Source organism: Salvelinus sp. IW2-2015, linkage group LG5 (assembly GCF_002910315.2).
Source record: "Salvelinus sp. IW2-2015 linkage group LG5, ASM291031v2, whole genome shotgun sequence".
NCBI lineage: Eukaryota > Metazoa > Chordata > Actinopteri > Salmoniformes > Salmonidae > Salvelinus > Salvelinus sp. IW2-2015.
The window spans coordinates 9,988,583-10,050,812 of record NC_036844.1 but is presented as its reverse complement, the minus strand read 5'-3'; the positions used below and the strand labels follow the sequence as shown (position 1 = coordinate 10,050,812).

At 43.7% G+C, this 62,230-nt stretch overlaps 2 protein-coding genes, 1 long non-coding RNA gene and 2 pseudogenes across 4 annotated transcripts; 2 read left to right on the top strand and 3 right to left on the bottom strand.

The window, feature by feature from the left end:
- Positions 1 to 18,936: 18,936 nt before the first annotated feature.
- LOC111963886 (alpha-2B adrenergic receptor-like) lies at positions 18,937 to 24,231 on the bottom strand (annotated as a pseudogene).
- An 18,821-nt stretch (positions 24,232 to 43,052) lies between these two features.
- Positions 43,053 to 47,796, top strand: LOC111963885 (zinc finger CCHC domain-containing protein 9). The gene is made up of 6 exons (XM_023987447.2): positions 43,053 to 43,160; positions 43,584 to 44,020; positions 44,170 to 44,320; positions 46,252 to 46,344; positions 46,436 to 46,504; positions 47,147 to 47,796. Exons 2-6 carry the CDS (start codon positions 43,595 to 43,597, stop codon positions 47,257 to 47,259), a joined length of 852 nt encoding a protein of 283 aa, XP_023843215.1. The 5' UTR covers positions 43,053 to 43,160; positions 43,584 to 43,594; the 3' UTR covers positions 47,260 to 47,796.
- A 159-nt stretch (positions 47,797 to 47,955) lies between these two features.
- Positions 47,956 to 54,065, bottom strand: LOC139027795 (acetyl-coenzyme A thioesterase-like; annotated as a pseudogene).
- LOC139027741 (uncharacterized) lies at positions 51,449 to 52,242 on the bottom strand. The gene is made up of 3 exons (XR_011479858.1): positions 52,201 to 52,242; positions 51,545 to 51,614; positions 51,449 to 51,474 (listed from the first exon to the last, which is right to left on the bottom strand). It is a non-coding gene; the product is annotated as an uncharacterized lncRNA (long non-coding RNA).
- A 3,177-nt stretch (positions 54,066 to 57,242) lies between the features above and the next one.
- Positions 57,243 to 60,665, top strand: LOC111963884 (ATG10 autophagy related 10 homolog (S. cerevisiae)). 2 transcript variants are annotated; one of them, XM_023987445.2, is made up of 6 exons: positions 57,243 to 57,503; positions 58,126 to 58,232; positions 58,953 to 59,223; positions 59,355 to 59,452; positions 59,607 to 59,704; positions 59,802 to 60,665. In XM_023987445.2, exons 2-6 carry the CDS (start codon positions 58,128 to 58,130, stop codon positions 59,944 to 59,946), a joined length of 717 nt encoding a protein of 238 aa, XP_023843213.1. In that variant the 5' UTR covers positions 57,243 to 57,503; positions 58,126 to 58,127; the 3' UTR covers positions 59,947 to 60,665. The 2 variants fall into 2 exon arrangements, with proteins under 2 accessions (XP_023843213.1, XP_023843214.1); XM_023987446.2 differs by lacking the exon at positions 57,243 to 57,503 and adding an exon at positions 57,547 to 57,991.
- Positions 60,666 to 62,230: the final 1,565 nt, after the last annotated feature.

Below are 62,230 nucleotides of genomic sequence, written 5' to 3'. Positions count from 1 at the left end.
TATTTCTCTGTCTGTGCCCGCCTGTTAGCTTGCACGATTCTGCCATTCTCCTTTGACCTCTCAACAACGAGCTGTTTCACCCAGAGGAATGCCTCTGACTTGGATTTAGTGCGCTCATTTTCATGAAACCCTAGACACTGTCATGCACAAAAAGCCCAGGAGGGCGGCTGTTTCTGAGATAGTGGACCTCCGCCTGGTTCCGTTGATCATACCCGCTCAGCAGTCGCTTTAGAATGGGCAAAACAACGTGATCGCTACGTTCAATCAAACAGTAACTGAATGTCTCGATGCCTGTCTGCCTGCTTTTATTATAGCAAGTCACGGCCACTGACTCACTATCTGTAGGAGCGATCCATTTTCGTGAAGAGTGATTGTACCTAATAAACTGTTCCGGTGAGTGTATGTTGCCCTAAGAGTTGTGCAAGATTGGTTAGAATCATTCAAAATGATTCACAGCTGTAATAGGCTGCCAAATGTCCTTCCACCAAGTGTTAACTCTGGGATGTTGAAGACCTAGCGGAATAACACCATCTTCTGTTATATTATTCTTTCACTTTAAAAACTGTGGAGAAAGTTGTGTAGATTGGCATGAAAAAAATACAATGTAATCGCTTTTTAATTAAAAAAATGGATCTCAGCAAATTGTGGCGACTGTATACATTATTTAATCTGTTTAATAATAAAAAAAACACTCCTCGTGAGATACACACTTTCAACTGGCAAGGCAACACCACCACACCACCACACACACACACACACACACACACACACAACACACACACACACCACACACCACACACACACACCCACACACACACACACACACACACACACACACACACACACACACACACACCACACACACACCACACACTTTGCCATCTGGTACATTCACACACACATAACATTGAGGCGATTCTTGGGCATGTCCTCATACACCTAGCATCTAGGTCACTGATTGCCAGACAACATCTGGTTGCTGGCCGTCCGCTTTTTAACGCAACAATTGAATATACTAAGTAGTGAGCCAGTAAGTGAGTCTGTGTAAGAAACCAGCAGAGGAAGAGAGAGGGAGTGATGCTCCTCACGTTCTCATCCCCTCAGCACAGTAATTAATACTTACAGCCACAATGAAGCTTATACATCCTAGTTTCCACAGCACAGCCAAAGACTGAGATGACCGTATACCCATGTTCCTAAAACAACACACACACGCACGCACGCAACAACGTCCACCACCACCACACACACACAACACACCACACCACCACCACCACCACACCACACACACACACACACACACACCACACACACATGCCTATCCCAAAACACACACACCACCCCTGAAATGAACATACCATGCCCTTGTCCAAAACACACACACTTAACCTAAAGCAGAGAGATTTGTAAGATGCACTGAAGCATGGTACTGCATGACACAACACTTAGTGAAACACATTAAGAATAAACACCTTCGATGCATTAATTTCTACAATAATCTGAAAGGCCACACACATCAAAAACAGGACAGGCCCCGAGACTTCCTGTTCACTCTCTCTCCACACTTTGCCATCTGGTACATTCACACACACATAACATTGAGGCGATCTTGGGCATGTCCTCATACCCTAGCATCTAGGTCACTGATGCCAGACAACCATCTGGTTGCTGGCCCGTCCGCCTTTTTAACCACACAATTGAATATACTAAGTAGTGAAGCAGTAGTGAGTACTGTGTAGAAACCAGCAGAGGAAGAGAGGGAGTGATGCTCCTCACGTTCTCATCCCCTCAGCACAGTAATTAATATTACAGCCAAATGAAGCTTATACATCCTGTTTCCACAGCACAGCCAAGACTGAGATGACCGTATACCCATGTTCCTAAAAACACACACACGCACGCACGCACGCACGCACGCACGCACGCACGCACACACACACACACACACACACACACACACACACACATGCCTATCCCAAAACACACACACACCCCCTGAAAATGAACATACATGCCCTTGTCCCAAAACACACACACTTAACCTAAAGCAGAGAGATTTGTAAGATGCACTGAAGCATGGTACTGCATGACACACACTTAGTGAAACACATTAAATAAACACCTTCGATGCATTAATTTCTACAATAATCTGAAAGGCCACACACATCAAAAACAGGACAGCCCCGAGACCCTTCCTGGCCTATGTCTGAGGGTCGAGAGAGAAAGAGACTASAAAAGAGAGAGCGAAATAAAAATGACCAAGATCCTTTTTTTTTTAAGCACACAACATGAAAAGGTAGTCAGTCAACATAATGCTTTTTCTACAAACAGTGCATTCGGAAAGTATTTGGACCCCTTCCCTTTTTCCACATTTTGTTACGTTTCAGCCTTATTCTCAAATTGATTAAAATAACTTATTGACCTCTGTGGAGATGGCAGAACCTTCCAGAATGACAACATCTCTGCAGCACTCCACCAATCAGGCCTGTATGGTAGTGTCCAGACGGAAGCCACTCATCAGTAAAAGGCACATTACAGCCCACGTGTAGTTTGCCAAAAGGCACCTTAAGMACTCTCAGACCATGAGAAACAAGATTCTCTGMTCTGATGAAACCAAAATGTAACTCTTTGGCCTSAATGCCAAGCGTCATGTCTGGAGGAAACCTAGCACCATCCCTACGGTGAAGCATGGTGGTGGCATATGTTTTTTAGCGTCATGGAATACGGGTGTCATGACTGTCCTGTAAGGATCCAAATGGGTCAGATCAGCTTGGCAGTAACCAGACTCTCTCTCACCCACAGAAAATGGGAGGAGGGAGCTGCTGTGGGGGTTGACACCTCAGGAACGGAGATCCAGAGAACATCCCTCTCCAATTGACTATTCACCTTTGTCTCCAGAGTTTCCCGCCAAAAATAAATACGGGGCGCCAACTTAACATGCATGCTGCTTTGATGAACAACTCTCAAAGCAATAATGTTCTAGTCCAAATGCTGCCGGCCAAAGACGATCAGTTAATGAACACAATAACCAAGTTGGYTGACAAAACAGTGGAACTCATTGAAGTCGCTGACTAAATGATTGATGAGAGAACTGAAGTGAGAGACGGAAAAATTGATCTCCAAGCAAGSGGAGGAAATCTCATTACTGAATCTCTCGCTCCTCACTCAAAATCTCTATCTGTAAACCATGACATATAAGTATGAGGCTGAACGGAGCCAGTGCGACACTCACGTGTCTAAAATAAGTACTCTAAGCAACCAAGTGGACTCTGCGATGCAGTAGAATACTTCCCTTAGGTACCATCTGGAGGAATTCCAGAATGGTCACGCACTACAACGTGACTACCCAAACAAGCAACCAAGTTCACAACCGGAGCTCGYTACACAAAGGAGTGAAGACGACAGAAGGTTTCAGACTTTGCCTCACTCAGGTYTCCCCCAGTCTTCTCCTCTTGGCCCTTCGGCACAGAGTAATATGGTGCCTCCTCGCCAACAAAACCAAAGCTTGGTTTCTCCTCTTGGCCTTTCGGCCCAAGTTTCCCCACAGGATGAAGCCAACCTTCTCCGCGCACTTGGCACGGAATGCCTTGAAAAAATTGTCAAAAACTTCTGCACCTTTGACCCCGTTCCAGGGAAGCCAAACGACACTCAGRAGACATAGACAACGCCTTGGATGGCTACCCGAACACTACTGGTACTGACAGGCTTTACCTGCTGAAGCGAACATCGAAAAGACACATAAGAAGGTTAATCCATATACAACAGCAACATGTGCAAAACGACTACACAAAACTTGCCACGGCTTTGAAAATAGAATTCAGTGGTTCTGCAACTCACAAACATGACAACTCGCTGGCTAACATTGTCAAACAAGCTCAGAATTTTGAATTTAATTTAATTTATTTTGGGCAACAGACATACAACAAAGTGCACAGTGTGGACCCAGAGGATATCACTTGAAAGTATTAATTTAAACGCTTGTTCCAAAGTGGTCCTCGATGGAATGAAYACCCACAAGCATACTATCATAGGCTTCAGCTTACTTTGGCCTACATCGTTACAGCCCAGATTAGTTTGCCAATCACAGAAATCAGAGAGCTTGTGAGCACAGCTTTTAAGGCATCAAAAGTGGATCGTTTGGTCCCACTGATGGATTGGAAAAACAACCAATAGGTAACCGTGCTGCCTCCACTGACCACACTGTCTTCTAATGCTGGCTGCAACACTGTCATCCACAAGGAGTATCTGTTGACAGGACCCCTTGGGAATTTTTTTTTTCGAAAACACTTGATATCTCGTAACATCCAATGGGCAAACCMGATAGACTATCCTTTTCGTGTTTTCGCAGAAAGATATCCTTGGCTCAGTTCACAGGTACTGGAACGGTTTCCACACGTGGACGTTGTGGTGACTGGCAGGCCACGACAGCCACTGAYAGTTTTGAAGCACAAACACCAGGAGATTTGGTTGAAAGGTTATAGCCAATCGAATAACAACGCGGCTGCTGACAACTCGTATAAAGGGTCCGACCTATTCGCTGGTGGATGGGTCCCGAGACACAAAGGGGGGAATACTAGCCCAGACCCATGATGAGCCTCGTTGAGGCCAGTGGGAGGGTCCAGACTGCGGGCAACACTGTACGAGGCCGCCTGATCAGGAAACAAATCAAGTTGTAAAATTCCCCACGAGAACAAAGAGGAGCGGACAAGCCCCTCGACGGGGATAACCTTAGAATACATCTGAGATATCACTGAGGTGTCCCACACTGGTCGTAAAAGTCCAGTGGACTTTCACCCCCCAAAAAAAAAAATTCAGGGAAGAAAAAAAATCAAATTCATTTATAAAGACCAGTCCCCATGCTTGTCTCAGAGCAGTGCGAAACAGTGAAGAAATAGCTGACCACACGAGGGTAGGCTATTGCTTGAAATCGTATCGCTTCTAACGACAATATGCATTTTAAATAAGACCTARATCACTTTGAACAGAACATTACTCAACACTAGTGAGACTCATGTCACCTACMGAAGGCCTACGGTATATCTAAAATAAATACATTTCAATAKAGTGACTCTCTGCCAACAATTACATTTAGAGGATTAGASGATTCTAAATTAATATCTAAGGGACATTTTTTGTRAGGGCAAATCTGGTCTGTGAGAAGATCTAAGGGGCTTTTATATAACTCTAAATGWATTAATAATAATAATAATCGCTTTGTTTAAAAAATAATGCTATTTTGGAGATTATTTTGTTTTCAAATAACCGAAAATGAGCGATTGTAATCTGAATAAAGGCCWAAACAATATTTATAAAGGCCAAAATATTTATTTCTGTTTTTAGAGGGAGAGAAAGCAGAAGCCAACCGTGCCTATTTTTGGACAAGGACATCCCGMCCAAACCCTCCCCTAACCCGGACGACGCTGGGCAATTGCGTGAAATTCTTTGGGACTCCCAATCACAGTCGGATGTGATACAGCTTGGATTCAAACCAGGGACTGTAGTGATGCCCCTTGCACTGAGATGCAGTGCCTTAGACCACTGTGCCACTCYGGAGCCATGACCAATATGACCAATATATATGGTTGTGCTAATAGCCCATCCTAGAAACGTTGCCAAAACTCACAGCCTGCTATTCTTGTGAAAAACAGGGTTAATAATAATAATAATACTTTTTTCCCCTTCCACTTTTTAAAGGTTTCAATTGATACGTTTTTTTAAATCAATTATTACAGTTGAAATCGGAAATGTACAACACCTTAGCCAAATACATTTAAACTCAGTTTTTCACAATTGCTGACATATAATCCGAGTAAAAATCCCTGTTTTAGGTCAGTTAGAATCACCACTTTATTAAGAATGTGAAATGTCAGAATAATAGTAGAGAGAATGATTTATTTCAGCTTTTATTCTTTCATCACATTCCCAGTGGGTCAGAAGTTTACATAGACTCAATTAGTATTTGATATCATTGCCTTTAAAGTGTTTAATTTGGGTCAAATGTTTCAGGTAGCCTTCCACAAGCTTCCCACAATAAGTTGGGTGAATTTTGTCCATTCCTCTTGACAGAGCTGGTGTAACAGGTTTGTAGGCCTCCTTGCTTACACACGCTTCTTCAGTTCTGCACACACATTTTCTATAGGCTTGAGGTCAGGGCTTTGTGATGGCCACTCCAATACCTTGACTTTGTTGTCCTTAATCATTTTGCCACAACTTTGCTTGCAAGTGTGCTTGGGGTCATTGTCCATTTGGAAGACCCATTTGCGGCCAAGCTTTAACTTCCTGACTTATGTCTTGAGATGTTGCTTCAATAATCCACATACTTTCCTTCTCATCTATTTTGTGAAGTGCGCCAGTCCCTCCTGCAGCAAAGCAACCCCCAACATGATGCTGCCACCCCGCGCTTCACGGTTGGGATGGTGTTCTTCGGCATGCAAGCCTCTCCTTTTTCCTCCAAACATAACGATGGTCATTATGGCAAAACATTTTTGTTCATCAGACCAGAGGACATTTCTCCAAAAAGTATGATCTTTGTCCCCATGTGCAGTTGCAAACTGTAGTCTGCTTTTTTATGCTTTTTGGAGCAGTGGCTTTTCCTTGCTGAGCTTCCTTTCAGGTTATGTTGATATAGGACTCATTTTACTGTGGATATAGATACTTTTGTACCTGTTCCTCCAGCATCTTCAAAAGGTCCTTTGCTGTTGTTCTGGGATTGATTTGCACTTTTCGCACCATAGTACGTTCATCTCTAGGAGACAGAACGCGTCTCTTTCCTGAGAGGTATGACAGCTGCGTGGTCCCATGGTGTTTATACTTGCGTATATTGTTTGTACAAATGAACATGGTAACTTCAGGTGTTTGGAAATTGCTCCCAAGGATGAACCAGACTTCTGGAGGTCTACAAATTTTTTTCTGAGGTCTTGGCTGATTTCTTTTGATTTTCCATGAATCAAGCAAAGAGGCACTGAGTTTGAAGATAGGCCTTGAAATACATCCACAGGTACACCTCCAATTGACTCAAATGATGTCAATTAGCCTATCAGAAGCTTCAAAGCATCACAAATTTTCTGGAATTTTCCAAGCTGTTTAAAGGCACAGTCAACTTACTGTATGTAAACTTCTGACCCACTGGAATTGTGATATGGTGATCTAAGTGAAATAATCTGTCTGTAAACAATTGTTGGAAAAATTACTTGTGTCATGCACAAAGTAGATGTCCTAACCGACTTGCCAAAACTATAGTTTGTTAACAAAAATTTGTGAGTGGTTGGAAAATTAGCGCTGTACAACGTGACCTTTATTAAACTAGAAAGTCAGTTAAGAACAAATTCTTATTTACAATGACGGTCTACTCCAGCCAAACGAGTGACTCTCCGCCAATAACGCCTGGCTCTGGACCAAAGCATCAGCTGTCGCCCATATCTCTGCCCTCAGATAATGTTTCTCTTTCTGCTGTAAAGGGTGGAGTTTGGGGCGGGGTTTGGAGTACTGGAAAGGTGTGTCTTTCAGGTTACAATAGGCAATAAGTATACAGCAGATCGCCGATTGTCTTCACTTTGATTATGCTGTAACAACATACTGTAGCACCATGACCAGGATCTCTATTAATTTAATTGAGCCGATTAGGGCTTTCAGGAGGAACGGAAAATATACTGGAGGCATTTCAAAAATACTGGTAGACTTGAGGATTTTGGTCACGGACAGTGCTATTCGCAAACACCATCATCAGATACCTGTGTTACACCGAACGCGAAAGTCTGGGAAAATGAACAGGTACAGTAGGCTACAATACTGTAATGTAGGCCTAATAATGCAAAAAAAATAATGCTTAAATAAATTGACAGCTGGTATTTACTGTATGCTGCACATTGTTACATTGTATTCCATTTCCAGCAAAACTATTCATGTCACGCGCTGACCTTAGTATTCTATGTTTTCTGTATTATTTTGGTCAGGTCAGGGTGTGATGAGGGTGGGTATGATRGTTTTGTATTGTCTAGGGTTTTTGTATGTCTAGGTGTGTGTGTGTAGTCTAGGCATATGTAGGTCTATGGTGGCCTGAATTGGTTCTCAATCAGAGGCAGCTGTTTATCGTTGTCTCTGATTGGGGATCCTATTTAGGTTGCCATTTRCCAGTTTGTTTTGTGGGTTGTTGTCTATGTGATGTTGCATGMCTGCACTCGTTATTATTAGCAGCACGTTTGTTTAGGGTTCTTTGTGGTCTWTCTTTATTAAAAGGAAGATGTATTATAATCACGCTGCGCCTTGGTCTCATCATTACGACGAARGTGACAATTCAAGCGATCAACTCACTAATGGATGAAGATGCGCTCGGCAAAGGCCATCAAAATTGCTACAGAAAAAAGGAAGAAGATCAAGTAAGCCGAGTCCCAAGCATCCCCTCAAACTCCTCAAAATGTGTGGGGGGCAATTTCTCACCAGGGACTAGGCTCATATTTGATTTTTGATGGTAAGATTAGCTATTTACAAAGCAAAAGGTACATTAAATGTTGTAGCCTACACCTCACAGACTGTTGTGTTCCACAATAATTCACTGTTGCCTCCTTTTTCAGGTATCATGGCTCGAGATATCTTTGAGGAAAAAAATCKTCAAGAGATATGCTGGACCCTGTCAGAGGTGTTTCTGGGACCACATCGTTTCTTACAGGGTAGGATTATAGCAATATTTTATGTTTAGGCCTATTTACATGTATATTTCTACTATTATACCTAATGTTAGCTGTTAGGCTAAATGTATTTTAATCTTCTCCAAATGCAGACAATGACCCAAACCAAATTGGGGGATTGTCACACCTACAGCAGCTGGGCTATGAAGAGTTGCGTGTCAATTCATAAACCATGTGCCACGGAATCTCTTCCCAACTACTTTGCAGTCTATATTGCTCTCCGACATTTTGCAGTTGCATGATGTCTTGAGTTAGAAATGTAACACTTTAGAGTACTTAAGCATCAAATACATTGCAGATTGTGGATTTTCACACCTACAGTAGCCGGGCTATGAAGAGTCTATTGTCCTGCTAATAGGAAACATTGTTTGCATGATGGGCTACACCTGCTACAGTACTACAGTACTACACCTGCTACAGTACTACACCTGCTACAGTAACTACAGTACTACACCTGCTACAGTACTACAGTACTACACTGCTACAGTACTACAGTACTACACCTGCTACAGTACTACAGTAACTAAAACCTGCTACAGACTACAGTACTACACCTGCTACAGTACTACAGTACTACACCTGCTACAGTACTACAGTACTAACCTGCTACAGTAACTACAGTACTACAGCTGCTACAGTACTACAGTACTACAGCTGCTACAGTACACAGTATACACCTGCTCAGTACTACAACCTGCTACAGTATACAGTATACACCTGCTACAGTACTACAGTATACACCTGCTACAGTACTACAAGTACTAACACCTGCTACAGTACTACAGTACTACACCTGCTTACATGTACTACTCAGTACTACACCTGCTACAGTACTACAGTACTACACCTGCCTACAGTACTACAGTACTACACACCTGCTACAGTACTACGGTACTACACCTGCTACAGCTTACTCGGTACTACACCTGCTACAGTACTACGGTACTACACCTGCTACGGTACTACACCTGTACAGTACTACGGTAACTAACAACCTGCTACAGTACTACGGTACTACACCTGCTACAGTACTACGTACTACACCTGCTACAGTACTACAGTACTACACCTACTACAGTAACTACACCTGCTACAGTACTACACCTGCTACAGTACTACAGTACTACACCTGCTACAGTACTACAGTACTACACCTGCTTACAGTACTACAGTACTACACCTGCTACAGTACTACAGTACTACACCTGCTACAGTACATGTACTAGTGAAAACCTGTTTTCAAAATGCCTCCAGCTGTACATCACTACTGTAAAGAAAAACACAGCATCTTGTTTACATTCTTATTGTAACCACAATGTCACAAATAACTTTCCAAATACTTTGTTTGGGATTACAAAAACCTTAGTGTAACAGCAGTTTTAGTATGTAATATGCTACAGTCCAGTTACAGCTTGTTCTGATCAAGTAGAAACATTGTTTGTTTATTTGTTCAATGTTTATTTAATGGCACCAAAATGTGAATTAATATTTACAAAACAATTTACTAAATAAAACGCATAACAAAATTGCAACATTTTCTAAAAATGTAACTTTATTTAACTTGGCAAGTCAGTTAATAAGAACAAATTCTTATTTACAATGACGGCAAAACTCAGATGACGCTGGGCCTATGTGCGCCACCCTATGGGACTCCCAATCACAGCCGGATTCAAACCAGGGACTATAGTGATGCCTCTTACACTGAGATGCTATGCCTAAGACCGCCGTGCCACCGGACGCCATGACCAATATAAACTCAGCAAAAAAAGAAACGTCCCTTTCTCAGGACCCTGTCTTTCAAAGATAATTCTTAAAAATCCAAATAACTTCACAGATCTTCATTGTAAAGGGTTTAAACACTGTTTCCCATGCTTGTTCAATGAACCATAAACAATTAATGAACATGCACTGTGGAACGGTTGTTAAGAAACTAACAGCTTACAGACTGTAGGCAATTAAGGTCACAGTTTGAAAACTTAGGACACACTAAAGAGGCTTTTCTACTGATCTGAAAAACACCAAAAAGAAGATGCCCAGGCTCCCTGCTCATCTGCATGAATGTGCCTTAGGCATGCTGCAAGGAGGCATGAGGACTGCAGATGTGGCCAGGGCAATAAATTGCAATGTCCGTACGCCTAAGACGGCACTACAGGGAGACAGGACGGACAGCTGATCGTCCTCACAGTGGCAGACCACGTGTAACAACACCTGACAAGAATCGGTACATCCGAACAGCACACCTGCGGGACAGGTACAGGATGGCAACAACTGCCAGATTTACACCAGGAACACAATAGGCTGAGAGAGGCTGGACTGAGGACTTGTAGGCCTGTTGTAAGGCAGGTTCTCACCGGACATCACCGTCAACAATGTCGCCTATGGGCACAAACCCACTGTCGCTGGACCAGACAGGACTGGCAAAAAGTGCTCTTCACTGACGAGTTGTGGTTTTGGCAAATCTGGTGCAGTCCATGAGGAGGAGATGCACTGCAGTACTTAATGCAGCTGCTGGCAGATACTGACTGTTACTTTTGATTTTGACCCTCCCCCTTTTGTTCAGGGACACATTATTCCATTTTTGTTAGTCCATGTCTGTGGAACTTGTTCAGTTTGTCTCAGTTTTGAATCTTGTTGTTGAATCTTAACACATGTTAAGTTTGCTGAAAATAAACGCAGTTGACAGTGAGAGGACATTAATTTTTCAAATATATATATATTATTTTTTCCAGAACATTAACCATGTGTGTTCTGTTTTGTACTGCTCTGTAGTTTCGACACAATGATTCGTCTGACAAACAAAGAAATTTGTGTACTGCAGGCCCAGGCATGGATCAAAGCTGTGAGAGCATTTGTATCATTATTTTATTAACGAAAGTATAAAGAGGTTGATGAAGAAGCCACATTTGCCTCGTGATCCATCCTAGTTGGTATTCTGTAGAACCACCATTTTTTTGGTGCGGCCGTTGTCCAGCCCTTTGTCCACTGATCTCCACGGATGGTTGTCGGCATAGTTGTACGGTATGCTTTGCAAAAACACATTCATATTTTTAGTACACAATTAGCGATTTTATTACACAGTATGCCTACACATTGATAGGCTATATAAAAAAAAATCTATAGAAAATGCACGGATGCATTTACCATTCTCCTTCTCGGACTGAAAACGTTGTTTGCAGAGTTCACGATCTCATTTTCAAGTCCTTGTTTAAAAAATAATGATATATTGGAGAAACCAAAAGACCACCGTCGCCTCATAGGTCTCCATCGTGGATAGCATGAGTATCGAACCAGAATCTGTAGCAATGCAATATGCACTGCGATGCAGTGTCTTAGACCGCAGCGCCACCCGGYAGGCCCCATCCGCAAAGTTTTTAATGCTGATCAATTGCCTTGCACAAAGTATCTATTGTCCTGCTAATAGCACATAATGGCGCTGTTGTCACGTTGGTATGAATGATTCGGGAGACAGGCGCAGGAATGCGAAACTGGGTTTTTATTAAGGCCAAATTACAGCGTGTCGTGTAAAGGCACGGGGACGAAGACCAAACAAACACGTAACAAAACACAGGGTAGAAACCCAAAACAAAATAGCGAGGAGTACCTCGAATAAATAACACATGTGCACAATGATTAACACACGGGACGAGACCCGTAATCATCTGCGTAATCCACAAAGGCACGAAAGCCAAAACACACAGCACAGGTACTCACACGCACCAACGGACATTGTAACAATAATCGACCCCCAATGGAAACAAAAGGGCACAATTATACAAGTACTAATCAGTGGGAATATGGGACAGGTGTGCTTAATGAAAGTTCCGGAGGGATCCGTGACAGCTGTACAACGTGACTGGTCGGGAGTAGGCTACAGTACTACAGTAAGTGCAAAATAATCCTAATACTCAAACGGAGATTCAGTGAAAATAAAAATCTCATTGCCTTTTCCATTCATTTTAAAAGAGTATTTTCCAGAGCACTGATTATGCTTARTAACTCCCCCTTGCACTGGTCTGGAGCAGTGACATATTGACGGCAGGGTACCGTACTAAACCACAAATGGCCTCTAAATCCCGCAGCATAATCTCAAWWTTTTTWGTTGCGCAACCACTGTATATTAAATATGGAAAATTAGTAAAGTATTTTTGTTAAGATATTAATGTGATTTTAGAAGCCATAAGACAATTTGTCTCCTATAAACTTTGCACAGTAAGTAGCCACGCCCCGAGGGAGGTCAGAGAGCATGTCAGCCTGACTGAACCATCCCTTTCAACCAGAGTGCATAAAAGGATTGGTAAAGAAATAACCATGGAGACTAGAAAAGCATGAAGCGGGAGCTACACATTTAAAATGGTTGGAACTTTGAACCTCGACACGAAGTGAATAAAATAAACTCACCTCCTAGACCAGAACATCGCCAGGCTGCAGCTGCACATGTAAAGTGGTTCGAAGCCTGAATACCAACACAAGATGGAGAAGAAAACTCCCCGCTCAGACAATTGCTGGTACAGTTGTTCTAAAGAAAAGTATCTAGAGAAGTGAATTTAAGTGGGACCACTCGACTACCCTTCTCAAATCACCATAGTACACTACTCTTATCACCCAATMGGAACCATCGAAGCGGTTGGCTAGCCTTTATTCAAAGGAGCATCGTACAGAGTGAGCAACAGTAGAAGAGACGGGTCCGGATACCTTTCGGACAATCAGAGCCTTACGAGCGTACCGCTGAAAGGCCCATCACCCTTTTTATGGAGGGCTGGTTCCGATAGAGATCCACATCAAACGAAGGCATTTAAACGTAAATACATTCATGATTTTGTACTTCGTGTGCAAAGTCTATGATTACTGTGAGAATAGTTTCTAAAATGTATCAACGATAAAGTGTCTCTTTTTCTCTCTCTCTCTCCCACTCCATGTCGTTGTGTAAAAAGTCACCATATTGTGTCAGTCCACTAGGGACCTTTTCCTAATTGATTTAAGTGTGTATGTTTATTCTGTGTTATCATTTAGTTAGTTAGTAAATAAATACTTATATCTATTTGTTAGTACTGAATCATAAAGTAAAGCTGTTGTTTTTGAAGATGCAGGAGGTTACAACTGTTCAGAATGATGATATGAGACGAGGTTATGATTAATACATTGACTGTATTATGGATGTGATAGGTAAAGACCTTTAGAGTTTAATTCGGGAGATGGTTACTCTTTAAACAACCACTCTCGTTGTGCCCCAAATTCCTAATTGTTACATGATTAATAATCGCGGTAACAATTAAGCACAATTAGTTGATTAGATAAATAACAGTCATAAGATTTATTTTATATTTTTTTATTTCACCTTTATTTAACCAGGTAGGCAAGTGTGAGACAAGTTCTCATTTACAATTGCGACCTGGCCAAGATAAAGCAGAGCAGTTCGACACATACAACAACACAGAGTTACACATGGAGTAAAACAAACATACAGTCAATAATACAGTAGAAAAATAAGTCTATATACAATGTGAGCAAATGAGGTGAGATAAGGGAGGTAAAGGCAAAAGAAAAGGCCATGGTGGCGAAGTAAATACAATATAGCAAGTAAAACACTGGAATGTAGATTGCAGTGGAAGAATGTGCAAAGTAGAGATAGAAATAATGGGGTGCAAAGGAGCTAAATAAATAAATACAGTAGGGGGAGAGGTAGTTGTTTGGGCTAAATTATAGATGGGCTATGTACAGGTGCAGTAATCTGTGAGCTGCTCTGACAGCTGGTGCTTAAAGCTAGTGAGGGAATAAGTGTTTCCAGTTTCAGAGATTTTGTAGTTCGTTGCAGGCATTGGTAGCAGAGAACTGGAAGGAGAGGCGGCCAAAGGAAGAATTGGTTTTGGGGTGACCAGAGAGATATACCTGCTGGAGCGCGTGCTACAGGTGGGTGCTGCTATGGTGACCAGCGAGCTGAGATAAGGGGGGACTTTACCTAGCAGGGTCTTGTAGATGACCTGGAGCCAGTGGGTTTGGCGACGAGTATGAAGCGAGGGCCAGCCAACGAGAGCGTACAGGTCGCAGTGGGGTAGTATATGGGGCTTTGGTGACAAAACGGATGGCACTGTGATAGACTGCATCCAATTGATTGAGTAGGGTATTGGAGCTATTTTGTAAATGACATCGCCGAAGTCGAGGATCTGTAGGATGGGCAGTTTTACAAGGGTAGTTTGGCAGCATGAGTGAAGGATGATTTGTTGCGAAATAGGAAGCCAATTCTAGATTTAACTTTGGATTGGAGATGTTTGATGTGAGTCTGGAAGGAGAGTTTACAGTCTAACCAGACACCTAGGTATTTGTCGTTGTCCACATATTATAAGTCAGAACCGTCCAGAGTAGTGATGTTGGATGGCGGGCAGGTGCAGGTGCAGGCAGCGATCGGTTGAAGAGTGTGCATTTAGTTTTACTTGCATTTAAGAGCAATTGGAGGCCACGGAAGGAGAGTTGTATGCATTGAAGCTCGTCTGGAGGGTTGTTAACACAGTGTCCAAAGAAGGGCCAGAAGTATACAGAATGGTGCTCTGCGTAGAGTTTGATCAGAGACTCACCAGCAGCAAGTGCGACATCATTGATGTATACAGAGAAGAGAGTCGGTCCAAGAATTGAACCCTGTGGCACCCCCATAGAGACTGCCAGAGGCCCGGAAAACAGGCCCTCCGATTTGACACAATGAACTCGATCAGAGAAGTAGTTGGTGAACCAGGCGAGGCAATCATTTGAGAAACCAAGGCTATCGAGTCTGCCGATGAGGATGTGTGATTGACAGAGTCGAAAGCCTTGGCCAGGTCAATGAATACGGCAGCACAGTATTGTTTCTTATCGATGCGGTTATGATATCGTTTAGGACCTGAGCGTGGCTGAGGTGCACCCATGACCAGCTCTGAAACCAGATTGCCATAGCGGAGAAGGTATGGTGGGATTCGAAATGGTCGGTAATCTGTTTGTTGACTTGGCTTTCGAAGACCTTAGAAAGGCAGGGTAGAATAGATATACTGTAGATCTGTAGCAGTTTGGGTCTASAGTGTCCCCCCCTTTGAAGAGGGGGATGACCGCAGCTGCTTTCCAATCTTTGGGAATCTCAGACGACACGAAAGAGAGGTTGAACAGGCTAGTAATAGGGGTTGCAACAATTTCAGCAGATCATTTTAGAAAGAAAGGGTCCAGATTGTCTAGCRCGGCTGATTTGTAGGGGTCCAGATTTTGCAGCACTTTCAGAACATCAGCTGACTGGATTTGGGAGAAGGAGAAATGGGGAAGGCTTGGGCGAGTTGCTGTGGGGGGTGCAGGGCTGTTGACCGGGGTAGGGGTAGCCAGGTGGAAAGCATGGCCAGCCGTAGAAAATGCTTATTGAAATTCTCAATTATAGTGGATTTATTGGTGGTGACAGTGTTTRCTGTCCTCAGTGCAGTGGGCAGCTGGGAGGAGGTGTTCTTATTCTCCATGGACTTTACAGTGTCCCAGAACTTTTTTGAGTTTGTGTTGCAGGATACAAATTTCTCTTTGAAAAAGCTAGCCTTGGCTTCTCTAACTGCCTGTGTATATTGGTTTCTAGCTTCCCTGAAAAGTTGCATATCACGGGGGCTGTTCGATGCTAATGCAGAACGCCATAGGATGTTTTTGTGTTGGTTAAGAGCAGTCAGGTCTGGAGAGAACCAAGGGCTATATCTGTTCCTGGTTCTAAATTTCTTGAATGGGGCATGCTTATTTAAGATGGTGAAGAAGGCATTTTTCTTAAATAACCAGGCATCCTCCACTGACGGGATGAGATCAATATCCTTCCAGGATACCCGGGCCAGGACGATTAGAAAGGCCTGCTCGCTGAAGTGTTTCAGGGAGCGTTTGACAGTGATGAGTGGAGGTCGTTTGACCGCTGACCCATTACGGATGCAGGCAATGAGGCAGTGATTGCTGAGATCTTGGTTGAAAACAGCAGAGGTGTATTTAGAGGGCAAGTTGGTTAGGATGATATCTATGAGGGTGCCCGTGTTTACGGCTTTGGGGTGGTACCTGGTAGGTTCATTGATCATTTGTGTGAGATTGAGGGCATCAAGCTTAGATTGTAGGATGGCTGAGGTGTTAAGCATGTTCCGGTTTAGGTCACCTAGCAGCACGAGCTCTGAAGATAGATGGGGGGCAATCAGTTCACATATGGTGTCCAGAGCACAGCTGGGGGCAGAGGGTGGTCTATAGCAGGCGGCAATGGTGAGAGACTTGTTTTTAGAGAGGTGGATTTTTAAAAGTAGAAGTTCAAATTGCTTGGGTACAGACCTGGAAAGTAGGACAGAACTCTGCAGGCTATCTTTGCAGTAGATTGCAACASCGCCCCCTTTGGCCGTTCTATCTTGTCTGAAAATGTTGTAGTTAGGAATGGAGATTTCAGAATATTTGGTGGTCTTCCTAAGCCAGGATTCAGACACGGCTAGAACATCCGGGTTGGCAGAGTGTGCTAAAGCAGTGAATAAAACAAACTTAGGGAGGAGGCTTCTAATGTTAACATGCATGAAACGGAAACAGAAGTCATCAAAAGAGAGCGCCTGGGGAATAGGAGTGGAGCTAGGCACTGCAGGGCCTGGATTKACCTCTACATCACCAGAGGAACAGAGGAGGAGTAGGATAAGGGTACGGCTAAAAGCTATGAGAATTGGTCGTCTAGAACGTCCGGAACAGAGAGTAAAAGGAGGTTTCTGGGGGCGATTAAAATAGCTTCAAGGTATAATGTATAGACAAAGGTATGGTAGGATGTAAATACAGTGGAGGTAAACCTAGGTATTGAGTGATGATGAGAGAGATATTGTCTCTAGAAACATCATTGAAACCAGGTGATGTCATCGCATGTGTGGGTGGTGGAACTGAAAGGTTGGATAAGGAGCAGGGCTAGAGGCTCTACAGTGAAATAAGTCAATAAACACTAACCAGAACAGCAATGGACAAGGCATATTGACATTAAGGAGAGGCATGCTTAGTCGAGTGATCATAAGGGTCCAGTGAGTAGTGAGGTTGGTTGGGGTAACGGCGATTCAGACAGCTAGCCGGGCCATCGGTAGCAAGCTAGCATATGATGGAGGTCTGTTTTTAGCCACCTCGTGCATTTCCGACGGTAGATTAGTGCGGTTCCGTGTGGTAGAGGGGATCAATCCAATTGACAAAATAGATATAGTTGTAGTGACCCAAGAAAAATTGTCCGATAGACCTATTCAGATAGCAGCCGATAAGACAGCTAACGATTAGCGGGCCGCAGATGGYCGTTCAGGTAACGTCGCGACGGAYGGGCCAGTTGGATAACTCCCTCGGGCAGATAACGTCGGTAGTCCAGTCYTGAAGGCCRGGTGGGGCTCCGCATCGGCAGTAAAACGGGTCCGGATAGGTGATTGTAGCCCAGGAGTGGCTGATGGAACTCTTCAGCTGGCTAGCTCCGGAATAATTGATGTTTGCTAAGGGATCGACGTAAGCCAATAGTCACACGGATAGCAGCTAGCTAGCTGCGAGATCCAGGTGTAAATGTCCAGAGCTTGCGGTTGAAATCCGGGGATATGGAGAGAAAAATAGGTCCGGCATGTTCTGGTCTGAGTCGCGTAGGATGGCTGGGGTGAAAGTAAAGTCACGACAGGGGACAAGTCAGGATCGAGGGAAAGATAAAGGGGGAAAGCACAGAGAGATCCTTCATGATAACCTGCTACAGAGCACTCAGGACCTCAGAATAGGGCAAAGTTCACCTTCTAACAGGACAACGACCCTAAGCACACAGCCAAGACAACACAGGAGTGGCTTCGGAACAAATCTCTGAATGTCGTTGAGTGGCCCAGCCAGAGCCCGGACTTGAACCTGATCTAATATCTCTGGAGAGACCTGAAAATAGCTGTGCAGCGACGCTCCCCATCCAACCTGACGGAGCTTGAGAGGATCTGCAGAGAAGAATGTGAGAAACTCCCCATATACAGGTGTGCAAAGCTTGTAGCGTCATACCCAAGAAGATTCGAGGCTGTAATCGCTGCCAAAGGAGCTTCAACAAAGTACTGACTAAATGGTCTGAATAATGTGATATTTCAGTGTTTTATCTTTAATACGTTTGAAAAAATGAGAGAAAAAAAACTGTTTTTGCTTTGTCATTATGGGGTATTGTGCTTGGATTGATGAGGAAGAACATGTTTTTTTTATCCATTTCAGAATAAGGCTGTAATGTAACAAAATGTGGYAAAAGTCAAGGGGTCTGAATACTTTCCAAATGCAGTGTAAATACCGTAGATGTTTTATTTATTGAATTTTGTACAATATACCAGCTTGTTCAGTCAAGGACATTTATGAAAAACACATAAATAAAGATATTATTATGGGTTTCTTGGTTCACACCGAATTTGAGAATATGCATTCATAGGCATGCATTCTGTAAAACATGCAACCACACAAACACACACAGAGAGAGAGAGAGAGAGAGAGAGGACTCAGCACTGTCTTGTCTCCAGGTAGTGCCTGGGCAATAGAGTCTGTTTTGCGTCTTTCATCCATTTCACAGATTAGCTTTTAATTTTTTTTCCTGCTGTAGTATTCCCGTTCCGGTTTTCCCGTTGTAGCCCGAGGTGTGCAGTGCCACCATGCTTTTCCCAGAAGGAGGTAGAATGTTCCTGGGATCACGCAGAGGATACTCTCCTCCTCATTGCTCTGGGTGGTGGTTAACTCCACAGGGAATATTGAGAGGAGAGGACACTCCATACATCACAACACAGAACACACACCCCAGGCTAGAGAGGCCGAGAGGGAGATGGGGAGAGAGTGTGTGTTTGTGTGTGGTCTTGTGAGTTCCTCATGCTCTCATCTTTATCTCAGATATAAAAAACACCATTAGTGATTTCCTCTGTTCCAGTAAAACCCGTAGGCCATCACACAACAAACACACACACACACACAGTATTTAATAACTACTACTGCAGACCCGCTCTAAACCCAACATATTACATTACTGAGGCCTTGGTCATATCAAAAACCCATATTTCACTTTTCATGTGTTTACATTAATTTCATACTTATATTAAAACATAAAGGTGCATTTCTGGTACTGATAACAAGACACAAATACAGCTGGGTTGTCCCCTATAAAACATGTCCGTCACAGGGTTTGAGTTTACGACAGAGGCCAGTCGTCATCCAAGGTGTAAAGCAACGTTTCCCAAACTCGGTCCTCGGGACCACAAGGGGTGCAGGTTTWGTTTTTTTGCCCTATCACTACACAGCTGATTCAAATGATCAAAGCTTGATGATTAGTTGATGACTTGAATCAGCTGTGTAGTGATAGGGCKAAAAAACTAAACCTGCACCCCTTGGGGTCCAGAGGACCGAGTTTGGGAAACCCTGGTGTAAAGYATGTAATGTTCTRTGTCTGTCCTTGGACACCTGGACAAACTCTCTTCACACACTACAAGTTCTTGAACACAGAACTCCAGGAACACATTCTACTGCACACGTTCTACCACACATTCTCCTGCCCAATCTGTGTCCTTACAGTGGACAGTACCTGGTAATGTCTAAGAACACTCTCCTGATACTGCGTCCTTGAACTTCATAGTGYCCAGTCACAAGGCTAGAGGTAATGGCTGTGGGAATCCAGTTATACAGACATACAAATTATTCAACAGAGAGCAGCCTTMGTTTGCTTATAGAGAGGAACGATGCAAGCAGTGATATACTTCAGCAATAAGGCACGAGGAGGTTTGGTATATGGCTGATATACCACGGCTAAAGGCTGTTCTTAAGCAAGACGCAACGCGGAGAGCCTGGATACAGCCCTTAGCCGTGGTATATTGGCGATATATCACAAACCCCCAAGGTGCCTTATTGCTATTATAAACTGGTTACCAACGTAATTACAGCAGTACAAATAAATGTTTTGTCATAACCGTGATATACCACGGCTGTCAGCCAATCAGCATTCAGGGTTCYAACCACCCAATTTATAATGTAATTTGAGCAACACGTCCTCATGACTGATGGCCCTGTTTTGTTCCGATCACTAAACAAGCTGTAAAAGAGTTATTTTTTTCAGGTATATTGCGTCCCTCCCTCCCTCCTCTCCCACTGCCCCCAATGGGATCAGAGCATCTTGATCTACTCCAGCATTCCATAGTTCAGCCTTTTGTTATCTGATCTAACAGAATGTTCAGCAAAGGACGGACTCAGCAGATTGTCTGTGGTTTCTTACACAAGAAAGCTAAAAGCTATCCTTACAGTATATCCACTCTAGAAGTCATTGTCCTTAGTGTCCTTACACAGCATATACTCTAAAAGAAGGTGTCCCTACACAGTATCCACTCTAGAAGTTTGTCCCCTTGGTGTCCCTACAGAGGATCTTCTTGAAGGCCTTCCTGAAGTCCTGGTTGAAGATGGTYTATATGACAGGGTTCAGACAGGAGTTGCAGTAGCCAATCCAGAAGAAGAACTTGAAGAGGGGATCAGGGAGAGAGCAGGTCTCAGGACAGATGGCCTGCAGCGAGTAGGAGAAGAAGAAAGGGAACCAACAGATGACAAACACCCCGATTACCACAGCCAGGACAAACGTGAAGCGCTTCTCGCGGTTCACCATGGCCTTGCGCCGAGACATTGGCGTGGCCTGGGCCTTCCCTGGCCTGTCAGAGGCCAGCTTTGTGCTGGTGGGTGTGGCAACAGTCTTTTTGAACTTGTGAGAGGTCAGAGAAGAGAGAGGTTTCAWTTTTAACCCTGCACCTCCAGACTTTGATCCTCCATTATTCTTAACTGTCCCGTTCCCTCCCCCCCCCTTTCCTTTTTCACTCATCTCTGCCTCTGCCTCGGAGCCAGAGCTGAAGCTGTCATCATTGGTGGTGTTTCTCTGTCTCTCCTCCTGTCTCTCACCCTGTCTGTGGGTCTCCTCAGGTTGGCTGTCTGCAAGGGGGAGTGTGGGGGAGCGAGCTATGGTGGGTGAGGGAGGCTGGGGTGAGGTGGGGACAGAGTTTGGTGAAGAAGGCTGGGTCTGGGGTTGTGGTTCAATCTGTGGGCCAGTAMGGGTCTTGGCCTGGGTCTCGCTCTGGGGAGGAGGAGACGAGGGGGAGGAGACAGGGAGACTCTTCGAAGGTACGGCATCCTTGGATTGTCCGTCTGCTTTCCATCCCTCCCCTCTGTTGTGCTGTAGTTGGCTGAGAGGCTTGGGCTGGAGGGTAATGACAGGTCCAGGTGCGTGGGCTGTTGGGTTGCTAGGAGTGTTGCTAGACGCGTTGCCGGGAGTTTTGTTAGGGTTGGGTTTTTCCCCTGGCGGACATCTTGTGTGTTGCTTGGCGATCTGGTAGATCCTGATGTAAACCCCGATCATGATGAGACACGGGGCGAAGAATGAGCCGATGGTGGAGTAGAGAATATACCAACGCTCGTTGTTCAGCTCACACACCTCCACCCCTCCCTCACTCTTATCCAGGGAGAGGAGGGGAGGGAAGGAGATGGCGGCCGAGAGAAGCCAGACCACCACGATGGCCGCCTTGATGCGTGCGGGGGTCCGTTGGGCGCCATAGGACACGGGCCGGGAGATGGACAGGTAGCGGTCCAAAGAGATGGCACAGAGGTGAGCGATGGAGGACGTGCAGAAGAGGACGTCCAACGCCAAGTAGATCTCACACCACAGTGAGCGGAATGCCCAGTATCCCTGAAGCTCATTGGCCAGCGAGAAGGGGATGATGAGGGTAGCCACCAGGATGTCGGCTGCGGCCAGCGAGACCAGGAAGAGGTTCTGTGGGCCGCGGAGCGAACGCGAGGTCAGTACGGCGATGATGACCAGGATGTTGCCCACGATGGTGAGGATCATCATGAGGGTGATCGCGGTGGKGAACAACGCAGTGGCCTCTGGGGAATAGGGTGGGGTTCGCAGTACTGTCTGGTTGCAGGGGGTGGGGCCGAAGGTGAAGCTGATGTTCAGGTTCACCCCTGGCCCTGACAGGCATGTAATATCTGGGGTCATGGCCATGGCGATGCCAGCTGAAGCTAGACTTTTGGAGAAAACTCAGAAACTCACAGGGACAGTGAATTCTGTTTAGAGTGAGTGAAGAAGAAAGAAGAGAMAGGTTTCTGTTATCTGCTAGCTTAATCCCTTGAGGAAGACTTGTTGTCCAGTGAGAGTGCAGCAAATGGAGGGGCTCTGACGCAGAAACAGAGACATGGCTGTTGGGCTCAAGAGGCGTCCACTTAGAACTTTACGCACTAGATGATTGAATTAAAATGAGAGAGAGAAAAAAAACATTGTACCGCTTTGCCCAAGGCATCACCGAGACTAACAACTTTGCCAGTGTGAAAATATCGTTTTGCTCCTCCAGTCACGCACTTTCTCTTTCATGTCTCTTTTCAACATCCAGGTGCGGATATATCCACTAAATCGTTGGGTATTCAAATAAATAATTACTTCATTAATCTCATTAAATCAGTCCATTCAATTACTAAGTATCTATTAACTAACACAACACACACCGCTGATGCTTGGATAGTTATTCTTCTGGGGGAAATTATTAAATTGATTGAACAAGCTCTAGATAAATGTGTCATCCAAACGTAGTMCTAGAAGCTGTAAAAGTCCTTCAGGCCATCCATAGACCGTGTTCTATTTAAATTAAATTCACTGAAGTAAAACGTCCTTAATTATAGCCTACCATGAAATCGGAACACTCCCCGAATCTCACCAGCGCAATGAAGCGCACCAGGACGCAGAGACGCATGGAATGATACTTGGGCTGATGAAATGCCTTTTAAAAAGTTGCTATTCATTCACATTCGTAGTGTAACCATATRACGCATTAGAGACAGTTTGAAGATGTAAAAAGTCACCCAACAATCTGCGCTCCTCAGCTTCCATCTGTCCAAAAGGACTAGGTGCCGAAACGAGACCCGCACTGAGCCGTCATCGTCAATAGATAAGGGATGGGTCCGAGAAGACTTCAGCCACAAACATCAGATCAGTTAATTAAATTGTAGGGAGAAAAAAAAAACATATTCCTTTATCTGTCGATTGTTTGATATAGGGTATAGGCCTATGCTTTATAGTTCCTCTGAGCGCTGTGAAAGACTGGAATAAAACGGTGATGACAACACCTCACTGATTACATGATGATAATGTAACCATATTAWACTGAATTGTTCCTCTCTTTTTTCCCGGTCTTTGATTATGCGCAACTCGACCAGGTCCACTCTCTATCAATGACGCACCGATAACAACAAAGACGCACTTATTTCTGAATCAACTTCATTTTTCCTTCAATAGTGCTTGAATAATGAGCAACTCTTGCGTATCCAGTTTGATGTTACTTTTTCTTTGACAAAGACGCACCGGCTTCGTMCCCCGTCCAACTGAGCCCCGTTAACTGCCCGAGCCGGGTTAACAACCGCGCCTCGATCTCCGCCCGTCTAACAGGAATGATGTCACGCAGCGTCAGGCAGTGGACCCTGTGACCATCACCGAGACATACACTCTACACAAACACACGCTATACACACACGCCTACYATGCCAATGCAACCAGTGCGACACAGCCTGTTGAGGTGTAGAGTTGAGATAGCTGTATTGATCTGGCTGGTAGAGTGGTTTTAGATGGGATGGCAGCAGTGGAGGCTGCTGAGGGGAGGAAAGCTCATAATAATGGATGGAATGGAATGGCTGGAATGGAGTGAATGGAAGAGTATCAAACATGTGTTTGATGCCAGTCAACGGACTCCATTCCAGCTTTTATTATGAGCCGTCCTCCCCTCAGCAGCCTCCACTGGAGGGCAGAGGCCATGAGAAAAAACATCACCTCTCCTGTCTTACTCATTCCTCTCTGAGACAGAGAAGAGAGTGTGTGTGTGTGTGTGGTGTGTGTGTGTGTGTGTGTTGTGTGTGTGTGTGTGTGTGTGTGTGTGTGTGTGTGTTGTGTGTGTGTGTTGTGTGTGTGTGTGTTGTGTGTTGTGTGTGTGGTGTGTGTGTGTGTGTGTGTGTGTGTGATGGGCAGAGAGTAGAAGGCAGGACAGAACCATTCGTCAAACCCAGCAAACACTCAAAACCACCTAGCGTCTTTACTGGACCAGGAAATTAGCAACTGACAGAGAACTCACACACAAGGTCTCAGGTAAGAATGGATTATATTCAATGATACAGTGTAGTGTCGAGAAACTTCTTAATCATGAAGCATGAAGACATGGCCATTCCACATTTCACCAAAGGGACAAAATAATAATGGCTAACAATGTAAAAATAAWTTTGATTATACAAAAATTGTTGGCCCAAGTTCTACATCCAGTCCCRCCTCTACTCAAATTTCCCAATGGCTGAGAATAATATAGGATATTATGTTAAACACAGTCCACCTGAACCTTCTACAAGGTCCCCAAAGCAGCTGGTCAGCTTTCCTTCAGTCCGTTTTTTAGGCTGGTMCTCCTCTGTCTCCTAGTGGCGGCGGCAGGCTCCTGCAGCCTGAGAGACAGGGTAGAAGCCGTGGGATTCCCATGGACTTTAAAGCTCAATTCCGTAGTTGCTACATACACTTTTAGACTTAGAAGTTAATGACAAACAGTATGCCCATAGATTCTTACACAATAAAAACGTGTAAATACCTCATGAGCTTAGTTCAACTGTCGTACCCCATCAAAGCCCAAGATACACGTTTGTTTTACTCCAATGTTTGTCGGTAATGTTAACAAACACTGTATAGCCTCAAGACATGGTTAAAACTATACTGAGCAAAAATATTAAATGCAATCATTTCAAATATTTTACTGAGTTACAGTTAAGGGAATTCGTCACTTGAAATAAATAAACTAGGCCCTAATCTGTGGATTTCACATGACTGCGCAGGAGCTCAGCCATGGGTGGGGATGGGCCCACCCACTTGGGAGGCAGGCCCACCCACTGGGTAGCCAGGCCCAGCCAATCAGAATTAGTTTTTCCCCACAAAAGGGCTTTATTACAGACATAAATACTCMTCAGTTTCATCAGCTGTCCAAGTGGCTGGTCTCAGAAGATCCCGCAGGTGAAGAAGCCGGATGTGAAGGTCCTGGGCTGGCGTGGTTACACGTGTTCTGCAGTTGTGAGGCCAGTTTGACGTACGGCCAAATTCTCTAAAACGACGTTAGAGGTGGCTTAAGGTAGAGAATTGAACATTCAATTCTCTGGCAACAGCTCTGGTGGACATTCCTGCAGTCAACATGCCAATTGCATGCTCCCTCAAAACATGTGACAAAATTGTGCATTTTAGAGTGGCTTTTTATTGTCCCCAGCATAAGATGCACCTGTGTAATGACCGTGCTGTTTAATCAGCTTATTGATATAGTACACCTGTCAGGTGGATGGATTATCTTGGCAAAGGATAAATGTTCACTAACAGGGATTTCAACAAATCCGTGCACAAAATCTGAGAGAAAGAAGCTTTTTGTGCACATGGAACATTTCTGGGATCTTTTATTTCAGCTCATGAAACCAACACTTTGCATGTTGTGTTTATATTTTTGTTCAGTATATAATTTTGATATCATGTATAGTCAGTCCTTGTATTCATAGCTCTGTCTATGAATTTGAAGAGTGATTACATTTCTCCAGGCGCATCRCTCAGCTTTTCACCAYAACAGAGGGGGGTGACCAGTTATTGTTTCAATGAAGGATTCTAGCTTTAAGAGGATTTTCCCTGTGCTGTGTAATGACAGAGGTGGCAACGCGGGATACCTGTTTGGRCATCGGGGTGTTGTGAGGCATGCCATATCCCGTGGTAGTTATTTTCCATGGGGTGTCGCCATTCACAGTTTCCCGTTTACCCTCCTGTGACATTTTTCTTCCCCTCTTTGGCATCTGATGGGAAGATAGAAGCAGAGGGAGGGTTGGGACTGAGCCAAGGGAGGGGAATACAATACAGACTGCTGGCTGCCGGTAGTGTGTCTGTCCTAGTAATAGAGACATACCGATGGAGAGAGACAGACCAATTGAGAGAGGGAGAGAGAGAGAGAGACACACCACTCACCACAGTTGTAGACAAGTCAGACTTTCTCGATGTCTAATTCAGTCTTGTGTGTTCTATCAGCTAACCTACTTCCACYTTTGCCAGCCTGCCCTGACACCATGTCTAGGGCATGACCTGTTCGTAGGCATCGTTTCCTATGATTTTGCTTTGTTTATTGCTCGGTTAGTTCAMGGGAAACATTTAACTTATTTACAACTCAACCGATGCCAAAATACATTTTAATATCAGGGAAACGATGCCAACAACAAACCTGCAGACTTCTCTTCTGGTAGTGACCAGAACCATGCCCTGAAACTGAAACATCACTACCCATGTCACTATCCATAGCTCATTGGTCCACTTATTTAACTTTGGACTTTGAGAACAACACACGTTTTCAAGCAATGTGCCAGAAAGTGGTTATTGTTACAAATCTGGCACAGCTTCGTGATACAGTTTACATGTTAGTTCCATAATATATATAAAGTACTGTAGAGCCTCCACTCATTTTGTGGTGTTATTTATTACGTCCTTAATGTTTGCACTATTATAAGATGCAGGTACTAGGAATGAGCATGTGTTGGTTGGGCACTAACATTTTTTGGGGGGGTGTCCTATGAGGGGGGGGGGGGTGGGCTGGAAAAATGTATATATTGAAAAGATGATCCATAATCACTATTTAAGGTAACCACAGCCTGGAGTTGTTCATTGAAGGACAGGTGGTTATGGGGCCACATACTGACTTTGGGTATAGGATGGCTGCACTCTTCACAAGCAACTGCAACTCCAATCTGCAGAATCATGCACAATTGAGTTGTTTGAAGATCATCTAAAACTCGAGCCAACTCATGTAGTCTGGTTTACACAGGCAGATCAGATCTTCTGCCAAATATTGGGCAAAAGATCAGAATTGGGTGCCTGTGTAAATGCTTTATGCATTCGGAAATATTCAGACCCTCACTTATACACTTTCTTATTCTAAAATGATTAAATTGTTTTTTTTCTCTCATCAATCTACACAGAATAACCCCTAAACGACAAAGCAAAACAGGTTTTTAGAAAATTTGCAAATGTTATTAAAAACAAACAACTGACATATCACATTTACATACAGTACAATCATCAACTTCGCACAGCCATTGAGAGGTGGGAGTAACATTCCACAGGCCACAATCAACAGCCTGATCAACTCTATGCAAAGGAGATGTGTTGCGGTGCATGAGGCAAATGGTGGTCACACCAGAACTGAAAAGCAAGGATCTGTGACCAACAGATACAGTTGAAGTAGGAAGTTTACAACACCTTAGCCAAATACATTTAAACTCAGCTTTCACAATTTCTGACATTTAATCTTAGTAAAAACTCCCTGTCTTAGGTCAGTTAGATCACCACTTTATTTTAAGAATGTGAAATGTCAGATAATAGTAGAGGAATTATTTATTTCAGCTTTTATTTCTTTCATCACATTCCCAGTGGGTCAGAAGTTTACATAAAAATCCATTAGTATTTGGTAGCATTGCCTTTAAATTGTTAACTTGGGTCAAAAGTTTCGGGCCAAACTTTTTCAGCCATTTTCACAACTTTGAAGTATGCTTGGGGTCATGTGCATTTGGAAGACCCATTTGTGACCAAGCTGTCACGTTCTGATCTTAGTTCCTTTTTTATGTCTGGTCAGGGCGTGAGTTGGGGTGGGCATTCTATGTTGCATTCTATGTTTGTTCTAGTTTTGTATTTCTGTGTTTGGCCTGGTATGGTTCCCATCAGAGCAGCAGCTGCAATCGTTGTCTCTGATTGAGAACCATACTTAGGTAGCCGTCCCACCGTGTGTGGTGGGTAGTTGTTTCCTGTTTTGTGTTTGTTTCACCATTAGGACTGTTTCGATTTTCGTTGTTATTTCACTTTGTTATTTTTGTATTTTCGTGTTCTGTTCTATTAAAGTAACATGGACACTTGCCACACTGCATTTTGGTCCGATCTCATATTCCTCATCAGAAGAGGAAGACAATCGTTACACAAGCTTAACTTCCTGACTGATGTCTTGAGATGTTGCTTCAATATACCACATAATTTTATTCCTATGATGCCATCTATTTTGTGTAGTACACCAGTCCTCCTGCAGCAAAGCACCCCCACAACATGATGCTGCCACCCCCGTGCTTCACGGTTGGGATGGTGTTCTTCGGCTTGCAAGCCTCCCCCTTCTTCCTCCAAACATAACGAGGTCATTATGGCCAAACAGTTCTATTTTGTTTCATCAGACCAGAGGACATTTCTCCAAAAAGTACAATCTTTGTCCCCATGTGCAGTTTCAAACCGTAGTCTGGCTTTTTTATGGGGTTTGGAGCAGTGGCTTCTTCCTTGCTGAGCTGCCTTTCAGGTTATGTTGATATAGGACTCGTTTTACTGTGGATATAGATACTTTTGTACCTTTTCCCCCAGCATCTCAAACGGTCCTTTGCTGTTGTTCTGGGATTGATTTGCACTTTTCACACCAAAAGTACGTTCATCTCTAGGACACAAACTCTCCTTCCTGAGCAGTATGATGGCTGCGTGGTCCCATGGTGTTATACTTGCGTACTATTAATTACAGATGAATGTGTACCTTCAGGTGTGTTGGAAATTGCTCCCAAGATGAACCAGACTCCTGCAGGTACTTAAAAACAGTTTGCTGGAGAGAATGTGCTGATTTCGTTTAGATTTTCCGCATGACGTCAAGGCAAAGAGGCACTGAGTTTGAAGTAGCCGTGAACTACATCCCACAGGTAGACCTCCAAGTTGCTCAATTATGTCAATAGCCTGATCAGAAGCTTCTAAAGCCAGTGAACATGATTTTCTTGGAATTTATCCAGCTGTTTAAAGGCCACAGTCAACTTACTGTATGGTAAACTTCTGACCCACTGGAATTGTTTATACAGTGAATTATAAGTGAAATAATCTGTCTGTAAAAAATTGTTGGAAAAATGACTTGTGTCATGCACAAAGTAGATGTCCTAACCGACTTGCCAAAACTTTAGTTTGTTAACAAGAAATTTGTGGAGTGGTTGAAAAATTAGTTYTAATGACTCCAACCTAAGTGTATGTAAACTTCCGACTTCAACTGTATATATATTAGTATTGTATTTTAGTAACAGTAAAAGTTTGGACACCTACCAATTCTAGTTTTTTTCTACATTGTAGAATAATAGTGAAGACATCAAAACAATGAAATAACATATATGGAATCATGTAGTAACCAAAAAAGTGTTAAACAAATCTAAATATAAGTAGCCACCCTTTGCCTTGATGACAGCTTTGCACACTCTAACCATCCTCTCAACCAACTTCACCTGGAATTCTTTTCCAACAGTCTTGAAGGAGTTCCCACATATGCTGAGAACTCGCAACTCTTGTCTGCTTTTCCTTCACTCTGCGGTCCAACTCATCCCAAACCATCTGAACTGGCTTGAGGTCGGGTGATGCAGCACTCCATCACGCTCCTTCTTGGTCAAATAGCCTTTACACAGCCTGGAGGTGTGTTGGGTCATTGTCCTGTTGAAAAACAATTGATAGTACCACTATGCGCAAACCAGATGGGAGGGCAGATCGCTGCAGAATGCTGTGGTAGCAATGCTGGTTAAGTGTGCCTTGAATTCTAAATAAATCACTGACAGTGTCACTAGCAAAGCACAATCACACCTCCTCCTCCATGCTTCACGGAGGGAACTACACATGCAGAGGTCATCTGTTCACCTACTCTGCGTCTCACAAAGACATGGCAGTTGGAACCAAATATCTCAAATTTGGARTCATCAGACCAACGGTCACATGGCTCYTGTTTCTTGGGCCAAGCAAGTKTCTTCTTATTGGTATACTTTAGTAGTTGTTTCTTTGCAGCAATTCGACCATGAAGGCCTYATTCACGCTGTCTCCTCTGAACAGTTGATGTTGAGATGTGTCTGTTACTTGAACTTTTGAAAGCATTTATTTGGGCTGCAATTTCTGAGGCTGGTAACTCTAATGAACTTATCCTCTGCAGCAGAGGTAACTCTTGGTCTTCCTTTCCTGTGGCGGTCCTTGTGAGAGCCAGTTTCATCATAGCGCTTTTTTGCGACTGCCCTTGAAGAAACTTTCAAAGTTCTTGAACTGTTCCGCATTGATTGACCTTCATGTCTTGAAGTAATGATGGACTGTCATTTCTCTTTGCTTATTTGAGCTTTTCTTGCCATAATATGTACTTAGTATTTTGCCAAATAGGGCTATCTTCTGTATACCACCCCTACCTTGTCACAACACAACTGATTGGCTCAAATGCATTAATAAGGAAAGAAATTCCACAAATTAACTTTTAAGAAGGCACACCTGTTAATGTAAATGCATTCCAGGTGACTACCTCATGAGGCTGGTTGAGAGAATGCAAAGAGTGTGCAAAGCAGTCATCAAGGTACAGGTTGGCTACTTCTGAAGAATCTCAAATATAAAATACATTTTGATTTGTTGAACACTTTTTTGGTTACTACATGATTCCATACGTGTTATTTCATAGTTTTGATGTCTTCACTATTGTTCTACAATGTAGAAAATAGTCCAAATAAAGACAAACCCTGGAATGACTAGGTGTGTCCAAACTTTTGACTGGTACTGTCTATATCCATTGATTCTGGAAGAATATAACTTATAAATGCCTCATGAGCTTAGTTCAACTGTCTCATCCTGTCAGAACAACAAATATAAGCTTGTTTTTCTCCAATGTTTGTAAACATTGTAAATGTAAACAAACACTGTATTGCCTCATAACATGGTTAAAACAATACTTTTGATATCATGGATGGTCGGTCCTTGCATCCATAGCTCTGTCTATTAATCTGAGTGGTTACATTTCTCCAGGCCCATCCCTCAGTTTTTAADCAAAACAGAGGAGTGCCCACCATTATGTTTTTGTTTCATCTGTGGATTTGCCTTTTACACAGCTGCATATTATCAAGATATCAAAGTGTCACCAACAAAAAGGTAAACAATAGGCCTATAGCAAATGCAGCATATGGCATTCATTTTTCACGTGTAAATATAACTTTTCAGTAGTGCTCAAAGCATGTCATTCCATGAGCGCAGCATTTATTTTTCAACTCAAATCAATGATCCCAATCAGTCCTCCATGACAACAAAATCATAAACAACAGAGTAGGGCTGGCTAATAAGTCTTTAGTTTTGGGGTTATGCTCAGNACTGTCTATATCCATTGATTCTGGAAGAATATAACTTATAAATGCCTCATGAGCTTAGTTCAACTGTCTCATCCTGTCAGAACAACAAATATAAGCTTGTTTTTCTCCAATGTTTGTAAACATTGTAAATGTAAACAAACACTGTATTGCCTCATAACATGGTTAAAACAATACTTTTGATATCATGGATGGTCGGTCCTTGCATCCATAGCTCTGTCTATTAATCTGAGTGGTTACATTTCTCCAGGCCCATCCCTCAGTTTTTAADCAAAACAGAGGAGTGCCCACCATTATGTTTTTGTTTCATCTGTGGATTTGCCTTTTACACAGCTGCATATTATCAAGATATCAAAGTGTCACCAACAAAAAGGTAAACAATAGGCCTATAGCAAATGCAGCATATGGCATTCATTTTTCACGTGTAAATATAACTTTTCAGTAGTGCTCAAAGCATGTCATTCCATGAGCGCAGCATTTATTTTTCAACTCAAATCAATGATCCCAATCAGTCCTCCATGACAACAAAATCATAAACAACAGAGTAGGGCTGGCTAATAAGTCTTTAGTTTTGGGGTTATGCTCAGGTTAAACAATTTGGCTAATCTATACTTCCATATTTCCAAGTCCTATTCTTAAGATCAAGGGGTATAACATTTATTGGAATGACTGGAATTCTGATAGACTTTGGTTTGTAATATAAATATATAATTTATTAATTTATTATTATTATTATTATATGAAGGAGAAAGAGATGGGTTAGAAGAAGCCTACATAACCAACACTTAAAGTAAAATGTAACATCCATATATGGCCAGCTATGTAAACTTGAACATTGATTTATCCTGCAATAGATCGAAAGACCAAAATCATTGATGAAGGACTGAAAAAATCGATATTTGAGTAACCTATTTTATCTGGTTCAGAGAAGGACATTCTGTGMATGTGAGCATAACTTCTGTTGCTAACATGGCTTTTCAAGAGAATGAGCAATCTGCAGATAARCTKATTTTAATGTAAACTCTTGATACATGTCCCAAACAAAACCCGCCTTTGAGTCATTAACTCCTTAACTCAGGTATTAGAAAACATTGTACCATGAAACTTTTTCAAACCGTTAATCAGGCTAAAATGCTTTGGGACTCTCGTTCCAAGCCTAGAGGAATATTGGGAGGTCATCTTTCTAAGAGTGAACAGGTAGAACATTTATTGAACGACTCTAATCTACATCGTTTCTGTTCTCTGAGACATGGCTGAAAAAACCTTCTCCAATTTCTGRCTTTAATGTCCCTGGATATTCCATATTCAATAGGGACAGGGGAGAGGGCAGAGAGGGTGGATTGCTTATGTACATGAAAGATAACTTTAAATGCAATCYTATAATATGGAAARATGCCAATGACATTGAATGTATGGGGCTGAATGTCTTCCTCTCCCCTCATATGTCTCTCACTATTATTGGATTATATCGACCACCAACATCTGATATATTGTTTTATGACCATCTAAATGCCATGCTTAAAGAATGTGATCATAAGAAGGAGATCATCTTCATGGGCGATTTCAATATAATCTGGGAAAACAAAATTTACAGGAAAAAACTCAGATCACAGATTATTTCAACCTGACTCAAATAATACAAGGTCCAACCAGATTAACACAGTCATCCCAGACTCAAATTGATCTGGTGTTTACTAACAGACCTGATCGAATAATTAAGTCCATTAACTTACTAACTGGCATATCTGACCACAACGTTACACTGGTGGTTAGAAAGCTCAATAAAAAGAGACTTAAGAACCATATTAATGTGCAACAGTACGATAAGAAAATTCAGAAAAGTGAGCAGAGTGAGCAGAGTAACTACGATGCAGCTATAAGTCAAATTGACTGGTCTGATCTGTTAAGCAATGAAGACCCAGAGTCTGGATACAGAACATTTGACAGCTATTGACAAAGTGGATACTTATATTTTACTAGGAAATTTCAACGTAAACCAAGACGGAAAACCTCTCTACCATGGCTCAACGAGGACCTCTGGAGGCAGATGAGAGAATGGGATTTTTCCTTGAAAATTGCACTGAAGTCTCCAAACTATATATGCTATGATCTTCTCACATCTGATATATTGCCTCACATGCTGGTCACAAGCAGGAGCTACTATTCTGAAACCAATTGAATCACACTACAAACAAACACTTAAGATCTTTGATAACAAACCAAACAGTTACCACCATTGTCATATCATATACAAACATAATGCATTTAGTCTGGATAGCTTTAAGCAGTATGTAGATGCAAGCCTTGTCTTTAAGATCCTGCATGGTCTTGCCCCTCCACCCCTATGCTGGCAAATCATGCTCAAGGAAAGCACCTCCAGGGTAACAAGGGCAGTAACTAGAGGGGACTGCATTGTCCCTTTTCGACAGAGTAATATCGGCCAATCGGCCTTCTCTGTTAGAGCTACAATATACTGTAATGCAATGCCCATTGACTTGAGAAGCTGCACTGATTATTGTACTTTTAGAGTTGAATTGAAAACATGGCTAAAATCTATCCAAACCTGTACACATGAGTTATCTCTAGTTCCTCATATGTAAAATGACAGTTGATGATAGTGTTGTTGTTAGAATGATATATTTTTGGATGTAATGTATTTGTATTTTGTATTGTTTTAGTGAGTAGTTGTATTGTAGTTGTGTAACTGTCCTTAGCTGCGGGTGCAAATTAGCTTTTGGCTAACCCCGGCACATTTACATGGATGTTGCATTATTGTAATATTGATGTTGATTACTGTGCATTGTCCCCTATAAATAAAAAAATTAAAAGATGTCGTTCAATTGGTAACATACATTTGTGTCTTCTAAAGCCTCTTAAGGGGGAAGTAATCTAAAAGTAACTGAAAGTAATCAGATTACATTACCGAGTTTGGGTAATCCAAAAGTTACGTTACTGATTACAATTTGACAGGTAACTAGTAACTAACCAATTACATTTAGAAAGTAACCTACTCAACCCATTCTCTGGAATATTTTTGCATCTTTCATTCAAGACTCCATTTGAGATGTGTGCAGCGCAATGGACATGCACTGAGTGTACAAAACATTAGGAACAACTGCTCTTTCCATGACAGACTGACCAGGTGAATCCAGAAGAAAGCTATAATCCGTTATTTATGTCACTTGTTAAATACACTTCAATCAGTGTAGATGAAGGGGAGGAGACAGGTTAAAGAAGGATTTTTAATGTGAGCCATTACCAGCCTTTCAAAGCACTTCATGGCTAAGGACGTGAGTGCTACGGGTCTGTAGTCATTTAGGCAGGTTGCCTTTGTGTTCTTGGGCACAGGGACTATGATGGTCTGCTTGAAACATGTTGGTAGCCTTGTGAATGTTGACCTGTTTAAAGGTCTTACTCACGTCGGCTACGGAGAGCGTGATCACATAGTCGTCCAGAACAGCTGTTGGTCTCATGCATGCCTCAGCGTTGCTTGCCTCGAAGCAAACATAGAAGTGATTTAGCTCGTCTGGTAGGCTTGTCTCACTGGGCAGCTCGCGGCTGTGCTTCGCGGCTGTGCTTCCCTTTGTAGTCTGTAATAGTTTGCAAGCCCTGCCACATAAGACGAGCGTCGGAGCTGTCTTATGTGATTCGATCTTAGTCCTGTATTGATGCTTTGCCTGTTTGATGGTTTGTCGGAGGGCATATTAGGATTTCTTATAAGCTTCCGGGTTAGAGTCCCGCACCTTGAAAGTGGCAGCTCTACCCTTTAGCTCAGTGCAAATGTTGCCTGTAATCCATGGCTTCTGGTTGGGGTATGTACGTACAGTCACTGTGGGGACGACGTCCTCGATGCACTTATTGATAAAGCCAGTGACTGATGTGGTGTACTCCTCAATGCCATTGGAAGAATACCGGAACATGTTCCAGTCTGTGATAGCAAAACAGTCCTGTAGTTTAGCATCTGCTTCATCTGACCACTTTTTTATACACTGAGTTACTTGTGCTTCCTGCTTTAATTTTAGCTTGTAAGCAGGAATCAGGAGGATAGAATTGTGGCCAGATTTACCAAATGGAGGGCGAGGGAGAGCTTTGTACGCGCCTCAGTGTGTGGAGTATAGGTGCTCCAGAGTTATTTTACCTCTGGTTGCCCATTTAACATGCTGATAGAAATTAGCTAAAACTGATTTAAGTTTCCCTGCATTAAAGTCTCCGGCCACTAGGAGTGCCGCCTCTGGATGAGCGGTTTCCTGTTTGCTTATTTCCTTATACAGTTGACTGAGTGCGGTCTTAGTGCCAGCATCTGTCTGTGGTGGTAAATAAACAGCCACGAAAAGTATAGATGAAAACTCTCTTGGCAAATAGTGTAATCTACAGTTTATCATAAGATACTCTACTTCAGGCGAGCAAAATCTAGAGACTTCCTTAAATTTCGTGCACCAGCTGTTGATTACAAATATGCACAGACCCCCCACAGAATATGGCAAATTATTCAATTTAATTGCATTCTATCCATGCTGGCTTTCGCGGGCTACTGGAGACAGATAGGTGGGAGGSAATACAGGCTGTCGCCAATTAGTTCATGTGCAATTTCCCTGGGTAATGGAAACACTTCAACCACTTAATTTTTATTCAACACTAGGTTTTTGTGAAACAGTTTTTTATCGACAAGATACTTCTATTGAAAGGCACTGTAGCTGGCAATTGTTGCATCCATTTTCTATGAACTTTCTAAATGTCGAAAAATCACTGGACAAYTTCATGGAAATATTGCTAATGTGATCTTGCAGACAATGATTCAGCTTTTATCTAACTTTATTAATCAAGGACCATTCACTAGAGTAGCCTGTTCTCTAGCAGAGCAGAGTCTGTGCTTAAAGTTGAAAATCCGGCAGAAGCTGTGGGATCTTCGGCTGTCGGGAACAGGTGTCCAAAAAYGTTGGATCCGCAGCCACTGTTACTTCAATAGTCTGGAAAATACCAAAACATACACATTTTTCCATTCCTCCCACCCAACTTAGTCATTCAGATAAGGTAGAAAACATGGTCAAATACAAACAAGGTATTTATTGGTGAACTTWATTGTTCAGATCTTTGTTTGAATCGACATCACAGTGAACAGATTCATTTCAGTCCAGGTAACTGTATTTCTCGCCGAGACAAGTGCAGTGCTATAGGCCTAATGGAAGACAGCAACTGCTACTGCCTGCAGCCAGACAGACAGACGACAGAGTACATAATAATCATCTGAAAGATTTGAGGCACTTGTTGTCCAACTCATTCATTGTGAAGAGAAGTGAGATGCCGATGCTATTTGGGTGGGAAACTTCAGTTGACATCGGTGTTGTTCGACCTGGAATCGTCATCAGGCTTTATCAATAAGTGCATCGAGGACGTTTCTTCTGGGAAAGACAGGACAGGAACATGGTGAGAATACAGTGTGATATAATGGCTGCGTTTACACAGGCAGCCCAATTCTGATATTTTGCCTGTGTGTGTGTATTAACCACAGTGGTAGAGTTAATTTAGGCGTGTTATGTTCAGGGACRGCAGGTCAGTTCTCTGTCCCATATGGACTCCACTCTTCTTGGGGACAATGGTGGGGTTCCAGTCTGCTGAGAAGAAATTCCTGCCAGGAGAAACCCAACAAGGGTAGGTTAGAGGACTTGCTCCTTTAACACACAGCKTGRGTCCCAAATGGCACCCTATTCRCAATATAGCTCACCAAGTTTGACCAGAGCCCCATTTGCCCTGGTCAAAGTAAGTGCACTAAATAGGGAGCCATTTAGGACACARCTGGAAATGTTACTGGAACTGCATACTGTACAWAGGCCCAGGAACAGTAATCTTTACTTATTGCTAGCCGTTTATTACAATAAGGTGAGTAAAATGAGGACTTTAGTGGGAAGAAGGAGGAGAGGAATATAGGAGTGTGACTGATGGTCCATATTGCATGATGGAATTGTASTCATAGGGCAGGTTCTGAGGGTCTCCTTTCTTCACCTTGGAAGTTCTTCTCTTTTCCTGGAAGACAAAGCAAGAGTTACAGGAGGKAGATCTCAATAGTCTCCTACACAGTCTTCAATCTGGACCGCAAAAAGCTGAATTGAGTGCGTTTGATTCGGGCTGGTACAAAAGCCCACACACTGCAACGCTCCATGGGCCAAATTGACCAGCCCCCGATCCACATGCAATGCCCATGAGGTGGATTGATGTGTGTCTCACCTGGGACCACGCTCTCCCACTGTATGGTGARGTAGCGGTCACGGTCCAACCYTGTGTGTTCYTGGTGCAGGCCCAGGGTGTGCYGCAGCTCATGGCACAGGTTCCTCGCCATACAGGTACTACCGAAGAACACAGGCTGGGCCCCGCCCTGAAAACKTACATACGACGCATAGCTAGAGGMGTAAGTGAAGAAAGAGGAAGTGAGAAGAGGAAAGGAGAGGGGYTAGAAGGACAGGAAGAGTGAAAAAGGAAAGGATTGAACATAGGAGGAAAGATAGGGGGAAGTTGTGAGTTAATTGTAAACTGCTGGAATGTAGAGATTTTGTTAATGATCCCACTTTGATCAGTCTTCTGGACTCACCCTCTCCCAGAGAGGATCTATATGTAGTTCATCTCGTTGATGTATTTATAGAAGCGGATACACGTCCGGTCTGAGATCCTCCTGAATGCCGCCAGGATAGTTTTCTTTCTGCCTACTGTGTGGCTCACCGGCAATCTACCATTAAACGGTGCATATCTTCCCCCACTGTGTTATAAAATATGCTGTTCATCTCTCCTACTGTAGTAGACACTCACCCAGACTGTTGCAGATCTCMTATGGGACAGAGGTGACGCCATCCATCTTCGGCCAGTACGACTGCACAGCTAATCTCTCTTCCTGTAGGACGAATCAACATCACGTCTTAAATCCAGCTGTCGCTATAGTATAGGCCTCACACAAATGAAATTGTTCTACTCTTCCGATTTCATTCTATGATAGTCCATCTCAGCTATGCTCATCGTACAGCCAGAGGTGAAATCAAAATATGCAGTAGGGTAAGAGATAGCATGAGAGACCACTTAAATTAATGGCGATTTTATACATTTAACTTGGCCAAATAGCTAGGCAGCAGAGAGCCGAGGCAACAAATTCTATGGTTTTTAAAAACAACGAAGAAGTAGCACAGGACCCAGACAGCAGGGATAATAGACTCATCAAAATCAGAACGTCTCCCTCCCGGATAGTCTCAAAAACGTGGCGATACCWTCAATCACATAGAAAAATAAATAAACGTTCCTCGTCTGTCACGAATGTTGAATAAAATGATATTTGAACTTACTCTGCCGATTGTCTGTGCTSTTGGTCTTTCAGCTGATTGAAATTTMAGAAAATATCCACAGGAAAGTATTAAACGGACTACAAAACACGGGTCTGTGTGCGTGGCAATCAAGATTTTTGCTCATGACCGAAAGAACATGCATGCACAAGATGGTAGTACATGCATGCAATGSATGCATACTAACAGGCGTTTAACATGGTTTTGTGCATGTGCCAGGTGATACATTTTAACTTCAGTTTAGGCTCTAAAAAGTTGGGTCCACAATACTTTCCTGTGGATGTTTTTTCTCAAATTTCAAGCAGCAGAAGGATAAACTGCACAGACAACCGGTAGAGTAAGTTCAAGTGTAATTTTATTCAACATTCTGGCTTGTAAGAAAAATGTCTACGATTTTGCAGTGCTTTGTTTGAGACTGTATACCAATAATTGGTATCAGTCTGATTTATTAGGTAACTTTCTAGACTGCATGGTCAAAAGTCGTCTAACAGGAAGAGTAGGTCTATAACCACAGACACTACAATGTGCAGGGGCTGTTTTTTCTAAACTTTTGGGGATCAGAATGATCCAGGTTCTGTAATCCTCTTTTGCTATCCAGGATCAGATCGATCTGGCTGATTGAGATGGCTTTTCAGAAAATAAATCAGATCGGATCATTCTGATCTAGACACACAATGTCAAGATCACAMAATCCAGATTTTGTGCTTTGGGTAGGTCGCTATATTGCCATCTACTGGGCGAGTTGTTACATTTTGTTTAGTGAATAAGACCGCCAGGTTTTTCAAAACTTATCTMGATCTGAACGAGACAGATTCTGTAATCCAGGATCAGTTCAATCTGCTGTTTTGGAGCAGTTTTTTTCAGAAAATAATCAGGTAGGATCATTCTGATCCAGATACCACAATATCAAGATCACAAAATCCAGTTTCAGTGTATTGAACAGGCCTCCACCCTGCCATCTAATGGACAAGTTGTGGTAATACTTCTCTATACYGTCAGAAAAACAGATTTGCATACATTACATTAATAAAGGTACCTTGATTAAAAAATAAAGTCTGCATATCACTTATATTCAGTGGCGTCAGTTCAGCTAAACCTATACATGCAATCCTTTATTGTAAATGTGAAATTGAGGGTTAAAAAAAAGTGCTTCCCCAAACATGAAACTCACACCCCGCCAATGGATGTCGGGACTCAGGTGACGCCACAGAKAGGTGAGTGTATGTGTTATCATGACCAGCCACTTTGGGGTGGACACCCACCTCTCTCATCAATGAGAGGTTTGAAATAGACAAGATGGCAGCATACACATTGRTGGAAAACTTTATGGAGCAAAACACATTTAATAACCACGCATTTTATAAATTCAAACCAACCCRCTTCAACTAGACATTGAAGTTTAGAAGACATTGGTTGTCTTCCAAGTCAGGAATTGAGGAAGTATTGACAAATTCAGGTTGGTCAAAAATTCTCTGTAGTATGTCAAACAGTAACATTACTTATCTAATGACACCCATCAGCCAGCTGGAACAGAGTAATGTCTGACTAGGCAATATTTTGTAWAGCTAATTACAGGCCTACCTGTGGCAGAGAGTAGTGTTTGTAGAACTGTCCACTGAAATAAAGAAATGTACAGTACAATAACATGGTTTTACAGTGGGGTTTGCTACATAAATTGGAAAATGGAAAACTGATAATAGGCCTAGCTATCACATAACGAAATCACTGGTCCCCAAAGCAGACCTACAGGGAAAGTATTGGTGGAATTGTAGATGGGAACACCGCCCACTGAAATACTAAAGGGAAACGTTACATAAAAAGGGACTGCACAATAACATGGTGAACCAGTGGGCGTTTGCAGGGCTGGCTAGGGTTGCCAACTTTCTCACTACCAAATAAGGGACAAAAGGTGGTGTGCCAGTGCACAGTGCCACAGGGGTATGGTGTTGTGTGAATGAATATACACTGTATATTCTTATTCAATTGGAAAGGCAAAACGTGTGTTTATTCCATTTAGCCTATAGCTTTACTAAAACTGTATCATTATGTAAACTTATGTGAATAAACCTCCAAATAAATGATCAAAGAAATCATAATTTGGACCTTTACAACAACAACAAAACACTTTTCAAATGCAAAAGAGGAAATAGCCAGAGAGAAGTCATTACATGACAAGTCACAGTTCCCAGATATTTGACGTTCATTTTTGATCAGCTCTGTGCTACATCGGTTTCTTGAGTCTGACCATTTAACGGTCWTCAGACAGAAAATCCTCTCTACAAAGGCATTTGAGTCTGGCACACTGAGGACAAATGAGACAATCCTGAACATGTTGATCAAGTTGGCTTTCTCTAGGTTTTGGTAAACTGCCACCCACTTCTCACAGGTGGATTTTGTGGTATCCTGTCTGGCTTTCTATATTTTCTCCTGGCTAGCACAAAACTCTTCATAGAGTTGGTCCATACTGACCGTCTCTGTCATTTTGAGGGCAACCACCACCTGCTCCAGGTCAGTAAAGGAGAGCTCCTCAGAGGACGATTGGTTTCAGTTTCACCAATACATTTTCTGGTGAGAAATCAAACCACTTYTCAATGTATGTAATGACAGTGTCATAGAACTTCACAGTCCTGTTGCTGCTTGGACCTTTGTGCTGACAATTGTTTGTCCATCAGCTGCTTGGTCTGGTATCAGAAAAAAAAACAGTCCTGTTTCAGCTGAAGCATCTTACATTTTGGACTTCCTCGTAAACATCTGTGACGCAGAGCGTTGTTTCCTCCAGCTTTTTTACGAGTTGGCAAAAACACACCCACTTTGTGGAAAAAGCACAAATCTCAGCAGCTTTCGTTTTTTCTTCATACTCAAAAATACTCTTCAGTGCCACAGGACAGGTCTCCCTAAGGGACCTGAAGTATGATGTAAGAGCTGGCCAGCTTTGCTGGAGACGATCGACAGCTGGATGGAGAGAGCCATCGTGTGCAAACATGTCGCAGGATTTCAATCCACTCAATGTCAACAAAGGCAAAAAAATGCACGCAGTTCCTCTCGTCGGGAAGCAGATACTGATAAGTGGCTGTAGATCTGTAAAACAATTGTCTCAATATCCACTGACCGCTGATCGCAGGCGTGCTTGCAGGCATTATGAGCTATGTGAACTGGGCAATTAGCTTTCAGAATGCGATTGTTGGCACTGCTCAATAACTTGTAAAAGGAGGTGTTTTCCAATTATGTCAGTTTCCGCAGTAGACGTCACGAAGAATGCACCTATATTGCTAACACCTTTCGCTAGCGTGGCCTTCTTGTGCATTTCTGTGGATGCATGCTGAGTTAGGTCATTCTCCCCTTCATGGCCAATTGAGAATTCCCGACGCATAAAGTACTGAAAGCTTTCGTCGAGTCACCACTGACGGCTTTAACCCACGCCTTTTTTTGCTTCACATTGTTTGTTGTAGGTGCACAGTCTTTTTTGCATGTTTATACATATTTCCTTGATATGCCAAACCGACCAAACAAAAATTACTTTGCAGGAATTGGCGCGTTTACACTATACGGTGATTGGATGAATATACGGGACAAGGGAGGTCCCGTATGGAACAAACCAATTTATCCCAATATAAGGGTCATCCCGGCTAGTACGGGACAGTACTAGCCGGCAACCCTAGGCCTGGTTTACATCAATTCGAAAACAGTCAAAAGAGAGGATGTAACAAATGAATCTGGTCCTATTTTGGACAATCCAGATCAGACGCCAACGCATGGTGCAACGATGATTGCACACCAGGACCAAGAGCCAAAGCAACTGCACAAACACATTCGTGCAGCACTGACGAAAGAAAAGTGCATGTGTGATCACTTGTTATTATAAATTCTCAACCTCATCAACAGATGGCGGTAATGGTCTATCGAGTCATTTTCCTGTTATTTCCACCAAAGGAAGAAGAAGAATGTGGCTTCCGGCTAAACAGTAAACACATGTGGCAGKGATAGTTTTACACTTTAGGTGAGTTTATAACAGATAAATATATTCTGAATTCATTATTTAACTGAATTAATCAGTTTCTGAATTTCTGCGAATATATTTCGCTCCAGATTTTGTTCATAACTCCGCTGAAAAGGACTCTTAGAGTAATGCTAGCCACTGTAAACTAGCCATGCTAGCAACTATTCACGTTATCTAGCTAGCAAGTTTATTTGCAGCCTCWATCCTAACCGTTGTTTTTATAGCTGAGCAGTTAATGTGTATATACATGAAGCTGAAGTTAGTTATTAGATACATATTTATATACCACTTTGTATTTTGAGATGAATGACCACTGCTTTTGCTAGATCGGTCTAGGGGGAAATTCACCATACTCCCGAGTCCCTAATGGTTTTTTCCATTTCTCATCTGTCTCCCTCATATCTCTCTATATGTGTACCCCAGGTGTTCCAGCAATGACGCGATGGGCCAGAGCCAACAACGTCCACAAACACAAACCTGCTGAGGCAACGCCCTGGAGCCAGCTTAGAACCAGAGGGGGAGGAGCAGGGAGGGGTCGTCCAGGCCCTTTTGGAGGTTCAGGAGGTGCTAGCTCTAGCCATGGTCCTGGGGGTTGGGGAAGAGGAGGGGGAGASCCTCTGAGGCGAACGCAGCTCGGCGATGCTGGGATTAAGAAGCCCTGTCGGAAGAAGAAAGACTACGACAATGAGGATGTGAACGGCTTCATGGAATACCTTCAGAGTGGCGGGGCTGGGGCGTCCAGGGGAGGCGGAGGGGCAGGGATGGAGGGACTCAGGGAAGAGGTAGAGACAGCCCTGAAGAAAGACAGGAGGAGAGAGGACAGGAGGATGAAGAGACAGGATGACAAGAAGAGCAACATGGTGAGTAAGATGGGCAGAGATCAAGAGTCGAGTGACTAAGTTTCCAATGTTGCTAATAATAGTGACACTCAACCTTGTGATGTTGTCTTACTCTGTTATCTCTTCCTTCTTCCTTACCTCTTTTTCTCTCCCTGTCTCCCCCTCTCCAGGTGTGTTTTAACTGTAGGAAGCCTGGCCACGGGTTGGCTGACTGTCCGGAGGCGGACCGAGACGAGGAGATGGGAAGGGACATCTGCTACCGCTGTGGATCCACAGAACACGAGATCCAACGCTGCCGCGCTAAAATAGATCCTGCTCTAGGTGTGTGTGTGTGTGTGTGTGTGTGTGTGTGTGTGTTGTCCTGACTCCTGGTTGTGTTCTATAATTCAATTTAGATTTGTTCCGATTGTTATTCTTTCTATGCTGAACAAAAATATAAACGCAACATGGAACAACTTCAGTGATTTTACTGAGTTACAGTTCATATAAGCAAACCAGTCAATTGAAATTAATTCATGAGGCTCTAATCTATGGATTTCACATGACTCGGCAGGGGTGCAGCCATGGGTGGCCCTTGGAGGGCAGACGCCCACCTACTTGGGAGCCAGGCCCACCCTCTGGGGAGCCAGGCCCACCCTCTGGGGAGCCAGGCCCAGCAGTCAGAATGAGTTTTTCCTCACAGAAGGGCTTTACTACAGACAGAAATACTCCTCCGTTTCATCGGGTGGCTGGTCTCAGACAATCACGCAGGGGAAGATGCCGGATGTGGAGGTCCTTCTTCCCCTTCACCTATTTTTGTGCGTATGGAACATTTCTGGGATCTTTTATTTCAGCTCATGAAACATGGGACCAACACTTTACATGTTACGTTTTATATTTTTGTTCAGTATGTGTATATATATATATATATATATATATATATACACTTTTCCACATTTTGTTACGTTACAGCCTCATTCTAAAATGGATGATATTGTTTTTTCCCCCCTAATCAATCTACACACTACCCCATAATGACAAAGCAAAAACAGGTTTTTAGAATTTTTTTCTTATGTATTACAAAAAGAAATATCACATTTTATATAAGTATTCAGACCCTTTACTCAGTACTTTGTTCTAGCACCTTTGGTAGCGATTACAGCCTCGGGTCTAATTGTGTATGATGCTACAAGCTTGGCCCACCTGTATTTGGGGAGTTTCTCCCATTTGTRTCTGCAGATCCTCACAAGCTCTGTCAGGTTGGATGGGGAGCATCGCTGCACAGCTATTTTCAGGTCTCCGGAGATGTTCGATCGGGTTCAAGTCCAGGCTCTGGCTGGGCCACTCAGACATTCAGAGACTTGTCCCGAAGGCACTCCTGCGTTGTCTTGGCTGTGTGCTTAGGGTCGTTGTCCTGTTGGAAGGTGAACCTTCGCTTCAGTCTGAGGTCCTGAGCGCTCTGGAGCAGGTTTTCATCTCTCTGTACTTTGTTCCATTCATCTTTGCCTCGATCCTGACTAGTCTCCCCGTCCCTGCCACTGAAAAACATCCCCACAGCATGATGCTGCCACCACCATGCTTCACCGTAGGGATGGTGCCATGTTTCCTCCAGACATGACGCTTGGCATTCAGGCRAAAGAGTTCAAGCTTGGTTTCATCAGACCAGAGAATCTTGTTTCTCATGGTCTAAGAGTCTTTAGGTGCCTTTTGGCAAACTCCAAGCGGCTGTCATGTGCCTTTTACAGAGGAGTGGCTTCCGTCTGGCCACCCTACCATAAAGGCCTGATTGGTGGAGTGCTGCAGAAATGGTTGTCCTGGAAGGTTCTCCCATCTCCACAGAGGAACTCTGGAGCTCTGTCAGTGACCATCGGGTTCTTGGTCACCTCCCTGACCAAGGCCCTGCTCCCCTGATTGCTCAGTTTGGCCGGGAGGCCAGCTCTAGGAACACTCTTGGTGGTTCCAAACTTCGTCCATTAAAGAATGATGGACACCACTGTGTTCTTGGAGACCTTCAATGCTGCAGACATTTTTTGYTACCCTTCCCCATATCTGTGCCTTGACACTATCCTGTCTTGGAGGTCTACGGCCTGGTTTTTGCTCTGACATGCCTTGTCAACTGTGGGACCTTACATATACAGTTGTGTGCCTTTCAAAACCATGTCCAATCAATTGAATTTAGCATAGCTGGACACCAATCAAGATGTAGAAACATCTCAAGGATGATCAATGGATTTGATTTAATGTGTGTTTGTTTTTCTCGCTCTCACTCTCAGGGGAATACCCGTATGCCAAGTGTTTCATCTGTAGTAAGACTGGTCACCTGTCCAGGTCCTGCCCAGACAACCCCAAAGGACTGTACGCCGCAGGTACAACACATGCACTCTCACAATATACTAAACTCTGCTAATAAATCAAACTGTGAATCCATAACATTGTCTCCTCCCTTTCTGTCTGTAGGAGGCTGTTGCCGTGTGTGTGGTTCAGTAGAGCACTTCCAGAAGGATTGTCCCGAGCACCAGGCTGCATGTGAGTAACCAGGCTCCATCTCTCTACATCAGGATTGTCTGTTCGACAGACCCATTTTCCCCTGCCGTGTCACGGAATGTTGCGCTCGCTTTACAGATTCAGAATAAAGCTTTTACCCGACAGTGGATTCGATCGCATGCYACTTCAAATGCAGCTCATGCAAGTTGACAAATAAGTKATCAAGGCGGTTATCGTTTACAACATCGCAATGTCATCAGGGGTTTGACTAACTAACATTAGCAAGCCAGCGAGGCATGGTAAAATATCCCAAATAGAGCTAGATAAAGCCAGAAGAATTCTAAACGTATCATTAGCTGTAGCCATCAGTTTTGCCTGTTCCCATTGTCGTCACTCACTCACTGTTAAGTTTGTCATGGTCCTGACTTTAGCGTCAGCTAACCTGCTACGGAGCTTTTTGGCCAGCATCACTCGAACGTGACGCCTGTTTGTATACCAAAAATGGGTCCATGCACTACATTTCTCTACGAACATTCCCTTTGTCATTTCCATTCAAGATATCTATCTGAACGTCCGTTTTGCATATGTTCTATTTCATCTATCTGAACGCTCTGTACAGTTTGTCCTTTTACACGCTCCCAAGATATTATGTGACTGACGTGTGTTTGTCCAATCCCCCTGTAGCTAACCAAGTGACCTTGGGCTGGCTGTCCAATAACATGAGTGCCGACCACGAGGAAGTGCACGTGCCTGTGAAGAAAGCCCCGCCCAAACGGGCCAAGGTAGTGGTCTTCTGACCTGCCAATCCACGCAGAGGACTCACCAGATTGGACAGGACTGACAGCGATAGAGCGAACTACACATCCCAAGACTTGAATCCACGAAGGGCGTTCATTCTGTCACCGTTCTCTCTCTCGGAGCTTTGAAAAACAACACCCATAGTCAGGGAAAATGGAGAGCTACTCTTGACTGCCATTTTGGAAAGCGCCCTCTGTGGTCTCACACCCTGGACTCTGTGTATAGGACTGGAAATGATTTGTATGGATGGGACTAGGCTGGAGCCTGTAGCCTGTGTATACTAGCTAGTGGGTTGCTCCTGTATCTAAAGATGTGTTTTTATATCTCGGTATCCATCTGTGTCTCATGTTTGGTGGTGTGTTCTCTCATCCATCCCCAGGTGTCTGAGAAACAAAAAGGTTAAAAAAATCTAGGTTTTATTTGCTATTCACAGAATTTRGTTTTGTCACCGAGTATCATTATTACTGCACGTTCACTCGCATCAACATCTGAAATATTCATTGCAAAATTCAATAAATAAGACCTATATTACATACGTGACCTACATTTGCTGTGACCAAGACATTTTGGGAATTCGGGAAACGCCGTTGTAAATGGGACACCTGTATTAGCAGCCGCTCGACTAGAGACGTGTTTTGGTCTCGTTAAAAATCACGAGTCTCCAGATGGTACCAACTCAACCATCAGACGCAGGTTTAGTGTGTGTGTGTGTGTGTGGTGCGTCTCTCCAGGAAGGTGGTACATGCACTAGCCGTCTCCTCCGCAGACTTAGACCATGCTACATGCGGCAACACGCCTGACGTCACCTGGTTGTGGTAACACCTGGAACACGTGGTTTTAACACATTGTATCTGAATTGTGAGGGCTAACGATCGTCAAGGACAACAACCACCCGAGCCACTGCCTGTTCACCCCGCTATSATCCAGAAGGCYAGGTCAGTACAGGTGCYTCAAAGCTGGGGCCGGGAGACTGGGGAAAAAACGCCTTCAATCTCAAGGCCATCGCTGTTAAATAGCCATCACTAGCACAGAGGCTGCAGCCCTATGTACATAGACTTAATCACTGGCCTTAATAGAACTAGTCACTTTAATAACGTTTACATATTTTGCATTACTCATCTCATAAGTATATACTGTATTCTATKCMATTCTACTGTWTCTTAGTCTATGCCACTGACATTTCTCATCAAAGTATTTATATATTAATTCCATATATTCTTAATACTTTAGATGTGTGCTAAACACACGTGTGTGACCAAGAAAATGTGATTTAATGAAGACAATGAAAGCTAACAGGTTCTACTGTGCGTATTAATGGCTTCTGCAGTGTTTGTGTGTAAGCCTCGCCCTGCAGCTGTTGAGTCCCAGGCTGTGGATGAGGAACCCGGCACACGTGGCCTCGCAYCCGTCCACAGGGGGAACTGTTTTCACGGTTACAGACCTCAGGGCTACCACATAGGGGTCCCTGWAGAAGACAAAACACACATTCTTCTAAAGCAGGGGTGCCAAACGTATTCCACGGAGGGCCYAATCTCTGCGGGTCTTTTTGTTTTTCCTTTCAGTTAAGACCTAGAAAACCAGAGGTGAGGGGAGTTCCTTACTAATTAGTGACCTTAATTCATCAAGTACAAGGGTGGAGCGAAAATCCGCAGATACTTTGCCCTCCGTGGAATGAGTTTGACACGGAAACCTTCACCCGTCGTTGCAGGGCTGTCTCTGACAACAGGAACACGAAGTCTCGGCTCTTGCCTCCGTTGATAGGGGGGGKATTTAATGTGGTACACCGTCTCCTCATCGTCCCCCTCTACCTCCTCACAGCTCCTACAAGGAGAAGGGAGTGTGAGAGGTTAAAGGTCAAGTTAGTTTAATGAACATGAAGCTCTGTGTCGCTCATACTWACAGCAWAATGTGGCTGGTGGCACCTTAACRGGGGAGGACGGGCTCAGTAATGGCTTGAATGGAATGGTAARGAATTTACAGGTGACTTACAGATAGTGTGTGACCCAAAGAGGTCGCAGTGTGAGGTCAGCCAATAGGGTGAAGGCATGGAGGGCAGAGGTCATGACCATCTGAACTTGGACACAAAGCAGCTCCTCCTCATGGACATACACACCAATCTGGGAACATACACACAACATGGTAAGGAAACTAAAAGGACAAAGAATCCCCTTTACAAAATTGCCATATAGTGTCTCCATTCATGCATTGGTGTGTGTTTTTCACCCTGTCATTGATGCTGCTGGRRTCCCAGTCTTGTTTCCCAGCCAGTACAGTCAGAGCTGCTACATTGTTATAGCCCAGATACACCTGCAGGGGGCGATAGGAGACAGACGGTAGTGATGTGCGAGTTGACTCATAACCTTCAGTCCCCGTGMATATATCCATGGGGTGGATGGGTTTGGGGGTCATGATATATTGTGTGGATGAAGGGCGGCCGGGTCGATAGTCCATAATCCATAGTTCTTGTGTAATTCATATCTTTAAGCCTACATTGAGTTTTTTTCATTCTTTTTTATCTGGCATTGGCGCATAAGTCTAAGCTTTGCTGCGTGCCAAATAGGCCTACACACCAATCGCCAAATGCTTTTGGGAACTTGGCCAGAGAACGTTAACATCGATTCAGAGGCGACAAGGACAGAGTTTAATTCAAAAAGAGAAGAGCTGCAAAATGGAGAGTTGAAAATAAAGATAAACGAAGGCCAGAAAAGCAACGTTTCAGAAAGATGTGGTGAACTGGTAAAAGAGGATGATAGCTGTGTGATGACTGTCAGGCGCTATACAAATTCGTCAAATCAGGAGACGGGGACCACAACACCGGCACGTCATAAAAAGGGAACTGTACAGCGCATTTTCTGTATTTGCTGGTTAGGGTCGGGTGCGGGCCTCAGACGTTCACTTTAACACAAGTCGGTGGTTGCAGATGGGTTATTCGCAATTGCGAGTGGCTACGGGTGAACAAATAGCTGCCCCCGGTGCATCACTAACAGACAGTCAGCGGGGAAATAATGAGGCTGAACTAAAAGCGTATCTCGGCTTTAGTCGACTTGTCATCTGGCAAGGCAGCGATGTGGTTGAATGTAAAAACAGTCAGGTACAAGGCTAACTTAGTTAGATTGATGGGTGCTGGTAGTGTCATGTTCATTASATGGTTGTAGTACCTGGTTCCTTTTATCCCAGGGGACAACGAGATAAGAGCCTCCTTACAGGACAGGAATGTGCTTTCTAGCCACAATAATTCCCTCTTCTTATGATGGTTTCTACATGGAACCAAAAAGGGCTATCCTATGGGGACAGCCATAGAACCTTTTAGATAGAGGGACCTGGCTGCCACTGTGGCTGCGTTCTCCATCAAGCCATGATTTGTCCTCCGAAGGTGTTGCCGTGGTGATTAGCGTGTGGAGGCAGGACAGCTCGACGCTCTCCACAATGCGTGAACTCTGTGGACACGGCAGACAGCGGGTCTCTCCTGTAACCCACCTGGAGGAGGAACAGGTACAGACATGGAGAGGGTAGTTACACATCTAGTACATCTAATCACCAACTCAGCCATAGCCCTCAGACAGAGATGCTAGATAGGCCTCATCGTGTGCATCTGACAAAAGCATTACACGCCAGAGAAACTGGTACCAAACAGACTCTCGATCTCTCTCCATCTCAGCTGCAAAAGGTATTTATTTTGTTTAGAATTGCCCCTTGAACATGAGTGTCAATTGAAAAGTTTAATTCAGGGCAAGATAAATCAAGTAAAGCTACAGATTAGGACACGTAATCCCAGGCTGACACACACACACACAAAAGTTGAGAGAGAATTCGTGCACAAGAGAAGCAGACTGACCGTGCTAGTGGATGCGAGTACGTCGTTGTAGCAGGTACTGAACGTCTGTTCGTTGTAGAGGCGGAGTGTTCGTCTATCTGAGGCCAGAGAATGCTGCAGAACCCAGGTTTTCCACCGGCTGCAACACCACCTTTTTTGGTCCCGCTGGCTTTCCAACAATGGTGGAGTAAGCCACACATACCAACCTCTCCACACGTTCTCTCACATCCTGCACCAACACACGGATTCCCACCTACATACACATATTGTTATATTAAAAATGTTAAATAAACATTGTGTACAGGCACGCGTGCATGTGTGTGTTTGTATGTGTAAGTAGTCTTACCTCCATGCTTGTGGTGAACGTTCTATTAACTTGATGGTGATCACGTGACCAACCCTGCAAACAACGTTTGAAATATTGAAAACGTTAAATTACGCATTTGATTGATTGATTGATTGATGCGTACCTGTCAGTCTCCTCAAACTGGATGTTGTACATGGAGAGGGTCACACACGCCATCCCAGCATGACGTTCAGCTAAGGGACAAACACATACACACACTGTTTATCTATATATTTATCTATATTTAATCTCTCCAACTGGGGCAGTACTACGATTACAGCAACATTACAATCATTAACATCCGCATGGGGGATAACACAAAGCTATTATTATGTGTTACTGTGCACACACGTGTAGAAGAATTCTATTAGGTGAGGGGTCAGTGCACTGCTGTTACCCTGTCTGTCCAGTGATGGCCACTGAAGGTCAGCTCTGTCACACYCACCTTTGTGTAATGGAGTCGGTGTGTGTGTGAGGTGGCAGACACTACCTCTGACATCTTTTCCATTTCCATTCCTTTATGTTTGTACTCTAACACTGTTCGCAGGCTCTATCTTCTTACGCACTCACATTTAATCAGTGTTTACACCAGAGAAAAAACTCCCCACTTGATACAGTACATGTATTTATATAAAAATGGGAATAGCAGACCAAAAACTGTCTGAAACTTCAGACTGTCGCCATGCACTTTAGGTCTACTCGGCTATATTTTTTGCAAGGAACCACAAAAAAAAAGATTATATATTTTTTTTTATTAAAAAAATAAAAACACACACAGACCAGTGAGGCATGTGATGGTGTCCATCCATTTGAGTAGCTGCCCAGGTATCCTTGGGGATCTGCATGGCATGGCTGGATAGACTGGCACATCTGGACATCTATAGGAGCTGGGGTCTGCCCAAGACCTGAGCCCAGAAGAGAAGCACCCTGACCGGTTACGGTGCCAGACCAATGCCTCTGAATCTCTTGGTCCTTATGGGGCTCCACAGGGCCTGACCCCCGGCGTACACCCAGGATCTGAGCACCCTGAGCAGGCGGAGGGACAGACCGAGGCCCCTTCAGATCCTGGAGGTAGCAGTTCTCCAGACTGAAGCCATTCTGGAGGCTCTGGGTCATCATTACCCTATTGCTTCTGTGTGCAGCGAGTGTAGAGAAAATGAGTAGCCCGTGTACGAGCCTCATTCAGTCCCTAAGTGTGAGCAAGTGAGTGAAAGGGCAGTGACAATCACATACCCTTTAAGTAANACGTCTGTTCGTTGTAGAGGCGGAGTGTTCGTCTATCTGAGGCCAGAGAATGCTGCAGAACCCAGGTTTTCCACCGGCTGCAACACCACCTTTTTTGGTCCCGCTGGCTTTCCAACAATGGTGGAGTAAGCCACACATACCAACCTCTCCACACGTTCTCTCACATCCTGCACCAACACACGGATTCCCACCTACATACACATATTGTTATATTAAAAATGTTAAATAAACATTGTGTACAGGCACGCGTGCATGTGTGTGTTTGTATGTGTAAGTAGTCTTACCTCCATGCTTGTGGTGAACGTTCTATTAACTTGATGGTGATCACGTGACCAACCCTGCAAACAACGTTTGAAATATTGAAAACGTTAAATTACGCATTTGATTGATTGATTGATTGATGCGTACCTGTCAGTCTCCTCAAACTGGATGTTGTACATGGAGAGGGTCACACACGCCATCCCAGCATGACGTTCAGCTAAGGGACAAACACATACACACACTGTTTATCTATATATTTATCTATATTTAATCTCTCCAACTGGGGCAGTACTACGATTACAGCAACATTACAATCATTAACATCCGCATGGGGGATAACACAAAGCTATTATTATGTGTTACTGTGCACACACGTGTAGAAGAATTCTATTAGGTGAGGGGTCAGTGCACTGCTGTTACCCTGTCTGTCCAGTGATGGCCACTGAAGGTCAGCTCTGTCACACYCACCTTTGTGTAATGGAGTCGGTGTGTGTGTGAGGTGGCAGACACTACCTCTGACATCTTTTCCATTTCCATTCCTTTATGTTTGTACTCTAACACTGTTCGCAGGCTCTATCTTCTTACGCACTCACATTTAATCAGTGTTTACACCAGAGAAAAAACTCCCCACTTGATACAGTACATGTATTTATATAAAAATGGGAATAGCAGACCAAAAACTGTCTGAAACTTCAGACTGTCGCCATGCACTTTAGGTCTACTCGGCTATATTTTTTGCAAGGAACCACAAAAAAAAAGATTATATATTTTTTTTTATTAAAAAAATAAAAACACACACAGACCAGTGAGGCATGTGATGGTGTCCATCCATTTGAGTAGCTGCCCAGGTATCCTTGGGGATCTGCATGGCATGGCTGGATAGACTGGCACATCTGGACATCTATAGGAGCTGGGGTCTGCCCAAGACCTGAGCCCAGAAGAGAAGCACCCTGACCGGTTACGGTGCCAGACCAATGCCTCTGAATCTCTTGGTCCTTATGGGGCTCCACAGGGCCTGACCCCCGGCGTACACCCAGGATCTGAGCACCCTGAGCAGGCGGAGGGACAGACCGAGGCCCCTTCAGATCCTGGAGGTAGCAGTTCTCCAGACTGAAGCCATTCTGGAGGCTCTGGGTCATCATTACCCTATTGCTTCTGTGTGCAGCGAGTGTAGAGAAAATGAGTAGCCCGTGTACGAGCCTCATTCAGTCCCTAAGTGTGAGCAAGTGAGTGAAAGGGCAGTGACAATCACATACCCTTAAGGTAAGTTATGTTATGGTTCCTGTGGGGAAAGATTCTATTGGGGAAAGGTTCCGTGGGGGTTGCCATGGAAGCCAAGAAGGGGAGTGAGGTGGGGTGTGTGTGTGTGCGCTCAAACACACATGCATGTGGGGGTTTGGGAGAGAAGTGTGTCCATCTGATGAATGGGCATGTGCCTGAACTCAATTTTATACAATAATTGTAGTCTCACCCATTCATTTGTAATGACCGGTCATTTTTGACCGGGAACACCACATGTGTACAAAAGTTAATAAAACACCCAAATGTTATGAAAATCATCAAAATGTATTTGTGTGTTCAGATGCCCTGTGGACAAAGTCATGGAACCTTATGACAATCAGATTAAATGAACAAATGAACATTTTTCAGAGAGCGAAAACTTGTAAATCGGTCCAATTCGACCAGAACACTGCAGGACGGTTAAGGTTAGGATCCAGGGTTAGGGTTATGCTGAGCTAAAATCCTACAGTTGTCAACTGTTATCCCCAATGCGACAACTAGATGGACATGTACCGATAGCCACAACTGGTCAAACCATCAGTCTCGACAAACCATCAGTATAACCACTCAGGTGTAATAACAATGGTTTGAGCCCTGAATGTGTCTTTGCGTCGTGCCTAAGAACAGCCCTTATACTATATACCTCACCTCCTCGGTGCTTAATTATAAACCGGGTAGTTTGGCTCCTGGATGCTGATTGGCTGAAAGCCATGGTATATCACTCCAGTGTTAATTGCTAAATTGTAATAACTTATTGCCTTGCTTCCCTAATCTTACCTCATTTGCACACACTGGATATAGATTTTTTTCTATTGTATTATTGACTGTACGTTTGATTAGCCCATGTGTAACTCTGTGTTGCTGTTTGTGTCGCACTGCTTTGCTTTATCTTGGCCAGGTCGCAGTTGTAAAGAGAACTTGTTCTCAACTGGCTAACCTGGTTAAATAAAGGTGAAATAAAAAAATAAGAATAGCCTTTAGCCGTGGTATATTTGCCATATACCACACTCCCTCGGGCCTTATTGCTTAACTAGAGACCGGATCCAAGATGGTTGATCTTTGTTTTTAACTTACTCTACTCATGTCCTCATGCGCCATTTCTTACTGCGCATACTCTGGATGCACACTAGCACTCAGTGCGCACTGGACACAGCCATATCATGCGAACATGCTCCGGGAACTCTGTCAGAGCACGTGGACAGCTTAACAAGCCAACCGGCACTTCCCCTAGCTAGCTGGGGTCATGACCTCAGAGCGTGAATATACAATTTTTATATCTTCGGCTGTGAGTGATGAAAAAGAACACAAAACGGCCTCTGCGACAATAATTTGAATAATTCAATGGATGTTTTGTGGACAAAGGTGATGACTAAAGTGTTTTATTAGGAATGTTCAAATTTGACTTGTCTATGGGGGGGGCAATCAAAAAGAATTGTCTTTCTCAGCCATGAATCAGTTCAACTGCAGTACCGAAGCAATACTGTAGCTGCAGTCAGAAGCGTGCTTCCAGACTGGAACCCTGGCCCGATGAAGCCGAAAGAACAGCGACCGAGAGTCAGGGTCGTGGAGAAGATGGCGGGTAGGCCTACGCCCGAATGGTTGTCAGATTTGGAGATGGAGTCAGAGGAACCCACGGAGGTTGGTAAGAAGGCGGGCAGGAAAAAATGAAGAAAGTGGAACATATTGAAAGTGAATAGGGATTGTTGCAGAAGGAAATTGAACATGCCAAGAATGAGGGTAAATTTACTGCGGTGGCAGGCGCGGTGAAGACAGACAAGTTTGAGCCACATCCCGAAGGTGATAAAGATGATTTTGGCTCAGTGGGAGAGATTATTGGAGAGAATGGATCCTTGCCTTCTGGCTGATCCATATGGGGTGTCGGGTTGGGTAGAGAGGAGGTTGGGGAATATTGGGTTGGTGAAAATGACTCAAAGTGGAATCGTGTAGATTTTTTTTCATTTCTGCCGTCCAGAGGGAGGGAGCGTGCACCCCGCACAACATGACTGAGGATAAGAACYGTGACTTGCTTTCCTCTCCGGAGCAGGGAGAGTGTGGTGAAACAGAGAAGACACTGTCTGTACTACTGAGTTTTGATGCGGCGTCTTTACCAGACAAAGTCAAATTAGGATGTGTCAGTTATGCCGTGAGAGATTTTGTCCCGAATTCATTCCAGTGTTTCAGATGTCAAGCTTATGGTCATGTGGCAGCAGTGTGTAGGTGGGAGACTCCTAGACGTGAAAAGTGTGCAGGAGGACATTAGACAAAGGAATGTGTAGTTCCGGTGGAAAAAGTTGTGTATGTAAACTGTAGGGCACATGAGGTTGGTGGCACCTCAATTGGGGAGGACATGTTTGTGGTAATGGCTAGAGCAGAATAAGTGGAATGGTATCAAATACATCAAACACATGGTGTGATGCCATTCCATTTGCTCCGTTCCAGCCATTATATGAGTCGTCCTCCCCCCAGTAGCCTCCACTGCTGTGGCGGTACCATAGTGCTGGAGATCAGAGGTGTCCGGTGATAGAAAGGCAGGTTGAGGTTGCCAGGATCAGAGTAGAGCAGAAGGTGTCGTATGCTGAGGCAGTGAAAAAAGCAGTAGAGGAAGATGGGTCCAGGGTGAAGGATCCTAAGAGGATCCCTGTGAGTAAGAACCAATAGAGAGTGATAGGAATAGCGTGTGCTTCGGGAAAGTACTTCTTCTTTTTTTGGGCGTTCATGGCCATGGTTGTCAATTGTACCACAGGAATAGAATGTAAATCACAGAGGATAGATGCTGTGGTGGCAGCTGAAGAGATGTACTTGGGTGTATGAGATTTTACTGCAGAAGAGTTACAAGATGTTTTCAATGATAGGACCAAAGTAGTGGGAAAGTGGGGAGGTTTTGGGAGCAGGGTTAGTTGGTAGGGACATTTTTTTCACAAAGTGAAATGAGTTCACACTACAGAATAAGTATAGTAGGCTGAAACACAGCCCATACAGTAGGTGGCGACATGCACCTATAACATTTGTTTGTGAACCGCCATAATACCGAAAGAGATGGAGGAGAAGAAGAAGAACAACAACAAAACAGCTTCACTGGAATCACAGCAAACTACTTGTGACATAATAATCATCAATATTAATATACATGAAATTATCTAGACAAATAAATACAATGAAGAATTCAATGATTTCACCTGTGCGGAACATACAGTAACTCAATAGTAAGGGATCGTGGAATTCAGTCAATTTAGCAGAAGCCAAATCTGATTGGCTCTTTCCTCATTCTCCAYCACGAGATCCCGGAAGTTGCCCCGGTAAGAAACGTGTTTTGTTTTCAGAGTGCGCTTTAAAAACGTGTTATACATTTCTTCGGGAACATTAAACACTGAAAACCTTGAACAGTATGCCAGTATTGCATTCCTCGATGGCCACCAGATTATCGGCCGCTGATCTCTCGTGTAATGCATCAATAGGCACTAAAATCRCCCGCACATCTTGCAAGCATTGGCCATACCGCACCCTAAAACTGATTTCGGTGTAAATTTTTTGTCATGCTTTCAACCAAAATCTGCGTGATAAACCAAACTTGCAACCCCATTAAATACTTGATCTCGTGTTGTTACCGTGTCAAACAAGGCTATTACGTTACAGCTTKCATGTACAAATATCGCCTTCTCACTCCCAGCAACTTTGACCAAACATTCGACTGTTAAATGTTTCAAACCAGCTATCTAACTATATACAACACTGTATAACTACAACATTGCGACCTGAATACGCAGACGTGTGTTAGCTAGTTTCAGTAAGCTACCAGCCAGTAGATCTGTGTGCATTTAGACAGACTTATTTCCATGAATCTGGCTCAACATATGATGCTCTCTTGTCCTCTTCCTCATCTCCGCCTGTACCCCATTTCCTTCATATCTCCTCCTCCAGAGATGAGTAGCTGTTTTCTGGATGAGGAGACGTTCTGTCAGTGCTGTCAGCTTTTCCTCCAACACTCCCACTCCCTCTGTGACGGCTGGAGCTGGGAACAAGTGAAGGTATGGGGTGGRGGAGGGAGAGGGTTTTTAGGATAGAGAAGGGTAGAGTTTAACTTGGGGTAGGCCTATTTAGGGAAAGGAAAGGTTAGTCAGCATTGAGAAGAGTAGAATTGGGCTAGTTTGGGTTACACAGAATTAGGGTTAAGGAAAGGTTAGAAAGGGTATTTTAGGCTGTTTGACTACCCCAGTCACCTGAAGAAGCTGAGTGCGGAATGTTTGGCTGTCTGAATGGAACCGGATGTATGTGAATCTGTAGAGCAGGGGTATGCAACTAGATTAAGCCACAGGATGATTTTTGTCAGAGTGGATGTAAATTGACCACAACAAAGTCCAAAATAGATTTTATTTGAACATAACAATAATTTCATACCTTTATTATATTGATACAAGCACTTATTTGTTTTCTATTATTTTTTATTATTTGTGGGACTACTTGGGAATGGACTTTAGCTGAATTCCTGGTAATTGTAGTCACCAAAAACGAAAATCCCAAAATCTTTGGGGGGGCAAAAAAAAAAGATTGTGGCCACCACTAAACTGGCTTCCTCTCTAGGTTTCTTCTTAGGTTTCTTCCATCTGTGTTTTTCCTGGTCACTGTGCTTTCACTTCTGCTTTGCTTGCTCTTTGGGGTCGAGGCCAGGTAACTGTAAAGCACTTTGTGACTGCTAATGTGAAACGGTCTTTATAAAATGCGATTGATTGATAATGTTTCCATTCAAGGGTTCTGAGGAGGGCTACCTGAGGAAGACTGCACTGGGGACCGGCAGAACCAGATGTAACCAGGACCAGCAAGGAACCAGTTCAGACCAGCACCAGGAGAGGACCTTYTCCCTCTCTTTCCATAATAATGATGATGATGATGAAGATGATGGCGCAGTGTGTTGTATACAGGAGGAGAGCAGTAGTAGCAGTGTCGTTCAGTATGAATACCATATCCTCTACTCCTGCAGCTACCAGACTCCTGTCCTCTACTTCAGAGCCTCAACCCTGGGTATGTAGCCTGACTGGTTATTTGATGTAATACATTGCAAATACAGGACTTGCATTGTCTTCAGCCGTCCACTTCATTATACACTTACTGGTCTCTCGCTCTCTCTCTGTCTCGCTCTCTCTCTCTGTCAGAGGGTAGGAGTTTATGTCTCGAGGAGGTATGGGACAGTGTTCATCCTAACTACAGACAGAGACTACAGCACAGACCCTGGGACACCATCACACAACAGGTTGGTACCACTCTCCTCTCTCTCGTCCCCTGTCACTTTCTCTCCCTCTCTTTTCCCGKTAAGATTGTATCCCTCTTAATCTCTTTTTCCCCCATAAATCTCCCACTTCCACTCGACACCACACTCAATCTTCTGTCCATCTTTCTCTCTCTAGGAACACCCGTTGCTAGGCCAGTCGTTCTTTGTGCTCCACCCCTGCAGGACAGAAGAGTTCATGAAGCCTGTTCTAAAAGCTGCCCTGGAAGAACACCGGTGAGTTTGAGACTCAACATGTGTATTCTATCTGAAAGTATTTCACCTGTGTGTGTGTGTGCTCGTGTGTGACCTTTGCCCTCTGACCGCCGTGCAGACAGGTGAACTACATTGTGACCTGGCTCAGTGTGGTGGGTCCTGTTGTGGGACTGGACGTTCCTCTGAGCTACTGTACACAGGTACCTGAACCCCCTCCAGCTCTCCACAGCCCCCCTCCAGCTCTCCACAGCCCCCAGCCCTAGGGACAAAGCCAGGCTGAATGGTTCTCCCATCTAGCGTGGACAACACGTAATGCCAAAGCGAATTTCCGTTGGAGCCAGATTTGACATCAGCTTCAGATGTGTTGATGAGGTCTGTCCAGTGGGCATGAGATGGAGAGGGCAGCTGCTTTTCACAGTAAGTCTGTAGAGAGAACCGTTACATGAAGCACTGCTGACACCTAGTGGTGAGAAAAACATTACTGCAACTCTACAGGCCTGTCAGAACTGCCAAGTTGAATAAGCCCAGGTGATGGATCTGAGAAGTGGGAGCGGGGTGACGTATAGATCTGGGACAGGGTCTACTATGGGCGTCACTGCTGATATCTGTGAAAAGGTAAAACAGACACTTCTCCTTTTGTCAGAGCAGACTAGAGGAGACTAGGAGACAAGGAGACTAGGAGACAAGGAGACTAGGAGACTAGACAACCATGGAGAAACAAAAGAGGTGTCTATTCATTTCTATCCTTGACAAAGTTGTTTTGTAATAAGGGTAAAAGTCTATTTTGTAAAGTCTATTTTGTCTACAAAAGTCTACAAAGTAAAGTCTATTTTGTCCCTGGATGGGGGACTGAAGATGAAGTCAGATGTAACTTATGTTTCCAATGACCTCAAACCTTTTCAGAACTCCTCTCATCACCTAACATGTCCAACAATCATGTTGTAACTTTTTGATTTCTTTGCAATAAAGTCGATGACAAACACACCGTTKTTGGCCTGCATTATGGAGTTTCTGTTTTAAAACATCTTCACGTGTTTTTCAGTGTCAGGTTTTCGTAAGATTCCTGTTTCTCTGACAGCCCGGTCGTATCTGAAGGGGCGTCGTCTAACTGTGTGAGTGGCATTGTGATCCATGATAGTTTGTACTTTGGCCAGACCCTTGTCTGTTGGCAGAAGACTCAGGAATTCATTTATAGGTCAACTGGGAGAAAAGTGTGTGTGTGTGTGTGTGTGTGTGTGTGTGTGTATATTCTTGCAGTAGAATAGATTCACTTTCACCCTAATTTGTCTAACATCCTGTCTCCGTTGACTGAGAGCGTGGGGAGAGTTTCATACCTCCTCTTCATAGGATTTAACACGGTCGATTTGCTTTTGAATTAGAAACGGTTGCATGTTGAATGTAATGTATCGTAGGTTGTAACACCAATGTTGGCTTTTAATAATGGCAACTCTTCCACCTCAGTCCTGATACAACACGTGTATATGACTGTATCGTATCTATATTGAACCTACATGCCAATGAACACATACAKTATGGCCATTATACCTAATGTAAAGATGGTTAGGAGAGAAACACAATTCTATTGTATGATTTAAGAAGGAGCAGAATAAAAAAAAATCTGTTAAATACAAACTGTATACATCAGCCACTCTTATGGCAATGACTATGGGGACCATACGCACAATCTGTTCGCACGAGCAACCCTAACAGAAATGCTGATATAAATGTCCCAAGGGAGCTCTGACAATGTCAGCTTATAGTGTGTATGTGTAATCAGTTATCCCTGTTTTTAAAAGAAAGCATTGTGTTAGCTGAAGTTCCTCAATGCCAACCCTGGATAAACAACAATTGGAAACAGATGGCTGTTTCTGGCACAAAGACACACACATACGAGTATGAACGTAGCGAGAGGTCGTCGTCTCCCCGACCCATCGCCCCCCAGTGGACCTTTAGGAAATAGCAGAGAATCATACTTCCCAGTTTCCTGGTTCCACTCCAACCTGTACTGTGGGAAACAAACTACTGGGGATGATAACACTGCTTCTGCTGCTCGCACACCGAAACGCAGACTACACAGTGAGATCAGTGTGCGTTACTCCCCTGCAGAGCCATAAAATAGTCCCACGTTAACTGATTATGTCAGAGCTTTTATACAGGACACTCTGCCAGTGGAACACTCTCCCTCTCTTTCTCTCTCCCTCTCTTTTGGTCCCCATTTCTCTCTCGATCCCCCTATTTCTTTGTCTTTCTCTCTTGGTCACAACATATACACCMAGTGGTTTACAGGAGGTTGGGAGTCACGCTGGTCATGTTAACATGCCATCCTCTGATCTAGATCCTAGCACACGGAAGAGACCCATCTGGAGAAAGTTACTGAYACACACACACATTGCTGGCTGGCACTGACCACCTTATCCATGGATGGTACTTTCACAAGTTTGTGGCACTTCTTCATTTTGCTCCTTCACTTCATTCCTCGTGGCCATATCATCTCTCCCTTTGTCTCTCTCTTTCCCGGAGTCKCTCAGAAACACCAATGGCTTTGTT